The sequence below is a fragment of the Clupea harengus genome, chromosome 1, assembly GCF_900700415.2.
Source record: "Clupea harengus chromosome 1, Ch_v2.0.2, whole genome shotgun sequence".
Lineage (NCBI taxonomy): Eukaryota > Metazoa > Chordata > Actinopteri > Clupeiformes > Clupeidae > Clupea > Clupea harengus.
In genome coordinates this window covers 13,090,760-13,143,213 of record NC_045152.1, presented here as the reverse complement: position 1 = coordinate 13,143,213, position 52,454 = coordinate 13,090,760, and the positions used below count along the sequence as shown (strand labels likewise).

Here is a 52,454-nt window from a genome sequence, read left to right as displayed (position 1 = left end):
AATGGCAGCCCCTAGAACCGTATGGTAACTTTTTCTGAAATTTGGCACACTCATTAAGGACAGTCCCTTCTTCACTCACACCAAGTTTCATGTCTCCCACTAGACCACACTAGCGCCACCAACGGGTCAAAGTTGGACTTTTGTTAACACTGTAACTTTTGAACCGTTTGACCGATTTTCAAAAATGAGGTACCATTGGATTCCTTGGATCAAGACGAATTCAACGTTCAATGGCGACAATTTTCGGTTGTATAGATTTACTGTTATTCCCGGTTTTATCAAAAAACCTTTGAAAGCCTACTCCTCCTACAATTTTGGTCAAATCTTCTTCAAAATCACCAGAGATGATCTTCAGACCAAGCCTCACAAAAAACAGTGAATAGAATTTTGATCCTCACAACGGTTTGTCCGGTATAGCCACTCAAATTCAGCAGAAACAGGAAGTGAAGTAATATCTAAGCAAAACTTTGAGATATTACCCTGGGTGACATTGGTACAGGGGTAGAGAAGTCGTTTAGTACTCAGAAGGTTGTTAGTTCAATTCCCTGTCAAAGTGAGACTCTTCTTTCCTTCTTTTACTCTTCTTTCCAAAATTGTAAAGAATATACATTTTCCCCTGGTTTCGCAATCTTAGGAGGAATCCGCATCGCTGCTTGCAGCTATATTTTGTTTTTGTTCTTGTTGTGTCAAATATTTCTAAATGTATGCACTTCTTGCTGTATGTTTGCTGTATGTTTCTGTGTTCAGCTTTTGAGACTGCCTTTGTGTGTGAAAGATACTGTCACTGATACTATACCATTCATTTTTCATTCCGTAAGGGTTGTGGAGAGAGAATATAAGGATGGAGAAATGGGGTCTGTGAAGCTGGTGGTTTTGTGTTTTTATACTTTTAGCCTAAATGACTTACTTTTATAATGGTAGCCTCATTATATGTTCATGGCACCTGCAATCTCAATCAAATCTTAGAAGTATGAATAGTTTCAATACATTCTTGGAACAGGTATTGCAAGGTATCACTTTACTTTAAAGGGAACTGAAAGCACCACACTGTGTACAAAGATAAAAAAAACAAGCGCTTCAGATCTGGCAGTCTAGATAATTCTCTTGGATCTGTGTATTTCTGGTATGCTATATAAATGCTGATAAGTGTTCCATCGCCAACTTGTGTCCTGCAAAAGCGAGTTTAAAACCTGATGCATCATCAGCTTGTTGTCAAGGTGACAAAGCCAAATGACACTTTATATCTGGAAGTTGTCAGAACATGCACAGGACAGATTTAGTCTTCAGTCTATGGTTGTGTAGCACCCCTGTACTCAACTGGAAGCGGAACAATCTATGTCTATGACCTCTATTGCTAGGATAGAGGTGCTTCGGGTTCTCGTAGTTATAGTGTGTTTAGGCCAGTTTTAGGCCCGGCATTAGAGGGGGGAGAAACCTGACAATAAGAAAACCATATACAATTTATAATAAATACAATAGTTTTGATAAATATAATTATATAATAATAACAATAATGATAATAACAATGAGACAATAATACTAAAGAAAAGAGAGCTCTATAAATTATCAAATAAAATACAATTAAACAGTCCTGACAAAACAAATAGTCTGTGTAATGGTGTCTGGTGAAATCAGTGTATGTGTTGCTTAGATGGTTCTGTCATGGAAAAAGGTGTCCGGGTGCCAAAAGGGGTCCGGGTGATGTAATATTGGCTTCGAATGACTCTTGAGTGACAGTTGCTATACCAACACTAGCATTACGTCACCGGACACTTTTTTGGAAGTGACAGACTTGCGCTGCATTAAATACCTCAATAACGCAATTTACCCCAGAGCATCTCCCATTATACTTCTCTACCTGAGACCAGCTTGCCTGTATTTGACCTGCCATAAACCAAGCAAAACAACCATGTGCTTGATGTTTGACTGTGTTAGGAAAGTTGTTGACTCGCTAGTTAGTTATAGTATCAAAGTAATCAAATTTCAGGTTCGCGCTATCATCTTGTTAGCGATTAGCAATTCCTTTGTTGTGTTGCTCTAAGAAAGTCCTTACTGTGTTGTGATATTTAGAGATATCTGACGGCACCCACAATTACATTTTTACAAAACAGGGAATTGTTTGCAGCACCTTTAACTGTAGAGCACAACGAAGTAATTGCTAATCGCTAACGAGATGCTAGCGGCGAAACCTGTTGAAATTTGCTACAGGATACCTGCAAGGCAGGTGTAGCTAAAACTACAGCTTAGTCTCTTAATATTGTGCCTAAAAGGACACTATGTAACCCGGACACTTTTTGGCTATCAGTCAGATAGTCTCAAGAGTTGTTCGAAAGCCATCAGCTGCTTTTTAGTCGCTTAATATTGGCTGCCAGTCTCCTGTAAGAAAGCACATAGGTTTAGCCACTAGCATCTCGTTAGCGATTAGCAATTCCCCCGTTGTGCAACAATCTTAAGCGACTAAAAAGTAGCTGATGTCTTTCGAACGACTTGAGACTCACTGACTGATAGCCAAAAGGCGTCTGGGTTACGTATTGTCCGTTTAGGCACAATATTAAGCGATTAAAAAGTAGCTGATGGCTTTCGAACGACTCTTGAGACTCACTGACTGATAGCCAAAAGGGGTCCGGGTTACGTACTGTCCGCGTTACGTAATGCTAGTGTTGGTATAGCAACTGTCACTCAAGAGTCGTTCGAAAGCCATTGTGACGTCGCCCGGACCCCTTTTCGCAGCCGGACACCTTTTTCCATGACAGTTCCAGTCCGGATCTTCAGTTCAATCTGGTCAAACGAGTAATTTACTAAGTTACTAAGTAAAGTAATTTAAAAAAAGAAATATTATTTAATGGGGAAATCGATTTAGGAGTAAAAAGAGGGTTTCATTGAGGAGCAGAACAGGGTGCATCAAAGGAATCAAGAAAAGTATTACTAAAAGAAAAACAAAAGATCCCCTTGGAGACGGTCGCTTGAAAGATTTTCACGCGACTTATTGACCCACTTATTTAGGTGGGTTACACCTGCATGGCTATATTGGTTAAGTTGTTGTCTATGAGTACTTGCGTGTGGCAGTGAGAGGACTGGTCGCTGTAGGAAGTGCTCAACCAATAGCACAAGAAATTTAGCATCTTTTCCTGTGTATAACTAAAATGACTTAAAAAATGAAATACAGTGTGAACACATTTGAGAGCCCACCGAGCTCCGACAGGCCTCAATCACTAATGAGAGTCACCAGTCCTCACTGGTTTAATAGTTCACTTAGTTATGTGATGCCGATATTTTGAGCCATGTTGACTCTGATCCAAAGGGAGTCCTCCAAAAAGAAACCATGAATGCCAAATTCATCAACACTTGATGTTTATATGGTATATCATGATGATGATGATGATGATGAATAGGTATAGTAAAATAATAGAGAACTGAGGGTAATACTTCACATTAAGCTGGCATTTCTAGGGTCTGTATCTCCTTAACAGCGCTCTGTTAAAATTAAGTTGAACTAAATCCAATGACATTTTAATTAAATGACTGTCAGAGCAGATGAGAGCAACGGAACCAGTCTTGCACTCTCGCAGTCTTAGTTCACTCGCCACACTAATGGAACCAGTCTTGCACTCTTGCAGTCTTAGTTCACTCGCCACACTAATGGGAACTGAAAGAACCCCACTGTATCCAAAAATGAAAGCGCTTCAGATCTGGCAGATACTAGATAAGTGGCAAACTTATCAACTTCTCTTTTGTATTTCTGTATTTCTGGTATGTTAGATGAATGTTCAAGTGTTCCAACACCAACTTCTGCAAACGTCCTGCAAAAGCGAGCTTTAAACCTGATACATCATCAGCTTGATGTCAAGGTGAATTCAGAATATGTTATAACATAAATGTATGCGAAAATCCATGTGACCTTAGATTGGCGTAGGTAAGCTTGACATCATTCCAGCTAGCATTACCCCAGTCTTACTAGGCTTTCCAGCTAGCATTACCCCAGTCTTACTAGGCTTTCCAGCTAGCATTACCCCAGTCTTACTAGGCTTTCCAGCTAGCATTACCCCAGTCTTACTAGGCTCTCCAGCTAGCATTACCCCAGTCTTACTAGGCTCTCCAGACTGATAAGAGGGGGATGGCACCCCCTTCTGAGGCGGTACCAGTTTTCTCTTCAAAGAGCTGAGCCTGAGACTGTACACATAACACAATGCATAATAATGTATCTTTCCAAGTTATAATATGATTGACCAGTGTCACCTTTTGAGAATAATTTGTATTATAGTGCATTATTGATTATTAGTGGGCTAGTTAAAAACACTATTAATATCTTTAGTTTGTGATTATAAACATTTTCACAATTCTGAGAACTCACATCAGGCGTTATAAAGCATTGTTAATGTTTTATAAACCCTGAGAAATTAGCACATATTGCATTATCTATACTTGCTTCAATAATATTCTATATTTTATAAAGAACTGAATGGTAACTTTGGATTAGTAATTGCTAAGATAAAACTACACAATACGCAGGTGTTTACCATTTTTTAGGTATGCTTTTGTAGGGAAGTACGTACTTCTAAGTTAAGGTAGGAGTGAGGGACCGAGCGGTCACCCCACATTTTTGGGATGTGGGCGACTGGACTTGGTGAATATGGGGAAGAACGTGCAGGAGATGGTGGCTTCTTGTATACAAAAATATTTCTTCTTTTATTGAAAAAATGTAGGAGGAAGGTATTATTATTGTCCGCCTCTTTGATGATCTGTATCTGCCTTCCTTTGCATATTCCCCATTTCTTGTAGTACTTGTAATGTTTGCAAATCTCTCTGTGCCATGATGATTTACAGTCATCTGTGTGTAGGAGCAGGTTTGTGGTAGTGGGCTTGCCTCCTATTTGAGCAGTGACAACAGCAGACCATAAAGTCTCTGGATTCTCCATGAGGAAAGTCTGCTTGTAGGTTCCTCTGTCACTTGCATTCTTAACTGTTTTTGGATACATTATGGAATGTGGGAGGGGCCCTCCACTAGAGGCCGCTGCAAACAGTTGAACTAAGAGCTCTGGGTGAGCATGACTGTACGGAATGTTGACACCTTAAAAGGAAAGGGAGGGAGGGAGAGAGAGAGAAAGGGAGGAGGCTCTCTCTCTGTCACTCTAACTCTCCCTCTCCCTCTCTCTCTCTCTCTCTCTCTCTCTCTCTGTCACTCTAACTCTCTCTCAAATTCAAATTTATTTATTGGCATGACTGCATACAATACAACATTGCCAAAGCATATTTACACAAAATATACAATTGAAATTAACATAAATAATTAAAGCAACGACAATAAGCAGTGACAGTACAAAGGGCATGCGGAACAAGAGCAACTATAGATGGTAACATAGGATATATAAACATATAACATGTTCATTATTAAATACTCTTAAACTTTAAGACTTCAGTATTGGTTGCAGTGAATTAGGAAGTGCAGCTCTGTCTCAACTGTTCCCTGGTTACAGTAAGAACATAACCTCTCCTCTGTGGGCAGCCAGGTCTGTCTGTGCCGGCCGACTTCTACTGCCAGGTTGTGCTCACTCAGTCCGTATTTAATTAGGGTTTTTCTCAGTTTTGTATCAGACACTGTTGTCAAGTAGGTTGCCACAGTGTACTGTCTGTTTAGTGATACATACGTTTCTAGTTTGTTCTGGGATTTTGTTAGTTTTGTCCAGTAATCTCTTTATTTTTTTTACTCTAACTCTCTCTCTCTTTCTCTGTCACTCTAACTCTCTCTTTCTCTCTCTCTCTCTCACTCTAACTCTCTCTCTCTCTGTCACTATAACCCTCTCTCTCTCGCTCTCTGTCACTCTAACTCTCTCTCTTTCTATTTCTGTCCTCCCTTTCGTTCTCATTTCCCTATACTCTCTGCTATATAAATCACCCAACCGTAGCTAAGCCTCACAATTCACTTCAACTTGAAGACAAAGGATGCTTGCCTCATTTTTCACCTTGTGCTTCTTTTCAGGTAAGTTGTGGATATAACCATCATCTAATTTCTTTGTATTGAAAAATAGATAGGTATGTTGAAACCATTGCTACCACAGCTAAAATTCAATTCAGTTCAATTCAATTCAATTCAATTCAATTCAATTCAATTCAATTCAATTCAATTCAATTCAATTCAATTCAATTCAATTCAATTGTATTTATATAGCGCCAGAACGATACTTTGTTGATAATTGTGTCAAGGCGCTTTACAGATCCCAGAGCCTGGACCCCTTAGTGCAAGCACAATGGCAACAGGGGCAATGGAAAAACTCTCTACAACCATTTGTGTGTTTGTAAAGCAGGGTGCCTGTCTCTTGTCTTGTATATATACACTGTAAACCCGAACAAGTTCAGAGTACTTAAAACTTTTGATGTAACCGATTACATAATAAAATTTGAGTACATATATTATTATTTTTAAGTAAACTTAACTTAAAAATGATACATCGGCTATACTGATTTATTTTGTTATCGTTTTCATAATTTTTAAGTTCTCTGAACTTATATTCAAATATTTTTATACTTAAAACTTTTAACCTCTATGTACTAAATTATTTTCACTCAACAACACAAAATAAAATTAAGTTTTAAGCCTTAAAAATCAAGTTCAGTGCACTTCATATTGGTGAAAGAGTTCAACTTAATTATTCTGAGTAAATAATACTTAATAAGCTTACTTTTTTAAAGTTAACTCCGCTTGATTATTCTGAGTAGGTAATACTTAAATAGCTAACTTTTTTTAAGTGAGCACTACTTATTTTCAATTATTGACCACATATACTGATTTTCTGGTTCTGTTTACAAACTGACTTTAAACTGAAAGTTACTCTACAAGACACATTCAAATCTATGTAAGATTTCTATTAAAAAGAGTGAGATGAGAAAAACTTAAGAGGTATCACATCATTTATATTTCTTGTAAAACAACTGACAAAATAAAAGATTACATCAAAGCTTTAAAGAACAGCGTTACAAAGTTAACAAGTCAACAACAAATCGTTTATTTCAACAAATCATTTTTTAAGGTGAGTAAGGACGTTTTCAGAGGTTTGTTGTCATCCAGACACATAAAAATGTTCTGTATGAGAATGTGCGTGAGTTTTTTGGGATATTCTAAATTGAAAGCATGTCAGGCCAAACAACAACATAAATGCCTCAGAAAACCTCTGCACCCAATTCAAAGATGTTCTCGCAGCTGAAGGGGTCGGGACCCGATGTAAGGAGAGCAACAGGAGCATCATCAAAATCTGGCTCCTCTTCCTCCTGCAAAACACCATCAATACAATTACCAGGAGAGTTTCAATGGAAACACTTACAAAAAACCTGACAGAAATGAACAAAAATGCAAATATATTCTGGAATTATTTTCATTATGTAAAATACCTGAAGACACAATCAGATTTTGTTATATTTATGGATATTAACAGGGCTTACATTGCAGGTATTGAACACCAAAACCAGTCCGTGAAGCCTTCTGCCTGTACACAAAAATATCTCCTTTGGTTGACTCTTCTTATATGTCTACATCAAATCGGTTTGTTGTTTATATGCAACACGAATGCTGTCAGGAAGAATATTGTAGGTCTTAACTGAAGTTCTCGACCATTATTGTTAGCTTGCTGCTAACACTTTTATTCATCAGATCCATTAAAACACATAGAAGCTAGCTAGCTGCTAAAAAGTTACATGTAACATTAGCATGCTGATATGAATTATATGGGGTTTCTGTAGAACATGAGTTGTTTTCAACATAAACAATTGATTGTTGTTTACTTTGCACATGAACATACTTGGGGGGAAATAACCCACTAACTAGCTCTTTAGCTTCCTAGCCGCCAGCGCCAACAGTCGCGCAACTGAACTTGCTACTTGACAGCCAAAACGTGATTACTCAATAATAATTACAAAGAGGGAAATTCGCCACTTCTTATCGCAATTTCACTTGCTCCCGCAATTTTGTCGCAACAAACACCTAAAAAACACTGTTTACTTACCAGATAAGGACGCTTAGCAGCGACAGGATTACTAAAATATCTCCTTTGATGGGGTGACCAGACGTCCTCTTTTACCCGGACATGCGGCCGGCAGTGATTGCAAAATCGTCCGGGATTTTGCCTCGTCGGATATTTGTGTTTCTCTGGGTCCTTCACAAACTAGTTTTTACGCCCTTACAAGTTTAGGAAAGGGTATCTCCCTTACGTTCCACCTTCTAGCACAAGCTCTGACTGTAGCGAGAACTGTCATTGGTCGACTGGCCTCTCAGTGTTGCCAGATGCACGATAATTATCCTCCAAAGACGATCATTTTGAGCATTTAATACGATACTTCACCATTTCCAATCTGGCAACACTGAGCACCGTGCCGTTTCCACTAGTTCCATTGTTTACAACAGCACATGACATCTGCATGTGGAAAAGATGTCAAAATTCCGTCGCGGGGGGAGGGAGCGGGGTCATCTGTATGCTACACACTACCACGCCCCTCCCCGCGACGAAGTGTCCTCTTTTTCACAAACTCACACCCTACGAAGTTGGTCGACTCCTCTTCTACAGGAGGAACATGCTTATAGAAGTCTAACTGATACTATACAATTATTAAGTCTGCTGTCTCCGTCTCTCATCACAAGATCTCTGATTCTGTTCTGAACTAGTCCTGCAACGACGTTGATGACGTCAGACGTCACGTTTGAATGAAACTAAAAAAATATGAGTTATCAGGCAATGTTTACTCAAACAAATACATTCCAATACAATTAAAACGTCTTCATCTGCTCAGAAAACTAACACATTTAAAGTTGTGTCAACTAAATACCAGGTTTTAAGTACTGAATACATAATGTTAATAAGTTAGTAGAACTGTTTGGGTTTACAGTGTACAATATAATGGCTTTCATGAGATGTTTGGCTATGGAGAATAACATGTAGGCTGCTTCAAATCTGACTGAAGATGGTTCAAATGGACTCAATTTGCAATTGAAACTCTAAGCCATACATCCAACAGAAGTGAGCGAGAGATGTGTCTTGGACATTTTCATTTGTCTATTCAAATTTACTGAATTTACAGTTGAGAGACTTAACCATATTTATGCTGGGCTTTTTCCCATCTTTGACTTTATCAAGGCTGGCTCTTTGTGAGGTTCCCTGAAGACGTGTTTCTTCAACTAAGTGCACAACTTCTTCTAAACGCTAACTTCTTGATTTACTTTCACAAGGCTTTGAATAACAGAAAGGAAATGATGGAGCTTCATGAAGTCATAAAACATAAAGTTATTTCACAGTTTGTCTCTCATTGATCATTTATGTGAATTATTTCAAAGCTTGAAAACTGTTTTGCATCCAGACAGCTCTGCCAGATACCCATGCCACCTATTTCTTTTAAAAAGTTTGAATATGTTTGGAATGGTTAATGCTGGTCTATCCTGATTATACAATTTTTTTAATTGTTGTGCTGTTTCTTATCAGCATTTCAAATGGTGGCATGTTTTAACATTGAGTCTACTTCTTGGAGACACATCAGCCAACCAGCCGAGGGCTTTGGCTACAGAGTGATCCAGGATAGTGCATCACGGTACGAATGACAGGAATACCCAGAAGATGCTCATACAGCATAATCAATGACGTCGCTAACATCATTTATACGATCTATAATACTTCCTCTTTATCCTCCTCTATAGTCTGCTGGTAAGCGCCCCTCTTGAGCAGCATGGTGTGGATAGGAGAGGACAGGTTTACCAATGCCAGGTCTCATCCAGCTCCTGTTCACCGCTACCTATAGACGGTATGAGATACAGTATATGTTCATATATATGTGTATGTATCTAATTATCTCAGACACTGATGCCTACTGAATAATTGTATCAAATTAAATATACTGAACACAAAAAGTATTGAAAATAGACATCTAATGAATTATATCCCTTCATTATTTTCAACAGAATTTTCCAAATTCATTAAATATTCAATAAAATATAATCTTGTTTAGTCTTGAGTTAGCTTTACCAAACGTTTGCTAAGCCCAGAGCTTATCACATCATAGATTTTTGCATGTCGAGTTCCCTTTGATTGCTTTGCTCTATAGCATTGTTGAGTATAAACCTTGTATGAAACTTGTGTGTGATCTGCAACAGTTCCCTCATATGGAGTGAATATGTCCCTTGGCCTGTCAATGAGCAAGACTGAAACGTCCCCAAAGACAGTGGTAGGTCACCCCTCCCCTCCCATCCCATCTCTCTTTCAGTCTTTCTTCTAGCCAACACTCTTTTCCCCACGTGCTTCACTTCACTTTTCTTACTCTTTCTTACTTTTGTTGTCGGTCAGGTTTGCGGTCCGACTATCCCTAAAGAGTGTGACAGCATCAATCTCTATGGCGGGATGTGTTTCAGCATTAGTCCATCACTTCAACAATATGGGCCGCTGCCATCTTCTCTTGAAGGTAGGACTACACACACAATTCTCTTTCATACAAAACGTTAGTATCAGGACACTTAGATCAGTTTAATTGTATTTGTATGTTCAGTTTACTATGTCCAGACATTAGGAAACTTAAATTGAAGTAAAAAAATATTTAAAAGACTTACAGAAATGTTTGAAAGCAAAAACTCTGAATAAGATATGTAAAATGGCGGTGCTCTAAATGTTCCCCCTTCAGAGTGCAAGGCTACAGATATTGCCTTCTTACTGGATGGATCTGGAAGTGTGAGAGATTACCAGTTCAGGACCATGAAAACGTTTGTGAAAGATCTGATCAGAAAACTTCTGAAGCAGAACACCAAAGTAAGCCTGACTCCTCTCTGATCTTGCATAACCTTATTTATACAGTTATATGTAGATTTCTAGTTGACTTCTGGACTGAGCTGTTTTTGTTCTTTTTTTCCTGCAGTTTGCCTTTGCCCAGTACTCCTGGGATTGCATCATCCACATAAACTTTAACCAGTTTCAGAAAACAGGATGGGAACGTCAGGTGGACAATATCCAGCAGAAAAAAGGAGGCACGTATACTGCCAAAGCCATCAAGACAGTTGTGTAAGTCTTAAATTAACCTGAAACCTTCAACCGCTCTAATTTGCCCCCTGGACTAATTCCTGGATTCCAAAATGGTACTTTCTCTTCCATATTAATCCACTCATTAGAACTGTTAAAAAGGCACTGGGACTTTATGACTCAGTTATAAGCACTAAATAACTATCTGTTGTTCATGAAGTGCTTATAATAGTATATGATAATCTAAAGTATACATCATGAACCTGTTTATGTTAATTTGCACAGGGACAGTGTGTTTGATTCCTCTGCTGGAGCGCGACCGGATGCCAACAGGATTCTCATTGTCATCACAGATGGGCAGTCCAGTGATTACAATCAATATCCCTCTGTCACAGCACTGGCTGACACAAAGAACATTATTAGATACGCTGTTGGGGTATATATGCTATATGTTCACTTTTTACATTTATTCATTTAGCAGATGCCTTTCTTATATGACTTATATGAAGTCCTGTCCAAATATGCATTTTGTCAGTATATTGTTAATTCTATTAGTGTTGCCAGCACCTTGCTCTTCCAATTGAGCAACATTTTTAGATACATTTTCAAAAACAAACTTAGGACTTGCTCTGGTGTAAGGAGCTAATTCTCCTCTAATGTGAGATGCTAATTCTTATCCTCATGTGACAGGTTGGCAACGCTTTTAACAACCAGAGAGCACTAAATGAGCTCAGGGGCATAGCATCCTCACCAGAATCAGACCACATGTTTAAAGTGGACAGCTTTGAGGCACTGGACAAAATTAGCAATGCCCTGGAAAAGAGCATCATTGCCATTGAAGGTATGGGCACATTCAGATTTGTCAGCACTTGCAAGTTCTTACAACCAGAGGAAGAAACACTTTTATTATTATTAATAATAATAATAATAATAATAATGCATTATTCTTTTAGCTAATGAGTCATTATTAACTTTTGTTATAAAACTAAGGAGCTTACTAGTTAACTGCTGGCAGACTTGCCTTAAAAAACTAACACAGCCCAGTTGGCAGTGATGAAAACTACTGAAGTTGTGAACGGATGTATTTCGATGATATATAGCGGACACAACTGGTGTTTTTTTCTCTCCCTCACATGTTAGTTAGCTCGCTATTTTTCAACAAAAACTCCCCAATGCCTGAATTATAAACCTGCGTAAAATTGCTTAAAAGACACTCACACACAAACTCTTCTCTTGTGTCAGTAAGACACTGCAGCAGAACCATGGTGGCCAAGTCATATGCAGGAGCATGTTATTGTTTCCTGTACCCCTCTCTTTGTACCCCAGGAACCCAAACTACTGGTGACTCCACCCATATGGAATTTGCCCAGAATGGATTTAGTGCAGCTCTTGTTTCCAGCCCAGATGTATGTTCAGATTAATACAGTTATTGTATTGTTACTTACAACTTTTGAAAAATGTATCATATTGTGATTGTGGGTAGTGGTTCATGGGGTAGAGGAGTCGTTTAGCGTGCTAGTTCAAAACTGTCTCCTCCTCACCAAGTGTTGAAGGGTTCTTGAGCAAGACACTGAACCCCCAACTGCTCCCGATGTGCAACTTAGAGAGTACCCTCTGCCATCGGTGTATGATGTCAGAGGCATCCATTTGTAAAGCACTTTGAGTGCTCTATGAGTAGAAAATCGCTATATACATGCAGTCCATTTACCTTTTATAATATAGCTTGTAGTCTTTTTAAACGAGACAACTTCAGATTTTAAAGGACTTCTATAATATTGCTGACAACACTTATGTAATGTTATGCATCATATATACAGTAACAACTTAACACCGCATTAATATACAATATTTGTATATAGCTATTTGGGATCATGTTAATGGGGTAAATGTGGACTTAAACAGGAAATATGGTCCAGGTTTAAAAAATCGAGAAATGTCCTTTTAAGACATTATAATTAACTAATGAAACAATGAATGTATATGTAAGGCTGGAACTTCCTGTGGTGTGTAAAAGTGAGCTTCTATGCTTATTCTCTTGCAGGAGAGGTTTCTAGTAAGTGTGATTGGGGCAAACGGGTGGAGGGGGGGTTACCAGGACATCCCTCTGTCCAGCAGGACGCCCAGTTTTAGGAGGGTTCATGAGGTCACTCCTGACAGCTATCTGGGTGAGAGACTACTCACTCTGGCACTGAAATGTTTTATACTCTGCCACCTTGAGCTTTGTGTGTCTAATTTACATAATGTCATGTAAAAATGAAACTTAGTAGTCAGTTATGTTTCTATTGTCATATTTACTAAACTCTCTCCAGGCTATTCGATGGCTGTAGCAAGCAGAGACAGACAGAACTACATCGTTATGGGAGCTCCCAGGTATAAACACAAGGGATTGCTCATGGTCTTCTTTCCTGGAGACGACCCAAAGATGCTCAAACAGGTACTGAGGTCACTGTGATATAAATGCAAAAACGCGTGGTGCTCATTCAAGCTCGGCACCAGTTTAGACTGTGATTGTCTTTGGGAGCAGCTAGTGTACCCGAACAAAAAAGAAATTAGAAAAGGTGCCGATGTTACCTAGTAACCCTTTAAACATCACCAGCTTCATCATAATCACCATCAACAACATAATCTTTCTCTCTCTCTCAGTCTCAGATCGGTGGTTACTTTGGAGCAGAGGTGTGTGTGGTGGATTTGGATGGAGACGCCAACACTGATCTGATTCTGGCGTCTGCCCCCATGCACACAGAAGGAGGGAGAGAGGGGAAAGTGTTTGTCTATAAATTCACCAAGGAGGTATGAGAAAAGTACTCATGCAGAATCCATATCTGATGAATAGTGATGAATTATGAGAGCATAACAGGCACAGTAGTCAAAGATTTCATATTATAATTCATGTTGTACACCCAAACATAAGTGGCCTGTTGGGCATGTCTAGTCATGTTCATGTGTCTTATTTCTACCATAACTGAAAGAACAGTAGTGTGTTTGATGGACTTATTTCATACGTATGCCAAGACCAAAGGTAAAGGTACGTGCCCATAACGCTGCCTCAAATCTCATACCATAAGGAGGCAAATACATAGACTACTTTCATCTTTTCCGTGCAGTATTTTCACATGGAGGTGTCTGACGCTGGTGTGTCCCTGCTGGGGATGGAGGGTCAGAGGGGGAGGTTCGGCTCGTCTCTGGCCAGCCTGGCAGACCTGAACGGGGATGGGATCAGGGACGTGGCAGTGGGAGCTCCTCTGGAGGATGACGGACAGGGCAGTGTGTACATCTTCAACGGGAGGAAACGAGGAGTGAACCCCAACTACTCACAGGTGAGAGAGGGAGAGAGATAGAGTGAGACAGACAGAAGGACATGAATGATTAACGTGTAGTCATGGTAGTTGTTGGGCAATTATACATGTATACTGCAGCATGGGCCTGTGCAGAATGTGTCTTTGTAACAGGAAACCACAGTGGAAACAAATAAACATGTTTGTTACCTTGGTAAAAAACTGAAGAAAACAGCTAAGTGATGTGTGATTATCAGTACATCTGTTGAACTCTCTTTCTGTTGCGTTGTCCATGACAGAGGATTGCAGGTTCATCTGTGCGGTCCGGACTGCGGTTCTTTGGCCTGACTGTGGCCCAGTCTGCTTTGGATCAGAGTGGAGACGGGCTTCCTGACATTGCAGTCGGGTCCAAAGGAGCGGTTCTGCTGCTCAGGTTAATCATGCTCCCGCATCCGTACACAACCTGTTGTGCTCACACACATTCACCCAAACAACCATATTGTTGCTTGGTGTGACATAAATAATTGTGTGTGTGTGTGTGTGTGTGTATGTTAGTGAGTATGCATGTGTGTGTTTCTGTGTTTCTGAGATGATTGTTGTATTTGTGTTCTGATGGTCAGGTCCAGGCCCATCGTATCCATGGTGACCAGTGTGACCTTTACCCCACCCAAAATCCCCACCTCTATCTCTGGCTGCACGGGTTCCCAACAGATCACAGCATCAGTGTGTTTCAGCATGACCAAGGCCACTAATGACAACTTCAAAGGTACAGTCATCATATGCTCCGTCAAAGCATCATCTTCAAAACATGCACTGTGTTCATTATTCCTTACTCATTTTGTGCATGTCAGGGAAAAAAAACTTTAAATTCAATTAGTAGTTATATAGCGCCAGTATCGATTGAAATTGTCTCTAGGCACTTTATAGAGCCCAGAGCCTGAACCCCCTAGAGCACTAAGGTGACTGGGGCTTAAAACTCCCTTTTAACAGGAACCTTGAGCAGAAACTATCTGTGTCAGGCTTCTCTCGGGGATCGAACCAGAGTTGCTGGATTTGGGAACCAGCGCTTAGCCCTAGTGTGCTAGAGAGGACCCAGTTGCAGGATGTTGTTCACCCTTTTTTTCTTTATTATTTTCAAACAGTGGTAATCCAAAACACAGAAGACAAGGAACAGAGCAAAAGGCACAAAACTAAGAAAGCTACAAAAGGTGTAGCTAATGCTCTAAAAGCTGAGAAACTGAAAACTAGATTGAAGGCTAACTTTGAGAAGCTAAACCAACAAAGGAGCCTTGAGACTAGCTAAGACTAGAGGCAACCAAGTGCTTGAGAGCACTCCTTGCATTCTCCAAGGAAACAACTAAGTGCTTGAGAGTAGTGATGTTACAAATGAACCCGAGGCTTCGGAGCAGTGTTAATTTTGGCAGCTATTTTCGATTTAGTCTTAGTCTTTAGACGAAAATGCATATTAGTTTTAGTCACTTTTAGTCATTTTTATCCTCCTTAGTTTTAGTCTAGTTTTCGTCGACGAAAACTCAGAACATTTTAGTCTAGTTTTAGTCGACGAAGTCTCATTAAATTTTAGTCTAGTTTTAGTCACATTTAAAAGTCCATCTTATAGCCACATTAAACTCCTTTCCTTCCCTTCTCAGGCCCGGGGACCCCTTGTGTAGTGTCTACAACTGCATAATAGTCAAGCTTGCAGTACTTAAACTGTGGATGCAATTAGTCTCTAAGATACAGATCTCCTAGTATATGCCTACAGCTGAATTCCAATGAATTCAATGTAAATAATAATTTTAAGGCAATACTTAATTAACAGTATTATTATTAAAATATAAGAGAATATCAAGTCTAGATTTTGAAGATTCAAATGATGTGATAACACAATACAACTACTATGCCTACCTGGCCTTAGTTAAATCAACTACATATCCTCCATATGAATTGCTGTGCAATCTGATAACCAACATATTTAGCTAGACGGATAGTTTGAGAGTTGAAAGTAGTGCCAATAATAATAACAATCGCATAAATAGACAAGGATATGTAAACAAATCACATATTCATTTATTTTTTCTTGATTAATGTCATGCGTGGCCTGTCCTATAGTCCATTCTGCAAGTTATCGATAGCTAGTATAACTTAGCTAGCTATCGATAGCTAGTATAACTTAGCTATGCTACCTCATAGTTAGCTAACGTTAGCTAGCTAAACGTTTTGGAACTCATTTGCCAAGCCAAACGGGAGGTTTCAATCGAAAATGACTAGCTAGTTATCCAAGCTGACACAACCTATACACTGGACTGCCCCTTTGAAGTTAACTTAACGTTGGCTAATATATTCTAATAACTAGTTAACATTAGCTATTTATCATTGACAGTTACTAGCTAATTTACCTTGGCATAAATTGCAGGGTTGTATTGTGCGCTTTCAGGTGCCTCTTGTTGTGTTCTTCCCACCTATTTTGAAGCCACAAGGTTTCTCTCCGGTTATTGCGGTGCATTGTGTTTTATTTTCTGTCAAGTTGTAATTAAAGACTGTCCAGATATCTATTCTTATTTTTCTTCCAGTATCGAGTGCCTGAACTTCAGCCATCATGACGTTTGTTAGGGCGTCACTTGCATGAGTGACAGCCGCAACATCTATCATATTTCCATGACTTCACAAGCTAATCTGCTATATTAGCGCTGCACTGCAACCGAACTTGCTACTTAACAGAGAAACTTGATTTTTCTGACAATGCCCCCTAGACGGAATACCGCCTGCCGATAATTCGCCTGAATGGAAACGTAGAGTCAGGGAGTGGAGGAGGGATAGATACAGGACCGGGCAACATTCAACCAATGATGTGCATACAAGTTTAGAAAAAAAAAACAATTGTGACTTAGTCAACCACCAACATTTTCTTCTCGTCTCGTCAACGAGAGTTAAAATAGATTTAGTCATAGTTTTTATTTTTAAAGATCCGTTTTCGTCACGTCTTAGTCTCGTTTTAGTCGCGGGAAAAAGGTCGTTAACGAATATTTTTCGTCATAGTTTTCGTCAACGAAATTAACACTGCTTCGGAGCTTGTGTCGTGAAACTGAAGCACTTCCAGACGGAGCGCGTATCGAGGCTTGTATCATGTTGCCGAAATGACGTCACTTGTGACGTCTGAAGCCTCATTTGAATCAAGTGATTCACCAAGTGGTTCGTTCGTTCACTTTTGGCGGGACGCTTCGACTATACGATGTCCAAATTCCCATCTCGTATTCGTGGTTGTTGTTGTCAGTGGTTGGAGATTTAGCGATAGTTGGAGATTTAGCGGGAGTTGGAGATTTAGATTGTTTGGTGTTGTTAGTAGTATAGATTATTTGAGATAGAGTTATGGAGCCAGTTAGGAAGAGAAAGCCCTTGATCCACAAAGCACTTTCGCCCCCTTTTCAGTGCCCTGCACTTTCACTGACCAGTTGGCCAAAAGCACTCTCACTACCCTTGGTTTCACAAAAGTACTGACCTGTATTCCAAAAGTACTTTAACTCTGTTCCAACAGCATAGGCTACAGAATAGAGTAAAGATAATTAGCAGGCGTTTTTATCCAAAACATCGGATTAAAATTCGCTTTGGTTAGGAAATGAAACTGTGTAGTCCGTAACTTGAGGTGACGTCGCTAACCGTTGTGCCACCATACAACTAAGAATCTCGCTGGTCAGACTATTATTAGAACAAAGAATAGCAAAAGAAAGCCTTTATTGTCGTTGTTTTCGCCTACAATGAAATTTGAATTAATGGAGGTACGTTTTCTTCACCATACGTTTGTGTGCATGTTATTTTAGCAGGCCTTGCGCACCACAACAAATTTTACAAATTCACTCTCCCGAGAAAATCTTTCTTACAACGTATTTTTATTGAACAGCAGGTGTCACTAGAGAGCGAACAACGCTTCGAGTAGTGAACCTTTTTTCAACACGTCTGGCTGAAAAGCTTCAAAGGTTCATGAAGCTTCATTTCGCCATCACTACTTGAGAGCACTACTAACTAAGTGCTTGAGAGCACTACTAACTAAGTGCTTGAGCGCACTACCAACAACCATGGGACAAAACAATCTAACAACCCGATAAGGGTTCACAGAAGCTAGCCAGGTATTTATACCCAGCTAACAGAGACAAGTGACAATCGCACAATGCGAAACAGGTGAGGGCACACAATGGGAAACAGGTGAGGGCACACAATGGGAAACAGATGAGTGCACACAAAGAAAACAAAGGCACATGTGAACACAAATAATAAGTCCGTAATAATGTGTTTTTGGCCACCAGAGGCCGCCAATGTCCCAAATCGTGACAATTTGCTTGAGAGGGGACAGGTAGAGAGATAGAGATAGAAAAGGAAAGGGGGATGGGGGCAGAAGGGAAGGGAGGAGAGAAGGAGAAGAGAGAATCAGGGGCAAACGGATGGATTCATACACGTATCAGAGCATATAACATATGTATGTGTGATATAGCATATGTACATGATACATACGTGATTCCAAGAAACATTGAGGAAATGGAGTTGAATTTAACACTGTTCAGACGCACCAAGTTCAGACCGCTCAGACGCACCAAGTTCAGACCGTTTAGATGTATTGTTTGGACACACTTAATGGCTCTAGAGTTTCTCTAGAGTTTACTTTTTTCTGCAATGAATGCACAATCTTATACCCACTTTCGAGTTTACTGACTAGCATCCTCACTGTGAGATTGTGAGATTTGTGAGATTGACTTTGACACTCCAGCAAAGGTGTGCTGGCTGACTAAGAGGTGAAGATGACACTGACTGACACTCACTGACTTCTTTCAGACCTGCAAGCAGAACTCAGCTACACCCTGAAACTGGATTACGTCCGGCAACGGACTCGCGCCTACTTCACAGCCAATGAAAAAGAGAAAAACTTCCAGTCCCAAGTGTCACTACAAAAAGGCTGTTTCCAGCATTCTTTCTTTGTGCAGGTTAGTCTGTAGTCCTTAGAAAGGGCAACTACTTTGGGTCACTCAATTTTAGCAGCTGCGAGAGGAAAGTAAACAACTGCGAGCGCAGAGACTGACATACGCTCTCGCGAAAACTGAATCTGCTCGCTCGAGTTATGACTGTCGCTACCTGATGGTAGTCCTCTACCCGATGGTAGTCCGCATGCGCACTACCCAATCAGTCGCCACTTTGCGACACTGTAGACAGCGGAATACAATCGCTGGCTGATGGAAGTTCGCGAAAGACGGTATACTTTAAGAAGTTTGGTCATTGTATACAGCTGTAAGTTCTTAACGTTTGTATAATAAAGAAGTAAAGAAGTTAAAGATATACTGGATATCCTCTTTTGTTCTCCCTGTCAAGTTCTATTGGCTAGCACATCAATGCTTTATTTGTTTTACCTACTGCTATATTTTCTCACTTCTTCATTATACAAACTATTTGCCTTTTACCCTTACTCCGTCTCCACACTTTTAATAATTAAATATTACATTAAATATACCCACATTATGCGTTAAGACAGCCCCATATGTTGACGTTGAGCCTTCTGCCGTAAACCGTTTGTGTCTGAGCATGCGCGATGTGCGGGACTACTATCGGGTAGAGGACTACCATCCGGTAGCGACAATGACTTTTGACACTGTGTGGGCGTGAGTTTTGACTGTGTGGGCGGGAACCAAAGCAGGACAGGCTCTTCTCTGATTGGTCCTGATTTGACAGCAGGAGAGTCTCATATTCACGACAACCGTTTACCAAACTCTGTTATATGTCTTTGTATGGTGAAGACTGATATTTAATGACTAACCGAAGTAACGGTATCCATTAAACCTGTTTTGATTAAATACTAGTGGTGATTGTGGCATTTGACCCACGATCACTTTATTAATTCCAGGAAAAAGAGTCAGTTCTCATGACAGTCGATGTTATCTGCCAGTAGGTAACATAGCTAGCTACTAGCTAGCTTTAAGCTTGCTGCTATTATGAAGTGTTGAGCACTACACAGTAAACAACAGTAATTTCAGTCACAAAGTTCATTTTATTGAATTTGTTCATCATGCTTACAGTTAGCCCTTGTACTTGCGAACGTGGCTTGTCCCCTCATGTTATTACATTTTATTGTTTAGCTGCTAGCTAGTCTACTGCTGATCTAAGATTCATGCGCTAGCAAGAAGCATTTGCTTGCTCTGCTGTAGCTAGCAGTGTTGAAAGCAGTGAAAACACCCTGATCATGGAATAAATCACGTTAAAACATTGAAGTCATGGAACACTTGACTGCACTATTACAACTTAAAACAGAGGCATTCATAAACAACTGGTCTCCCATTGCTATACACTTCCATTTAATATGATAAGTAGAATATACATACTGATATATATTTCTTTTGTCTTTGTTTTTCCATTTAAGCAGTGGACTTTTGCAGGCCTTTCTCTTTCAGAATACTTTCTTAATGTAATGTCATGTGTGATGTATTGTGTTTGTGGACAATGTTATTGTGTAACTCAATCCTGATAAGCCTTGATCCTGATGGTTTGGGCCCAAGACATCCATTGACTGTTAACCCCACTAGCCTAAGACTTGTACCCGTAGCACTTAATTTCATGTAATGATGTGATGTACTGTATGACTGCATTTGATAAAAGGAAATAAAAAGAAGTAAAAAAAAAAAAAACATTGAAGTCAACTTTGAAAACTCAGCAGCAAGAGCTAGCTACATCAGTTAGCAAGCAAAGGCTTTTTGCTAGCGCAGGAATCTAAAGCAAGCTAGTAGCTAGATATGTTACCTACTGGCAGATAACAGCGACTATGTCACGAAAACTGACTCTTTTTTATCCTGGAATTAATAAAGTGATTGTGGGTCAAAAACCACAATCACCACTAGTATTTAATCAAAACAGGTTTAATGGGTACTGTTACTTCGGTTCGTCATTAAATATCAGTCTTCACCATACAAAGACATATGTAGCTACTTAACGGAGTTTGGTAAACGGCTGTCAAAACAGGACCAATCAGAGAAGAGCCCGTCCTGCTTTGGTTCCTGCCCACAGTGTCAAAAGTCATAACTCGAGCGAGCAGATAAAGGTTTCGCGAGAGCGTATGATAAATTCCAGCGAGCAGATCCAGTTTTCGCTAGAGTGTATGTCAGTCTCTGCGCTCGCAGTTGTTGAATTTCCTCTCGCAGCTGCTAAAATTAAGTGCGCAGACGAAATTCACGCTCCCGAAAACCTGAAAGTTGCTTGAATACACGCTTCCTCGCGTGTGTGAGTTTTGACACTAAAATGACGCCATAGATAAATATCAATTTACATCCTCTAATTTTCATCGAATCATTTTCTCACCCACCATGTTTCCCTCCATCCCACCTCCACCCCCGGCTCCCTGTCTCCTCCAGTGCTCACCTGAGGATGCTCTGAGTCCTGTGGACGTCCAGGTGATCGTCTCCTTTGAGGGGGTTCCTATACAGACTGCAGACGGCCTGGTACCACAGCTGGCCAGCGGCCCCATTAAAGTCACAGACCACAAGGTGATACCAACTGGTTTTTCATTAATAGACATCATTACTCTTTGTTGTTTTTGAAGCTAAACCTACTAACATGGCACTCTGGACTAAGGTTTTATAATGTTTTGATGTTTTTTAAGAAGCTCTTGAAGACCCAACTCTTCAGAGAGCCCCTCCCTTCCTAACTTGCACTTCTAGTAGTACTTAACTTGCACTTACAACAGTTACTTTCCTGCACTTTTTTTCTATTTCTTATGTAAAATAGTATTTATTGTTACACTAGGTCTCTATTGCTCATAGCTTGATTGTTCTCTCCCTTGTATGTCGCTTTGGATAAAAGCGTCAGCTAAATGACTAAATGACTAAATGTAAATGTTTGTATCACCAAGAGGTAAGTGCTGTACCAATAGGGATTTTACTTTTTCAAGGCCTGTTTGTTGTCATAACTAATAGCATAATATGTCAGTTTGTTGTCTGACTGAGCCCAACTGATTTATGTGCCGCAGTTAAATTTTGAGATTGACTGTGGAGAAGACAAAGTCTGTGAAGACAACGTGCGAGTTGACATTTCTGGGTAAGTCTGCAAAGATCAAAGAAGGCTCTCCAATAACTTTGGAAACCTTATGTGGATCATCAATCATTGTTGCATCTCATGAATTGGATGTGTACCTCAACCAGATGGTGCTACTGAAAGTTACATGATACATTTGTGGAGTGTTCAGTTCAGTAGTATTTATATAGCACCAGTAGAACTTGAAATAGTGTGTAGGCGCTTCACAGACCCCAGAGCCTGAACCTCCCTGGAGCAAGCACTAAGGCGAGAATAAGAAGCAAGCAGATCAATTCATACATGCATCAGTACAACTAATATTTGCATACATGCTGTATATACGTTTACATACACTCAAGAATACATCATGTTGATAGTCCTAGACCTGGCTGAGAGAGAGACGGAGACGGAGAGTGCCAGCGTTGAAAGTATTGATTATAGAACAGCTTAGTGGGAACATGAAGAGAAAGAAAAGTAACACGTAAAGATCTGGTTACGTAACTAAATCTGTAGCTCAAAATGCAGCATGATCATTGTGAGATTCTTTTGTAATTTAGTCTATTATACTTAATTCTAAAGGGTGGTCTAGTGGGTTGTTGCAATCAATGAAGCTGGAGCGGTTCGGATCTGAGCCAAGATATTTATTGTAGCAGACAAGAAATATCACTAAGTACTTTACTGAGTCTAAGTATTCTAAGTCTAAGTGGAACAGAGCTCTGAGAGTCGCCGCGGGTCGGGGTCTTCAGGAGATGGATGTCCGTCTCTCTCTCCGCGAGCTGAAGTCTGAACGTGGAGCGTTGGGCACCACGTAATTTAACTATGGGTATTACGTAAACGGACACGAATGTATAACAATTCTTCTGACACGTACACTCGTACACATGCATGGCCATGACAGTCCATCAATGTCCTTCAGCCAGGTCTAGGATGGTTCACAACATATACATTCCACAGCGGCGCTGTCTCCGGGTGGGTCGGCATATGGCCTCCCTCCATTCTAACACAACCAAGAATGTGGGCCTCCACACATCAACAGGACGAGAGGGCCATGTACAAGTTTTTAGGAACATAAGAAATATCACTGGAATCTAACATCATGAAACCGAAATGAATATCAAGACGACACTCTCACTGGGGGGTGAAAACATCATTCACACCTGAATTGACAGTAATTCATATTGATGATGTCATAGCCTTGCACCACACACATTTGACCAGCAGGTGACTCTGCTGAGAAGAACCATTTTATAAGCAAGGAGTTCCTCTTTTTGGTAAAGACTCCTCATAGAAGGGTTCTTGAGAGAACTGTTGCCTGGTTCCAACAGGTCCTCCACCATAGAGGTTGGCATTGCACAGGAGATGAATGTGACGGTGATGGTGGAGAATAGAGGTGAAAACTCCTACAACACCCGTGTGTCTCTGTCCTACCCCCACGGCCTTTCCTACAGGACCTTCACCAAGACCCAGGTGTGTGTGTGTGTGTGAGAGAGAGTGTGTGACTGTATGTGTGTGTGTCTCTGTCCTACTCTCACAGCCTCTCCTACAGGACCTTCACCAAGAATTGTCTGCTAGTCAAACCCCTTGTCATCCATTATCCTTTCATATGACTATACTGGTATTCTATGGAAAAGTATGTTCACTACTGAGCTCGTGTCTGTGTTTGCTGTGACAGGGCAGAGTGGAGTGCAGTTCTCTAGACAGTCCAGATGGATCCACCCAGGGAAAGACTGAATGCAGCATCAACAGACCCATCCTTAGGGCTGGTGATAAGGTCAGAAAAACTAAGTACATGCTCTATATATATAATACTAATTCAGTCATGGCAAGCTCCCAAAATGTGCTAAAATACCCATGCCACAGAGCTTTGTCCTGTATCAGTGGTGATAACTGGTCAACACCAGTGGGGGGCGCTGTTCACATATGAATTGTGTTTTTCAACTGAGCCAAACGTTTTCATCACAATAGAAAAGACTAAAGACTGCCCTCAATGTTTTACTATATGAATCTATTTCTTATTGATTTTTATGGTGACTTCACAAACCATAAAGGAGCGCATACACAGATGCAGACCCGCACACAGACATAAACACACACACACACACACACACACACATACACGCACACACACACACGCACACACACACACACGCACACACAAACACGCACACACACTGTCCTTTTATATAATAGATTTAAGGAATGTGTAAATGCAACTGCCTACTCCAGATAGTCTTTTTACATTTTATTTTAACTATAATGATAATTATTACATTATATTTGAATTATAATGATAATTATTTCATTTTATTTGAATTATAATGGTAATTATTTCATTATATTTTTCAGGTTGTCTTTATTGTTCAGTATGGAATTGATGGCAACAGTCAATTTGATGACATAGTCACCATACAGGCCCAGGCTTCAAGGTAAATAACAACAATAACAACAACGGGCCCAATGTGACTACCGCTCAAAGGTTTGGGGTCACTCAGGAATTTCCTTGTTTTCGGAAAAAAAAGCAAATGGATAATTCTTTGACGAAAGAAAATTTTGAAGGACACAATTATTATTTAAATTAAAAATCATCATTTCTAAACTTGTCAATTACTATATTTCCTATTCAAACTCTCTTCATGTATGTTTTCATGAAAAACAAGAACATTTCTAAGTGACTTCTAAGTAAGTACATCTGTTTTTCACTATCCATGTATTGAGATGTTAGGGCTTAGACCCCATGCTGTAATTAAAGTATTGAGTCAAAGTATGATCTGTTTTCAGTGACAACGATAAACACGCTCCTGATAGCGAACTGTCCAAGACTCTGGACATTGGGGTCAAATACAGCATCTATGTCATACTGAAAAGGTCAGAGTTCTTTGAAACACTCTTAAACCTTATTTCTCTCAGGCTGCAGTTTTGTTTTTAAATCTGTTTAATTTCTTTAATCAGATTTGATGGCTCAACAAACTACATTAATTTTACCGCCGGTAATAACGACCTACAAAAGCCAGTGATGCAGAATTTAGAGGTAGAGTAAACCACTGATGCTTATGCTTGCATAACACTATACTTTGAAAGTGTGAAGTGTTGTTAATCTTTGTTACTTTGTAACCTGTTAAAGTGGGATAAGATGGACTATATACTTGGTATAGTTGGTGGTATAGTTATAGTATAGTAGTAGTATATAGCATGGGCATGATGGCTGCAGAGCACCCTGTTGGGTTATAAGCCATAGGCTAGGTTGGTGGGTATCAGTAGCTGCATGTGACAGTGAGTGGATTGGCCGCTGTGGTAAGACAACCGATGGCACAAGGAATTTAACATCTTTTACTGTGTATCACAAAAAGAAACATGTACAAACATATCCACAGAGATTGATCCAGCTCTCATCCACACTATTTAGTTAATCTCTCTGTTTCCCTTCCTCTGCCTCTCTTTCTCTCCACACGCCCCCATCTCTCTGTTTGTCTGTCTCTCTTTCTATCACAGGTGACAAATGGCCTTAGAGGACTCAATCTGACGACCATCATACATGTTCCAGTAAAACTCAAAGGCAAAGACATCTGGACAAATGTGGACAGCCTAAATGTGTGTACTCATAAATATTCACACTATTATAATTATGATGTAATATATATACATTATATAATTACTATATTATATATACTATTATATATGTATGTGTATATCTCCTATAACTATAATATCATATAATTGGACAAAACATACTGGCCACTGTGATAAGTAGCTGCGGATGATGTTCATAAAAATAAGTCAAATGTTTTTCCCTAGTTCTAGTTCAACTACAATATATCAATATTTCTGCAATGTTTCTGTGTATTGAGTTGAATTCCCGGGGAGTACAGGGATGTCTATTTTGATCCCATTTGATCCAGGGATAATCTATTTATGTTTTGAATAGTAGTTTTAATAGACTGTGTATTTTGATCCTCTGTTAGATCCAGGGATGCACTAGAGGGGGGGAGAAGAGCCCAATCATCACAGACCTGCAGCACACCTTCAAGGACAACAAGGAGCCTGATGTGGTGATTAGCAGAACTTTATAACATTTCACAGGACTTCAAGGTCCAGCATTTTACTTACAGTTTTACATAGAAACATCTCCAAGTACCTTCTTCAAGTGGTACTTGTAGTGTTTATTGTGATAAGGTGATTCGTTATGATGCTTTCAAAAGTTCAAACATCCATTCTTTAGAAGACCATGAGTGATCTTTACTTGAAGCGTACTGTTGCGGCGAGATTGAATGTCCCTACACCTTTCTTTTCAATCAGAAGAACGGAGACTGGTTGCAGGAATCTGGACGTTTTATTGTAATCATTAAGCTACAATAAGGAGAGATCCATGGATTGTCTCAAAGTGTGAATGCTCTGCAAGCTCTTTTATACCCTATATCTGGAATTTCGTGTGGTTATTTCTGTACGGCTGTTTACTTGAACTACCTATCTAATATTATATATCTCCTTATATGAGCTCTTTGTGAGCGTTACCCCCTCACGAGGGTTGTGTCTCCAAAGGCGCCTGATGGGGCCCCTGGAAGTCAATTATCTCCTTTTTTTAGTTTGTATACCTTTCTCAGCTGTTCAGCCTATGTAATTGTTAAACAAGGCCGTTCATACTGCTGAATCAATCCATGTATCTCTAGTTTAAGAAAATATCCTTCAGTACCCAGTACATGCTCACCTGAAGCGTACTCATTACATGCTCACCTGAAGCGTACTCATTACATGCTCACCTGAAGCGTACTCATTACATGCTCACCTGAAGCGTACTCATTACATGCTCACCTGAAGCGTACTCATTACAAGCTCACCTGAAGCGTACTCTAGAACGTGCTCACCTGAAGCGTACTCTAGAACGTGCTCACCTGAACCGTACTCATTACATGCTCACCTGAAGCGTACTCATTACATGCTCACCTGAAGCGTACCCTTGAACATGCTCACCTGAAGCGTACCCTTGAACATGCTCACCTGAAGCGTACCCTTGAACATGCTCACCTGAAGCGTACCCTAGATTAGAACATGCTCACTACTTCACTATCCACCTCTCTGCCCCCTCTTTTCTTGTCTCTGTTTCTGATTAGAACTTTTTACATTTATAACATAATGCTTATTTACAGTTTTTACAGTTACATTTTGTTGTTTTTGTTTGTTTTTGTTACATTGCTCTTCATCTGTCATCTTCATCAGAACTGCTCCATTGCTGTGTGTCTGGAGTTCAGGTGTACGTCATACATGACTAGAGACGCCCGCAGAGTTTACCAAATCTTAGGGAACGTGAGCTCAGGATGGATTGAACAGGTGCTGACTGTTACTTTAAAGGGTTAAAAATGATTTATCTTTGTTCAATAATTTGTGGAAAACAGACACGCCCACTACACGGCATTGCATCAGTTATTGTTGTTAGTATTATTATATGCATTATGTATTATTATTATCTCCTTCCTCTCCTCATTATTATTAGTTTTAATTAATCTCTTTCCTCTCCTCATTATTATTATAATCTCTTTCCTCTCCTTCTTTCTTGTTGTTTCTCTCAGACTGGACTGCGTTCTGCTTTGTTCCATTTGGTCAGCTCTGCCACGCTGGAGTACGACAACAACAAATACATCTTCTACTCCTCAGACTCCTCACGCCTCGCACCTGTCGCCAGGGTAACAGCAGAGAACATAGTCAAAAAGTTGCAGTTGCAGAAATCAACAAGTTTAAAGTTTAGAGTTTAAAATGGTGTTGCTGAACAATATTTAAGAGATATGATTATGTATACACACAAAAGGGGAACAGTCTTAGGGAATTTGTTTTTGGTTGCCATTAGTACATTGCATTGTTTTGTGGGCCCCTGTAGATTGAGACTCTTGTGGAGGTCTATGAGGAGCCAAATCTAACTAAGGAGATCATTGGTGGAGTAGTGGGTGGTCTGATCCTATTGGCTCTCATGACAGCTGGCCTCGCCAAGGTAACCAATGAACAGTATGAAATTATGCAATTGTTCGATTTTACATCAATCTCCACTCTGTCTTTCTTTCATGCCATATATCTATCTGCCTGTTTTCAGTCGGGCTTCTTCAAGAGTCAGTACCAACAGAAACTAGTGGAGGCAGGAGCTGAAGCACAAGGAGAAGAGGAACCACCAGAAGCTGTAGCAGAATAAACAGCTGTGTGTGTTTCTGTGTGTGTGTGTGTGTGTTTGGTTTCTGTGTGTGTGTGTGTGTGTGTGTGTTTGTTTCTGTGTGTGTGCATGCGTGCGTGCGTGCCAGTTTTTGCAGGCAGTAGTGTGATTAGCTTATTCTTGCACAAGCCAGATGTATATTTACATATAGCCCATAGTTCCCGTTACTTATGGATGTTGGTCTTTTGTGTTAATATGCTCTGGAAAATACAGGCAGCGATGAGAGCTTGCTTCATTATTACTAGCGTCTTTTTAAAACGATTTTATTTAGATTTTATTCAGCATTGTTATTTCTGTGAGAGAAACTGAATGCATTTAACAGGTGTGTATAATGCATTATCTTCTGTAACCCTGATCATGAGTGAGACAAGACCACTTTACATTTTTTTTACCTGTTTGATGGGATCACCGCCCATAGAAAAGGAAACAAATTGTCAGTCTTTGAGAGGTTCCTGGTCACAAATGCTTAAGTGCTGTCACATACACCATTTTGAGACACCATGTAGATTATCATTTCTCATGATCAGTTAATACAGTAATCACATCGATCACCCTTCATAATAATGTTTTGTTACAGTACAGTATTTACAGTTACATGGATGCTATAGCTTTTCAAAAGGTCGTTTTCCTCTTTTTAGTGTGTATATATCTTAGTGAGTTATGGTTAAGTATACAATAACAAATATTAAACAAACATAAACATTAAGTCCTAAGTCTTCATCTTGAAACTAGCATTATTCAAATGGTAATTATCAACCAGCTGAAAGACTTGCCGCACATCAGTGGCCTAGGCTTGATTAGATTAGATTAGATTCAACTTTATTGTCATTGCACAGAGTACAAGTACTGAGGCAACGAAATGCAGTTAGCATCTAACCAGAAGTGCAAAATCAGAAGAGTGCAGAGTATGTGCAAAGTGGTAATATAAAAATAGATAAATAGAATATATACAGTATGGTATAAGACATAAGTAATATGAACAGTAAGCAGCAATAGTGGTGGTTAGTGCAGATGTGATATAGATATATGATATAGATATACAGTATGTAAAGTGCAGGTGAAGTACAGGTGAAAGTGGCAGTAGAAGTTATAAATGAGGTAGGAGATATAAGATATAAGTACGGTGAATATGGATATGGACAACAATTTTAAATAAATAGATATAAACAGATGAACAGTTTTAGTGCAAATGTTCAGTGGCTGGGGGAGGTGTGTGGCAGTCAGGCCAGGGTAGAGGGGGGAATACAGTCACTGTAGGAAGGAATGTGAGGGGGTAGCCAGGGGGGGTCACCGTGATGCAGAGTTCAGCAGGGTGAGATAATGGTGTCAGGATCACTGTATGAAATGTTCTCCATCAGAACTCCTCACATGGTATCATCCTTTTTATTCAGAAAAGAAGAATGAATTATACAGGGCATTACCAGGTCCAAACCATTGATATGACCAAAGTACTGAGTGCCTCATCAAAACTGAAAGAGATACATTCAGAGTATGAGGACATAACTATAAGGGATGATAAACCAGCTTTTGAGGATGCAATGAATAGCTTGGCAGATGAGTCACATAAATGATGACATTCGTGCAGATATAGCAGATGCAACTGATCTAATGGAGACTGATACATGGGATGAGTGTGACGTGACAGACACAGGAGGACATTCAGGGACGAACAGCGCATGCAATCAGGCAAACAATGAAAATGAGTTAAATGATGCCCAGGATTCACCTCACACTGAGCAGGACACTAATCAGCAGAATGGTGGATGCTCAATAGATTCATGCTCACAGCCATCTGATATTGTCCAGTGTAGCGAAGGGGAAAGAGTAATCACACCACCCAGACTTGAACCAGGGTCTACAGGGTGCAAAACCTGCACTCTGACCGCAACGCCAAAGCGCCAGGCTCAATGGCATGGCAGTCAGAGCACACACTCATGTGTAGTGACGACACATCATCAGACTGCCCTCCCCTTTGGGAAGCGCACCCTTGCGCTTCAGGCACAATCCCACCGCTGCCACCAAATGTCAAAGGGTAACCGTGTCGAGAGTCTTTTAGGGTATGCACAAAAGGCAGCAGGGAGAAAAACACTCGGTAGTTAGAAATGTATTTGTCCTCCACCAGATGCACAAGCCAAGAATGTGAAAAATATAAACAAAAAGACTAATTATATAAATTGAAACAAAAATGATTTACAAACAACTGTATATGTACAGTCAATAGTAGTGTGGTACACTATGTCCCTACACTGAGACAGCACAAATGTATCATCCTCACTCTTCTGTTGGACATGGCTCACCAACAAACTCTCATCAAAGAAGTTCTCAGCACAGAAGCTTCCCAACTACTACTAAGCTAATCCTTTCTACCTGGTAGCTGAACTCTCCCTAATTGGCCCATACCACCACAGGCCCACAGCACAGGGGTGATGTCATGTGTCAGAAGAAATACACATTATACAAAGTTAAAATGGTACCAACAATAATTTAAACCCATCTAAAGGCATCGAGCACGCCTGATTTTGGGTCCAAGTTTAACTCAACTGCTTACACTCAGATAACTAAGTTGACAAATAAAACTTCTTGTTGACATTCTCCCGTCCACTGACTAGCGAAAGTAGATTTGAACACGCCATAAATGCAAATGCTGAAGGAAAGGGGGAAAAAGAGAAAAGCATAATAGGGCCGTTTTAAATTACATTTACATTACATTTAGTCATTTAGCAGACGCTTTTGTCCAAAGCGACGTACAAGGGAGAGAACAGTCAAGCTAAGAGCAATAAAAAGCATGGTGTAACAATAAATACTACTTTACATGAGAATTAGAAAACAACGACCTAGAAAAAAGGAAAAAGAAGTGCAGGAATGTAACTGCTGAAGTGCAAGTTAAGCGCTAGTCAGGTGCCAGTTAGGAAGGGAGGTGCTCTCTGAAGAGTTGGGTCTTCAAAAGCTTCTTGAAGGTAGAGAGGGACGCCCCTGCTCTGGTAGTACTAGGCAGTTCGTTCCACCAACGTGGAACTACAAATGAGAATAGTCTGGATTGCCGTGCTTGCACAGACGGCAGTGCCAAACGACGCTCACTAGACGAGCGCAGTGTCCTGGGTGAAACATTTGCCCTTACAAGAGCATTTAGGTAGGTGGGAGCAGAACCAGCAAGCACTCTGTAGGCAAGCATAAGTGACTTGAACTTAATGCGAGCAGCTACTGGCAGCCAGTGGAGCTCAATGAGTAGCGGGGTGACGTGTGCCCTTTTCGGTTGGTTGAACACCAGACGCGCCACCGCGTTCTGGATCATCTGTAGTGGTTTCACCACACAAGCCGGCAGGCCCGTTAGGAGGGCGTTGCAGTAGTCAAGGCGGGAACTCACCAAGGTTTGCACCAGCAGCTGGGTGGCATACTGGGTTAGGTACGGCCTGATTTTGCGGATGTTGTATAGCGCAAAGCGGCACGACCTGGAGACAGAGGCGATGTGGGCCGTGAAGGTCAGTTGGTCATCAATAATGACCCCGAGGTTTCTTGCTGTTTTGGATGGAACAAGAGATAAAGAGTCAGTTTTGATATTGATGTTGTGGTGGATGACCTGTTTGGCCGGGAAGACCATCAGTTCCGTTTTGGCCAGGTTCAGCTGAAGGTGGTGATTTTTCATCCATGTGGATATATCAGCGAGACAGTCCGAGATCCGCGCCGAGACCGTGGTGTCCTCAGGAGGGAAAGACAGAAACAGTTGAGTATCATCGGCATAACAGTGGTAGGAAAAAACCATGCGAGCGGATGATAGGGCCCAACAAGGTGGTGTAAATGGCAAAGAGAAGTGGTCCCATCACCGAGCCTTGGGGCACCCCAGTGGTGAGGCGGTGAGGTACAGACAGCTGACCTTGCCATGACACGTTGAACGAGCGCCCAGTGAGGTAGGATTCAAACCAGGAGTGCACATTGCCAGAAATGCCCATACTTGACAGTATGGACAGAAGGATGCGGTGGTTGACTGTATCAAACGCAGCTGATAAGTCAAACAGGACGAGAGCCGAGGATTGAGCTGCTGCTCTAGCTGTTTTTAAGGCCTCCGTTACAGACAACAGGGCTGTTTCGGTGGAGTGACCGCTTTTGAATCCAGACTGGTTCGGATCGAGGAGATTGTTCTTTGACAGGAACTCGGTGACCTGTTTGGAAGCTGCCCTCTCAATGGTTTTAGATAGGAGTGTGAGAAGTGAGACCGGTCGATAGTTTTCCACCTGAGTGGGATCGAGAGACGGCTTCTTGAGCAGCGGCGTTACCCGAGCCACTTTGAAAAGAGAAGGAAATGTTCCAGAATTAAATGAAGCATTAATCACCTGTGTTATTGCCGGTAAGACGGCAGGCGATATGGCTTGAAGGATGTTGGATGGGATGGGGTCCAGCGGGCATGTAGCTATATCATAGCTGAGGGCTATAGCCTTCATTTCAGGCAGCAAAACAGGTTTAACATTACATTTACATTATCAATTACATTACTTTACTTTAATAATGTAATATATTTGAATCATATGCGCAAATATGATCTATTAGCCTATTAAACATGCATAATGTACATTGTGACTGATTAATTCTAACCTGAGGTTGTCTGTGGGTTAAACCGCGGTTGCCTCTAGAAACATTGGTTGTCCCTCAAAGAAAAAAACCGAAGGCATCAGCGTGGTCTCGTAAGCTATAAATTATCCCTACACTGATGATACTTATTCAAACTATGAATGTTTTTAATAAATTAATTTATGTGAATCATTTTTTGGCCTTTTGCCATTGGTTAACTTACCTCTGCTTTCTTGTCTGTTATAATCTTATAATTAGCACTGTTGTGTTGCCTTTCTGCAACCATGCTTAACCTCGCCTTGTGAGGTGGAATGCTCCATTGAGGGTGTGAGAGAAGAAGAGGATCACTATGCACTCCTACTCACAAGCAGAGAGGAGAAGAGTTGAAGGAAGGAGGAGAATTAATGCAGAATAGAGCAGAGGAATGGAGGGGAGAGCGGAGGAGAAGAGAGGAGCAGAGAGCACTCCTACTCACATCAGGAGAGGAGAAGAGAGGAGCAGAGAGCACTCCTTCTCACATCAGGCCTGGAACTGAAAGTGCCACTCGATACCTGTTAGGGTTCCATTGATACATCTGTGGAGCGCTTATCGCTCGTAATGAGCCTGAGTGTGCAACATTGTAACATCTCCAGCAAAGTTGTTTACGGTGGGTATGCCTATACTGTGACTTTCAGTACCAAGAACATAGAATAAGTAGATGAATGATTGAATGTGTTCAGTCATTTCATACAGATATAGTGACTTGCAAAAGTGTTCAACCTATCTAAGTCATAACTATTTTCACAGTTACAAAAAGACATATTTTCTGAGTCTGTATTTTCATTAGGGTATACTTATATGGTATATTTCTAAAGGCTAAGTAAGTTATCTGTCTTGTAAAATTAAGAATACACTTCATTTCTTGGTAGAATTTATATATAGATCAATGATCTAGGTTGATGGGATGGCTGTCCTGTACTGTAGTGCCCACAGATTCTCAGTAGGATTTTGATCAGGGCTTTGACTGAGCCCTTCTAGAATATTTACTTTACTGTTTTTGAGCCACTCCAGTGATGCTTTAGCCTTGTGCCGTGGGTATTTGTCCTACTGGTAGGTAATTGCCCTCCCAAGCCTTAGTTTTACAACAGACTGCAACAGATTTTCTTGTCTTATGATATTGTGAAGGATTTATTTTCATTTATTCTCCCATCATTTCTAAAAGATTATCCCCACTACATGATACCTCTGCCATATTTCATGATTGTGATAGTGTTTCTTGAGGCATTGGCAGTGTTAGATTTACACCACATAGCGCTTTGAAGCTCCATTTTGGTCTCCTATGACCATAACAACATTGTCTTTCTAAAACAATGGCTTCTTTTTGCCACCCTCCATTAGAATGTGGTTTGTTGGATAGCTCTTATAGTCCAGGCAAAGTACCGTTTTACGACAGACTAATTGTAAAATAATTTTTTTCAGCATAGATCATTTCTATGAGGTGTCCAGAACAACATACTAAAAGTCCTAAGAAATCCTATTTGAGGAAATATGTTTAATTCTCATCAATCTGAGATGTGTGCTAATAATGCCAGGCAACAATACACCCCAAAAATCCTTTACTCCTATCAAAATGAAACTTTACACAATGAAAGTACCCATGAAAGGTAAAAAAAATTGTATTACAAGTTTCTTTGAAAATGAATTTGAATATGCAAATGAGCTAAACACTAATCGAATATGCCCAAAATACACCCAAATAGGCTTAATTTTTTCCTTTACTCCTACCACAATACAACTTTACATAGTAAAATTATACATGAAAAGTAACTTTTTTTGTATTACCAGTTTATTTTTAAATTAATTTGAATATGCACATGAGCTCCACACTTATTGATTATGTCCTAATTTGCATAGGCAGGGCTTCAGCCCCCCTAAAATAGGCCTAACGACGCCCCTGGTCAGCATGGATAACCACGTGGTGGGTCTCTGACATTCTAGGTCATCTTACTATGCTTTCTGTCATGCAAGGATGTCAGTTTTACACAAGATCGAACAAGCACAGTTCGACCCTTCTCATCCCCTCTGACCCAAACATGGACAAAATGTTCCTTCTCTTACGCATGTAGCTCTTACACATATGCAGACTAAGTGGCGTCAACACCTAAAATTCTAAGTTACACACACACAGAGAAACACAGAAAAGCCATGTTCCTGCTTACATAAGCACATGATTCATACAAGGTAATTATTAATACAAGTCATTAACAGTGTCTTAAAATTAATTCTATCACCAGGTAACCCAGAAGCGGACACCTCACTCAGTCAGTGTGGTGAACATTGTTAATCGATATTTAGAAAAATTATTCTCGTTTCAAGATATTAAACGTACACACTGAACAAGATTATGAACACACACCGGAGTTCTTTTGAAGCGTACACACTGAACAACATTATGTTCAAACACCGGAGTTCTTTTTAAGCGTACACACTGAACAAAATTATGTTCAAACCCCGGAGTTCTTTTGAAGCGTACACACTGAACAGACAGACAAAGGACCGTGAGGAGAAATTTGTTGAATTTGACAAAAAGCGTATTGAATTAGAATCTGGGACTCTAGTCTTTAAGAACAGAATATGTGAGAAAAAGACAATTGCAACCAAAACACCATCAGCAGCTGTTGATTGTATGCGTTCCTTATGCTGACAAACTTCTGTTTTTTATCTAAATAAATGATTACAAAAAATATATATTGTCCTAGTTAAGGAAGATTGTGTGAAATTGTATGTTCTGTATTGTTTTTAAGTCCATGTAACTGTTTACATTTCGGCCACCATAAAATACCGTCTACTTAGGCTTCTGAAAGTGGGGTCCTGTTCAAGGCTAAAAAAAAGTGTTAGTGTCCATCCCTGTCTATAATTCTGATTATTGCAACAGTGATCTTCATGTCATGTTTATGGTTTTGTGTTGTGTGTATACTGGATACTATCTGTTCTGTCCTTGTTTTTCAGTTCTCAGTTCAAAACCCTAATGATGGCCTCCACTGTGGCGGACTGTCAGATGGTGTTTAGGTCCATATCCTGCATCCCTCTCGTCCTCCGTCAGGGTTCTGTCTTGTAAAACCTTCGCAAGCGGATCCCAGAGACATCTAGTCCATGCTTGCTCAAGAGGTCTCCAAACTGAGAATACACGACACACCAAGGTGCAGTATATGTGGTTAAGACAACATGGCACTGTACCCAGATGGACTACAGCAAAATTGCCATCTCATACACATAAGTGCTTAGATTGAACAGTAGTGTTACTGAGTGTAGTGTGTCAAACCAACATGACTGATTTACTCACCGGCTTCAGTATCTGCTCCTCAATCTGCTCCTCATTTAGATCTTCTAAGGAGGAAATCTTTAGACGCACACCAAGAACATGATCTATGAAAAAAAAAGCAAACAATGTGTTGTTCACCCATAGAGAACAAGAGAGCAGTTGTAGACATATCATATAAGTGGAGTGCCCCCTAATGGCAACTATGTGTCACTGGTGTTTATTGTCCTGGGATAGCCAGTCCCCATCTGTCAGTCCATAAATCTGTTTCATGTTTGAAGCACTCAGTTAAACATGCTTAAGCATATGTAGTTATGATTGCAAAATGATCCACAATGATAGGATGAGTTCACATTAACAGAGACAAGTGCAAGTGCTCCCTTAGGTAAAGGTGTGCTGTCATTTCTGTCCACTTGAGTGTAATTTAGCACATAATGCATTGCTTCTTGTAAACATTCTGCATGTAGACGTGTGTGTGTGTGTGTGTGTGTGTGTGTGCGTGTGCCATGCCGCTGCCCGATCCGTTCTGCACATGCACATGCATGCACAGTCAGAATCACAGGATATACCTAGCCAATTTGTAAACATTTAACAGTGTTTGAAACGTGCATAATGCATTGCGAGCTGCATAAGTTGTTTGACATCTGTCTGATTGTATAGTATGGCCGATATCAGCTGACCTAAAAGCACAGAAAGACTGCTCTTGTTTAATTACTACCACTGTTGTTTAATTACTACCACTGTTGTTTAGGCTAGTATGATGAGGTGTGTGTGTATGCTGAGGAGTGTATGATGATGTGTATGATGTGGTGTGTGTATGCTGAGGTGTGTGTATGATGAGGTGTGTGTATGATGTGGTGTGTGTATGATGAGGTGTGTGTGTGTGTAAAAAGGGGACTCTCAGCCTACCAGACTGGGTGTCAGCAGAGGGATCACTGACTGCACAAAACAAAACAAAACCACATTAGCATTCATTCATGTAGCAGACATTATTATCCATTATTATCAGTACTGTACAGATATCCATTTTCACCAGCATATGTTTCAATTGGGTATCGAACCCATGATCAGTTCAGTATAGATATCCATTTTCACCAGCATATGTTTCAACTGGGTATCGAACCCTTGATCTTGGCACTGAGGTACAGGAACCCTAAATACTTTAAATAGACAAACACAGGGTTGGGATTCTGTTGGGCAGAAATGACAAGACTGGTCTGAAATTACAGTTTTTCATTCCAGAAACCAAATCCCCAAGGTTTGTCTTGACACATATCCTGATTATTATACAGATGGAGGCTGTCCCTTGTATTCTTTTCTGTCAGTGGCCCCTTGTAAATGTAGTGCTACTATAGATGCTGACAGCTCTGTTCATGAAATGAATGTCTGAGTCTGTGTGTTCTGAGGCTGTAGATCCCAATGGTACCATTTCCTAAAGGTGTCTGATGTAAATAAATAGGATGCTCAGCTCACCTGGCTGCGGTACTGTCAATCCTGGGGTGTTTGTACCTGCAAAAGTATATCGGAGACATGGGGACATTACCCAGCTGTTAGATCTCACAGCATGTCATCACTGTCACTGATCATGTGACTTAAAGAGAATCGTGAAACATAAACAGATGAAATCACATGATGCTCACAGCTGAAGCTGGTTGACTGGACCGTGGTCAAGAAGGCCCATCGTCCCTGGACGTTGACATTGCTGGAGGTCTTTAAGTTCACAATGTCAATACTGTTGTTTGGATAGCAGGTGCGTAGAGACCCGTAGTGGGTTGAACTGATGGTGTCATATCCAATCTGGATAGGTGTTAGAGCAAAATACAATGTTACAACTTTTCAAATGACAAAAGTAAAAAACAAACTAAATCAATCTGTGATTATCTTACCTGCACTTGTCTTGAAGTTGGGGCAATGTCACCGTAGTTCATTAAGATGAAAGTCATTTCACTGTCAGAAATCAATACCACCTGGAAGGTGGTCTCCTGAAAACCCAATCCAGTGATGTAGTAAGTCTAGTGAATGTATTCATGCCATTTCATTTGTTTGAATTCTCAAAATGTGAGGTGTTTAAAACCAACAAGCATACCACACACTAAGAGGCTGTGTCACTGGTCCACACTCGAGCAATTAGAGCCTTTAAAGACTGTGTGTGTGTGTTGTGTGTGTGTGTGTCATTGCTCCATGCTTGAGCAATTAGAGCCTTTTGAGCATATAATGTTCAGCATATGGTGGAGAAGGATTTGTAGTGTCTGCACTTGCAGTTTTATGTGTTGATTTGGGAATAATTTCCCCAAAATTAACAAAGGGTACTTACCGTCCCTGTATTTGGAAAATAGGCCACTCTGTCCCAAGTGGCCACAAACACCCAGGAAGCAGTGAAAGTCACATTGGGGAAGTAGGAGCTGATGTCTTGAGTTGCGGTTTGAAGAACATCGCCGCTGGTATACTGCTGATAGGAAATGTTTCCTGATTCACGATTGTCTAGATCTGTCCAAAAGGGGGCGATAATGTCCCTGTTAGAGTTTGCAGGGAACTCATGCGTCACGTATTGGGAGAGTGACTGATTGAATGTGATGTGCCCATTGTGATTCACCTGAAGAAGAAAAAAACACTGTAAAGGAACTGTTTTTTTTTATATATATATAAATCTTCTAGAATTTGTTTACATTTTAATGTAAGAGTCTGGGATATACTCAGGTGGATTTGGAACCCTTACGAAAATCTGCTGGTACGTGCGACCGAAGAAAGGTAAGGGGCGTAGCAGGGGAATGATGGGGGAGCTGCCGTCATCTACAGGAGTGCTAATAGCGTCACCTGCAGCTGATCCAAATGGATAAAATATACCTAAAGGAGTTATTAGATTTACAAATGACAATCAGTGAAAATGTCCCATGAACATTTCCTGGATTACAGTAAGAGGTAGCCATTGATTGTAAAATGTTTACATATCATGGCAGACAGATAATAAGATGGGAAGAGATGTCTCGGCCTACTTACCCCGGGCAGTGGTGCACCCACCTGTTGGGGAAACACGAAGACAGAGTCATGAGATTCACACACTCATTCCATGCTAACTTACTTTTTTACGCTAAACTAAAGTAGCCTGAGTTGCTATTGTACCAGTTGCTGGGCAAATACAAAAAGTCTACAAGCAACACTTCAGTTTTCCAGTGCTCTTTCAATATTAATCTGTGAATCATTAACCTCAAATTTCCTTTTCATTGCCTTGAGTATCAGCCGAAGTTTGATATTTCCCGGTATGATCGAAAGGTCGAGGTTAGTACGTTGTTTATTATATGGCATTTTTCGTTTAAGTGTTTTCAGGTCGCATGTTGTTTTTCTCGCAGTGTTTGCATTTTTCTGCTCTTTTAGAAAGTTCTCAATTTCCTCCTGGCTGTTGTTGTTTTTAGTTTCGTCATCTCCACCACCCGTTGTTACTATTTCTGGTTCATCTGTATAGTTAAACTCACCATCAGAGTGTTCGCTTTCGCTCATTTTTTTAATGAAAAGAAATAGTAATTGTAAATAGAAAAAAATAGTTTTGTTGAGCTCTCAAGGAGGCATGACCACGCATAAACCAATCAGAACGCTCGTACTATTGTTGCCATATAATACAAATAATTACTATAATGGCAACGATAGTAGGAGCGTATAATAATTAAGCAATACAGTACGAGTTCGACTCGCACGAGTACTATATTGCTTTAATAAAACAATTTTATAGTCAACCAATTAACATTTAAACACGAAGTTATTGATTAAAAAATGTTTATTTCGCCATTGTTTCTCCGCAACAAAAAAATAGTTCCATTGTCAACGTCTTTTGGAACTTTGAATTAACGGTTATCGCTTATCAACGTGCTATAGAATGTTTCATCGCGGAGTGATTTATTATTAGCTGTGAAAAGTCCGAGTTGGGATGTCCTGGGATATTCCAACTCATGGAACGTCTCTCGTCCAATCAGAAACAGCTAAATAATTCAATAGAACCCAATTGTTTTATAACAAGAAATAACTCGACAGTAAGTGTATGAACAAAGATTTTGATAAAGGGATTTGACAAATCTTACTCATTGCCACCACGAATAGACACCATGAAAGTGGATTCATCATCATCTGGGTTTCTTCCTTTAAAGAGGTGTTGCACCTGTGACAAAACGAGATAATTTAGATGTTAGATATGTATTTTATGTTTGTTCTCCTGACTGCTTCGGGATAGCAGCACTACTTTGGTGTAATTTAATTTAATTTAATTTGAAACAGACCTTTGCTTTTCTCAGGTTTGGACATTAATTGGATGGATAATTAAGGGTTTGGTCATCACATACATTTTAGTATAGTTTCTGTTTTGAGGTTAACAGAGTTCTAATTTATTGTTTACCGATTACCATTAAATAGAAAAGCAAATGTGGATTTAAGAACTGAGTGTCTTAATGACGATGATCATTGTGCTGAAAAGTGTCTGGGAAAGCTCCCCAGGCAGAAATGGTTTACCAAGTTAAGTTCAACTCACTGACTTCTTTCTCTCCGTCACTAAAAGAAAGCTTGACTGATACTACCAGGTTAGAAAGCCAAGCAGAAACAGAATAGAAATGAGAAGTAAAACATGAGCCCTTACCAAATCTCCTCATGAGCTGGTCTGTGGGAAACCTCCAGACGCCTAATGCTCCGTCTAGGAACTAGGAACCTCCAGACACCTAGTGCTCAGTCTAAACCCTAGAAGTCCTCCTCAAGTCCTGACGTTCTGCCTAGTTCCTTAAAGTCCTCCGTCTAAACCCTTTTATTCTAGGAACCTCCAGACGCCTAATGCTCCATCTAGCCCCGCAGGCATTGGAGTGACTCATGTGTAACAAACAATCAGCGAAGAACAACATTCTTATCTCTTCCTCGGAAACCATACACCTCCCAGGTGAAGAATGCTGTTCCGCCATGCCACGCCACCTCACAATGCGCACACTCATGTCTTTGGTTCAGCTGCTGTTTATAGATCAATTCATGACCTTGGGCCCAATAAAACTCCCTGTCTGTCTGTATGTAGTTTGTGTGTACTGAATATGAACTAATTCGTATCTGAGCCCACATGAAACATGTCAGGCAGTCTGTGGTTAGAGTGGATATCAGACATGGACCCAGCTCCCACAGGAGGGTGGGCATCCCTTCGTATTTCGCTTCTAAATCTACATTTAAGACTGTCCGGTTTACCTGAGCCCACCCTTTCATGAATAAAACATTCTCAGATACTACCTTTCTAGACACATACCTTTGCTTTTTTTACTCTTCACAGCATGGCCCTGTTATTGTTTAGTCTCGCACTTGTCCCAGTTTTCATCTTTTTATTTGTTTACTTTTTATTTTATTTTACTTGTTTTTGTTTACTTGTATTGCACTCTCTGTATACTGTAGTCTATATAAATGAACACACAAGTCTTTGTATGACTGTTTAACCACTTTGCACCTGCCTCTGTGTCACTTCACGTGATGCTCCACACTGAGATGCTTTTGTGTGATCTTTATACAGGTTTAGGGTTAGATCTTATACAGGTTTAGGGTTAGGGTTAGATCTTATACAGGTTTTCCTGGTCTACTGCTGTCACCCATATGTGAGCACTGCTTCTCAAATGAACAATAAGTCTGACCACACCAAGCCTGCCCATGACGAGACGTATATCTCCAGTAAGATCTTATCAACGTATGACTGAAGATACTGTATGACTGACACCGGTATGTCTCGCCTGAAAGGTTTACCGTGGCAATACTGTAATGGGCCACTATGACATGACAATATTATAGCATTGTTGTACATGCTTGTAGTAATGTCACAGTTTAACACTACGCAGTTTGTGATATAAAAATCGTTGTTACCCAATTCTCCTGCATTTTGATTTGCTGTTGCAGCCTTTTTATGAATTTGTTCAGTAACACACCAATAATTATACAGCACCATACCGTTATTAATGGCTTGGGCATATCCCGTAATTATACCTTAAATTAGTAATTTATATTCTTCATGCTTATATCAACATCTCCAGTTAACTAGTTTCCTTTCTGCGTGGATTCATTTGACATAAATCACATAAATGAGATAACCAACATGATACTGGAAATGAACCACATTCTCATAATTCTACTTCCTTATCTGTGCATTGTTTCAGTGCATTATTTATTTTCTGTGTGGATTCAATTATTTTATCTTATTTCAACTGAATTGCTTGAGGGGTGGTAACATCATCATAACATGATACGTGTGCATAAACAAGTATAATCTATGGCCCATTTAAGCAATATAGTACTCGTGCGAGTGGGGTAGGTAAGGCGCAGGCAACACCCGTGGGAATATCCCTTACCTAACCCACTCGCACGAGTACTATATTGCTTTTATAAAACAATTTTATAGTCAACCAATTAACCATTTAAACACGAAGTTATTGATTCAAAAATGTTTATTTCGCCATTGTTTCTCCGCAACAAAAAAATAGTTTCATTGTCAACGTCTTTTGGAATTATAAGAATTTTAAATTAACGGTTATAGCTCATCGCGGAGTAATTTATTATTAGCTGTGAAAAGTCCGAGTTGGGATGTCCTGGGGTATTCCAACTCATGGAACGTCTCTCGTCCAATCAGAAACTAAATAAATCGATAGAACCCAATTGTTTTATAATTCTAAGTATTTCCTTATCCTGTTCATCAACATTCTAACACGAATCAGAGGCGTGCCCTACCCATCGCCTGTTTCCAGGGAACCTTTGGCATCAGCTGCCTGCTGTTCTTGGTTAGTGGTTTTTATTTGGCTCCAGGCGACATATGCCGTGAGGCGGAGGCGGTTTCATTTTTCATGAAAACACTCAGTAGGTTCTAACAGCCACTGCACTCTTCTAGTGTATTATATTGGGTGCAATCACCCTAAATACACTCCTGAAACCTACTGGCTTTGCTGTTAATTCCTTTTTAAAAGATTGATGGATCATTCTGTGGAGGAATCACCTGTCTAACCAACCGCAATGTGCTGCTGTTCCTGAAGAGGGCCCCAGAGAACTGATGATGTGAATTGCAGAGACCTGATTGGTCGGCATCACTGCATGATCCAAATTAACACACAAAAATGATTTTACATGCTGTCTTAAAGTATTTCTCAAATCATCTGATTTTGAGGTAGTCATTTGTTGATAGGCCTTCCTTTTTTATTCTCAATGTAACTTCATTTCACAACTGATTTAAATCCAACGTGTTCTTTTGATCTGTCATGTGCTCACATACTGTTATTTGCACTTTCACACAAGCAACCAATTAACCACTCAATCAATGAACCAGTCACTCAATTAATCCGTTCATCTATTAAATGACATCTGCATGTAAGTTGTTAGTCTGCTTATCTTGTTTTCTTTCCTTTTTTGTGCTGCACAGCATGGCCTTTCTGGCTGCACAGCACCTCAACCACAAAGTGAGAAACAACTGGGGGAAGAGCGGTGCAAAGAGCAGAGGGGGGGGTAAGAGGAAATAGCAACTCGAATTGTCCAAGGTGTGACCTGAAAGGTGACAAACTTCGATTTTACACAGATCTTCAAACGAGCTGGACAACAGGCAGATCTGGTGTCACTCTCTCAGTCACAAGTACTGATGAATATATCACATCTACACATTTGATTATTTTACTCTTATACTGTCAGTGGATTACATTTTAGGATGAAGCTTTGATGGATGCTTACCTGTCCTCTCACACCTGCAGGTGAAGGAGGGTGCTGTTGTAGGGAAACAGAAACACACTGAACTGACCTGCAGCACCTCCCGCGGCTTGAGCATTCTATCAGCAGTTTGTTTCAACAGTCTTTTCGTCGAATTTGCTGGTTGTACAAATTTGGCAAACGTCTCTTCGTTAGAAGGTAGGTGCATATCCATTCATGTATAGTCATAACTATGAAAGTGGTGCCTTTTTTTGAGAGACAGTGCTTTCTTTTATTCTGATGTTTCACTAATGTTACCATGAATTTAAACGTTAGCATGTTAGTTTCTGTCATTTTTGTAGAGACATTTCTGCCCTAAACTCTGTTCCCTCTCTGTATATTCACAAGAGCAGGGTGCAGGTGCCATGTTTCATGTCACTCACATTTTAAAGGAAAATATAAGTTTGTTAACATTCATTTTCTTCTTAAAGAAAAATAGTTTTTTTCTTTTTCATACATTTTGCATTTTGTTCTGTTGTCTATTACTGCACCATGGTAATGTGTCCTTTACTCTCCTGTAAGCATGCATGCTAGACTTGTCTCTATTCTTCCAGTGTGTAGTATTGCTTCCACCTTTTCTGATGTGAGTGTGAATGTTACATTGAACCCTACTGAGACTAGTAATAGAGTATATAATAGAGTTACCTCCGCTCATACCAGAGGACACAGGCAAGCACACAAGCACACAAGCACACAAGCACACAAGCACACACGCACACACAGAATATCCATTCAGCAACCTAAACCCTTTAAGACCCTCTCTGTACTTAATTTGTCCTTGTTATTAAAAAAACATACATTTTCAGTAAATCATTACATTTTCTAAACCCTGCCTATAAAAATTAAATAATGTAGAATGTGATGTTTTATTATTGCAGGGAAATTGAGAAATGGGTGTTCAAAGCATGCTCATGTTGACTGCAATATTTCTCCTGAGACTGCCAGGTACAGTGGACATAATGTTATACTTCCAAGATATGCTAGAATTATATGGCCTTTACACTATAAATCTAAACTATTATATGAAATCATACTAACAGTGTTATTTTAAAATATTTATTTGACACTCCCAAACTACCCACACTAGGCTAGGCTATCAGAATTTATAATTACAATACCTGATCAGTGCCAGGAAAATACTCTTCTCAAAGCTTTCTGCATTTAAATCTTTTATCTACATTGACGCTTCATTGTGTTTCAGGTGTTCAGTGTAGCGTGAGTGTGACCTACTCCTCCACACAAGTCTGTGGCCTTAAAGGGGCATCAGTGGTCCTGCCTTGCAAATATTTCTATTCATGGGCTCATATATATATAAGAGGAGAGTGGTATGAAGAGAAAAGAGGGAGAGTCAGAGAACACAGTGACTGATGATTATGACTGCAGTCTGACAATAGACAAACTTTCAGATGATCACTCTGGTGTTTATCACTTTCAGTTTCGCACAAACTCACACAGGAGTTGGATAACTGGCATGTCTGGTGTTACAGTCTCTGTTACACGTAATGATGGACATATACAACTTACAATTTGTTTTCTTTTCCTGATTATAATGGAAATTATATTCAAGGTTGAATCCCTAATGACTTCTAACCTCTCCTCTCAGACCTACAGGTGAAGGAGGGTGCTGTTGTAAGGAAACAGAATCAGACTGAACTGACGTGCAGCACCTCCTGCAGCTTGAGCTCTAACACTCAGTATGTCTGGTGCAGGAATGGACATCCTCTGCAAGACAAAACCACAGCCTCTATACCATTAGACTCAAGTAGAACCTTTGAAGAGAACATTTACTGCTGTGCTGTGAGAGGTTATGAGGCTCACCGTTCCCCTGCAGTGTGTGAGTAGGGATGTAACTCAAGAACATTACATGACTATTTCATGTAAATTACAATGGATACTTGGAGCAGAAGTTTACTTATTTTTACTCTCGTTTTTGTATACAAATAACCACATAGATGTCTTTCTCACAATCATAATGTGCATGTGTACACTGATAGATATGGTGTGTAATACTCATATTTTACACCTGGCCGTAGGTGCTCCATCTAAACAGTGTTGGGGCGTGACCTACTCATCTAACAGCATCTGTGTATTGAACGTTTCATCGGTGGATATTTCCTGCACTTACAAATATCCCAGAGATCACCACATCAGCACAGCTATCTGGATTTACAAACAGAAATCAATCCGTCTCCCAATAGATCTAAGTTTGGATAAAGACTATCAAAACCACACAGGGAATAAAGAGAATAATTGTACCCTGAGACTGAAAGACATGAGAGAGAGTCACTCTGGACAATATGCCTTCAGGTTTACAACAGAACAGGGGGAGGGTTACTCTGGATTACCTGGAGTCAACATTTCTGTTACAGGTAGGCCCTTTAACTATTTTGATAATGAAATGTGTGTAGACGTATCACTGTGTCCCCCTACACATAATATATCCTCCAGTTCTGCAGGTGTTGATATCTCCTGAAGCAGTGGAAGAGGGAGAGAAAGTGACACTCACCTGTAATACAACCTGTATTCTGAGTAACAACCCCATCTTCATCTGGTACAAGAACGGACAGCCTGTGACCTTTAAACCCGCAACCCGAGACAACAGGCTGCATCTAAACCCAGTCAGCAAAGAGGATGCTGGTAGTTACTCCTGTGCTGTTAGAAGACATGGAAGTCTCTTCTCCTCTGATGTGGTTCTCAAAGTCCGATGTAAGTTGCTACAACTGACTGTGAATGTGTACAGGTGTGTACAAATGTGGTTCAGAACTTGTTGCATTGAAAATATATTATCTCTTGTTTAATTGTAGGTGTATATGTTCTAACTGCTACCAAAATCAGACTGAAATGTCTTAATTTGTCACAAGCATACTTTTGGTAGTTATTAAGATAAAACTTGCATACATTTTAACAGACAAGCCAAAGAATGTCTCAGTGTCTATCAGTCCTGGGGAAATAGTAGAGGGCAGTTCTGTGACTCTGACCTGCAGCAGTGATGCCAACCCACCAGTGCACAACTACACCTGGTATATGAGGACTGGAGCTGAATCTCTTATTAGGGGCACAGGTGACAGCATCAGCTTCTATGTGACCTCTGATTCCAGTGGACTTTACTACTGTGAGGCAGAGAATGAAGTTGGCTCTCAGACCTCTACTGGAGTTGCAGTTCCTACAGAAGGTCAGTGTTGTGTTGTTTTATGACAATACTAAAATGTATCTCTGCCTGTTAAAAGTCTGCTGTTTGTTTACAAAATTCTGTAATGAATATGTGATTTAATGCTTGTGTTGATGATTAGAAGGAGGAGGTTTGAAACAGCTGTGACTGTTGTCATCATCTTGTCACATTATGGCATTCAGAATGTAAAGCCAGTTAGCTTTTCCTGCAAAGTGTCACTTACAGCACTGTTGATAATGTTGCATGTATTTACTGTTTCATTATCAAGTCTTTCATTTTCCCTGAGAAGTGGCTGACATCATCACCATAATCATCATTCTTGCTGTCCTGCTGTTACTTGGAATTGTGTATATGAGGTGATTCAGTGAAATTTGCTTCCTCTGAAATCATTTTGTGCAAAAACAGGCATACAATGTATATTGCTAACTGCATATTATTTCTATGATTGAATATATAAAACTTCATATATTTGGCTTTCTCTGGGCAATACAGAATGTTCATCCTTAAATTGTAGTTTAATTATATGAACATGGTTTTATGAGGCTTACTCTGTTTCTTTAATCAGTAGACGTGAAGGAACTGAGAGAAACCTCGGAATGAACCAAAAGGTAATCTGAAACTTTTAAAATCCCTAAAATAAACAATCAAAAAGCTGCATGCTTGGTGACAGTGAATTGGGTTTCATGAAGTTTTATAATCATGTCTTTCTACCAATATTGTCATAGGCTGTCTATTCTGATGCCCGTGATGAGACATACACCGCTCTCAACCCCAGGAGCACATCCTCTGAGTATGACACTCTCCAGGTAAGTCATCCTAGACTGATGTTATTAGCCGGATCATCTATGTTAGTTAAATCAGCGATAGCACTGCCCTATATAAAACCTTAACCAACCTCTATCAAAGTGTTCAGTCATGCATCTGTGTGTTAACATATTTCAGATTGTGAGGAATGTGAGTGACACCTACATGCCTCTCCAGAGAAGAGCTCAGGCCTCAGTGTATGAGACTCTGCAGAGAAGAGAGACGCCCCAGTCAGAGATGGAGCTGAAGGATCTCGGGATGAGATGCCAAGACCAACCATGACTTCTGGACCAGGGGCTGTTTGTCCATATGGGCGATTTGGGCGACGCACTGCAAAACGGGATTCTACCACTGCTACAGTGGTTATGAGTGTACTTCACCGTCTGATCGGCCTCTGAATGTCATTATCCAATCAGGCTAAAGTCGTGCTTCAAATGGTCCCGCCTCTTTTGGGGCGATTTCAGCCAAGTTGAAAATTGCCCCAGACGTCTCTCATAGACAGTGGTATATAGAACACATAGAGATTGCATTGAAAGAAATTAATGTTTTACAGGGGGGTAAAACATTTATTTTTTTCAATGCAATCTCTATGGGTTCTATATACCACTGTCACATTTCATAGGTTTCACAGTGTGAATGTTCGCTACTTGCACTAACACTGAGTTGTTTTCTATGTTATGACTTATTTTGCTTTTGTAAGCCAATACTTTCAAGATCAGTCAATAAATATAGTTGGTTTTGACTTATATGTTGCCCCCTTCTTTATGTTGTTACTGTCCTGTTAAGCTATTGAGTAATGTGTATAATGAATAAATGGGATAATTTATTGTGGAGCCACATCATTTTTGCTTATGAAGGCTCCTGGATGCAACATTCTTCCATAGCTTTCCACCAGTAACTACAGCTACTCTATGTATTGATCCCCCCCCCCCCCCGCGCCGAGAATTTTTCAGGTGCCACCACTGGTTACGGAGCAACCACCGTCATTGACCTCAGCATCAGCCTACTCAACTGGAGTCTTGGCCAGGTCGTAGTCCTGACCGTGGATGCATCGGCAAAACTAAAGATCAAAAGGACACTGAAATATCAGCATTTATTTTTCATGTTTATTTACTTTTTATGGCAAATGGCTGCAAGTCTGACAAATCTGCACCCACACTCTCCAGATGGTACAAGCATTGGGGAATGAGGAACAGGGTGAAAGGGTAACCCCGAAACCTGTGCCACTACAATTTTAAAGACCTTATTTACAAGTCTGCCTTTTGACATACTGTGTGTGTGTGCGGCACAGCGGCTGTCTTTTCATAAGTTCTTATGTTTTCTATTTAACATCTTAGCTTGACACCATGATTTTTTCCTCAAGGGAAAGGGAAAGTGGTTAGGAAAAGAGCTTGTGATTGACACATCACTAGCTAGTCATGTATGCAGGGAAAACACACAGGGACAGGCAACCCATGAGCAAGAATGAAAGCGCCCCTAGTGGCCATTTTATGTAAGGGATGGTAATGGTCCCCTAATTCCTCATTCATCCATCATCAATCGAATTTAAGTACATGGCATGATTGACATACTGTATTAGGCTTCGCTGCCCCACTATGTTACCCTCAAACACACTGGAGATGCATGGCTGGACAGGATCCTGCGGGTGCAGTGGTAATGCAGAAATGTGGCGGCTATGTTTTCCTGCGCTGCAATTAAGTTGCATAACATTCAATCACCTCAAGCTCCGCTCATTGGAGGTATCATGGTGGACCTGTCACACAGGTGTCCAGTGTCGCATCCAAAAACCACCAGGCGAGGGCGCTCTTATGTTGCAGACAGTTGGTAAAATCCACATGATAACAGCATGAACTCTGAACCGTACTGTAAGATGATGCTGAAGAAGGAGTGAACCAGACTAAACGACCTCAACCACTTTGCTTATAGTAGCGTCATTGTTCTCCTTAGTCAGGGGGCTTTGTGTTTTTGAGTCGGCCAATTATAGGCCTAGGGGAGCACAAAATAATGAATAGTTCAAGAGATCAGTAGATTTTCATCACGCTTTCATTAGCCTACTTGAAATGGTCAAAATCTTACGATATTAGCCAATATTTCATAACGACAGACAAGATATGGGCTAATAATATGGAAAGTATCAAATAAAAAAGAACCATTTAAAAATAATGAGAGATTGGCATTGGTAGGTTGGGGAGGTTTATCTACCTAGATACTAAGATTACATTTAACCATCAACTATTTTGTTTTCTTTTTCCCTATAGCCTTGTATGTGTTTAATTCATAGTTTGCTTTGGCAACACTGTTTCCTATTTTAACTTAACATAACTTAAGAGATAGAGAGAGAGAGAAAAAAAGAGAACTTCACTTGACAGCTAATTATTGGTGTAAGAGCTATCTAGTTTGGGTTGTCACCTAAGTGAATGTTTTGGCATCAACATAATTCGACATATCGGTACATACCCAATGCTGGGTACATACCGACGTGCAATGATTTACCTTGAGTTTTCTTCTTGAAATAGCCAAGAGGGCAGCTTTTCATCTGGGTGTGAGCATCTTCCAACTTTCTGTGCACTGTGCAGCGCTTGATTACTCCACCTTGGGAGTAATAATCAGGGCTATAGCTGCGAGTCACTGCGCCTCATCCTTAATCACCCATTTCTGAGACCAAGAACTAACAACACAGATTTTCACTTTCCAGAAACTTTAATCTCTGAATAGCCGCAACCACCAAACAACCACGCGCCAAACTCATCTAATTTTAATTTAGACTGCTGAGTATACGTTTTCGAGAGCCCGTCAGTGAATTACGCGTATTACGTCACGCAATCATTCGAGCCACTACCCGGTGACTTAAGGCCATATATCCAGAATGTGTCGGCTCTATGTACGGGTCCCGGGGCGGCGCACCATCAGTCCAAGCCTATATATCCTCGACGTCTACTTGCCTAGTGTGACACAGTCGAACGTGTCATCACACGTGTAGGCAAAGCCTCTCGCTCGCGATTTGTAAAGCACGCTCTAGCGGACTGCGGCAAGCAGCCTGTCCCGCGACATGCCACTGACGAAGGGCTCGGAGGGGCTGCGGCTCGTTTTGCGGACGTTCACGAGAGGGCATCACTCGGTCGGGATCGTGGGAGCTCCTTCCTGGAAAGGACAGGTGAATTTTCGGGAATCATTCCATAACGGGATTATACACTGTATAGCCTACATTATAATACCCTAACATAACGTAGCCTACATTCCTGGAGCCAGGATGAGTTTCTCAACCTCCATAATCTATAAAAGGCACAATGTGATGTTAAAACGCTTTCTATCTTGTTAAAGAAAAACTAACCCATCAATTACTATCACCGCAGCCGAGAGCGGGAGTAGAAGAAGGACCAGATCTCATTCGAGGCGCCGGATTGGTTGAGAAACTTAAAGGGCAAGGTAATATAGTATTCCCTTTTTCTCGCTGTTCTAAAGCTATAGCTATCTACCATCATTTATCTATTGGATGCGGAGTACAATGTGTTAACCTCAAAACATCAAAGGGGCTGGACGGAACCGTCCGAGATTATTCTAAATGACTAAAGGTAAAAGGCAGAGTCACAGAGGTTTGTGCCTTGTGTAACACATCGGCTAGACTTGATTGTGGTCTCGCCATAAATATTTAAAGTGCCAGGCAAAGCTCAGGTGTCCAGTGACACTAGTGTTTTGACTGACCCTGAAGATGCCAGGCAGCCACACAACAGCCCTTCACAGACACAGACCTTCCTTTTCAACAGCCAGGCATTAAAGACATAGACTGCCAAGTCAACCGTTTTTAAAAGCTATAAAGGAACGTCCCTATTTCGTCTGTTTGCTTATGAGGATTGGACAATCGATCATGTGTGTGTGTGTGTGTGTGAGAGAGTGGTGCAGTTAGGACATTTGTGATTTTTCTCTTGCACTTCTCAGGAAGAACCTGTCTTTACTTTGACTTGCAGGAAATTGAGTCATGTCTATGATAACACAAACTTCAGAAAGTTGCAACAAATGCACCATATACTGGCAATAATGAAGATATGGTTAGATTTAGTTTTTTTATATTTTACAACTGTCAGCAAACATCATCTGCAGGACAGTAAATGCACTTAAAAGTCCATTACCCTGTGTGTGTGTCCATTGCCCTGTGTTCGTGTCCATTTGGCATTCATGCCCGGTGAACTGTGTGTGTGTTCAGGCTAGCAGCTCCATAAGCAGGTGTGTATTTACCAATGAGAGGATTCACAATGGGGCTCAGCCAGGTAAACTGTGTGTGTGTGTGTGTGTGTGTGTGTGTGTGTGTGTGTGTGTGTGTGTGTGTGTGTGTGTGTGTGTGTGTGTGTGTGTGTGTGTGTGTGTGTGTGTGTGTGTCTGAGCCAGCAAGACTGACCAGGGCCAAACCAGACCAGACGAGTAG

General features: G+C 40.4%; 3 protein-coding genes across 3 annotated transcripts in view; 2 read left to right on the top strand and 1 right to left on the bottom strand.

The window, feature by feature from the left end:
• The first annotated feature begins 8,698 nt into the window (after positions 1 to 8,698).
• On the top strand, positions 8,699 to 28,463 carry LOC105909087 (integrin alpha-M-like). Its single transcript, XM_031568034.2, has 29 exons — positions 8,699 to 9,567; positions 9,674 to 9,777; positions 10,127 to 10,197; positions 10,317 to 10,431; positions 10,648 to 10,772; positions 10,879 to 11,021; positions 11,265 to 11,415; positions 11,670 to 11,820; positions 12,306 to 12,385; positions 13,021 to 13,144; positions 13,289 to 13,413; positions 13,623 to 13,769; positions 14,084 to 14,296; positions 14,554 to 14,687; positions 14,875 to 15,020; positions 19,076 to 19,224; positions 21,634 to 21,765; positions 22,248 to 22,315; positions 23,617 to 23,758; positions 23,964 to 24,062; positions 24,638 to 24,717; positions 25,070 to 25,156; positions 25,241 to 25,319; positions 25,781 to 25,879; positions 26,251 to 26,337; positions 27,503 to 27,613; positions 27,853 to 27,966; positions 28,158 to 28,268; positions 28,368 to 28,463. Exons 1-29 carry the CDS (start codon positions 9,470 to 9,472, stop codon positions 28,461 to 28,463), a joined length of 3,381 nt encoding a protein of 1,126 aa, XP_031423894.1. The 5' UTR covers positions 8,699 to 9,469.
• An 8,985-nt stretch (positions 28,464 to 37,448) lies between these two features.
• On the bottom strand, positions 37,449 to 44,140 carry LOC105909084 (sushi, nidogen and EGF-like domain-containing protein 1). Its single transcript, XM_042709358.1, has 8 exons — positions 44,114 to 44,140; positions 39,340 to 39,360; positions 39,059 to 39,214; positions 38,657 to 38,935; positions 38,229 to 38,324; positions 37,983 to 38,139; positions 37,816 to 37,851; positions 37,449 to 37,495 (listed from the first exon to the last, which is right to left on the bottom strand). The coding sequence occupies exons 1-8, from the start codon at positions 44,138 to 44,140 to the stop codon at positions 37,449 to 37,451; spliced, it is 819 nt and encodes a 272-aa protein (XP_042565292.1).
• Positions 44,141 to 50,894: 6,754 nt separating this feature from the next.
• The window catches only part of arg1 (arginase 1), a 9,290-nt gene continuing 7,730 nt past the window's right edge, over positions 50,895 to 52,454 (top strand). Inside the window, exons 1-2 of the mRNA XM_012837717.3 lie at positions 50,895 to 51,188; positions 51,388 to 51,460. Coding sequence (XP_012693171.1) covers positions 51,084 to 51,188; positions 51,388 to 51,460 — 178 coding nt within the window. The 5' untranslated portion in view covers positions 50,895 to 51,083. The remainder of the gene's footprint in view (positions 51,189 to 51,387; positions 51,461 to 52,454) is intronic.

Coding starts and splice junctions, on each gene's coding strand:
- LOC105909087 (XM_031568034.2), top strand. CDS start 9,470: ATGGTGGCATGTTTTAACATTGAGTCTACTTCTTGGAGACACATCAGC. Junction 11,416..11,669: donor TTATTAGATACGCTGTTGGG/GTATATATGCTA, acceptor CTCATGTGACAG/GTTGGCAACGCTTTTAACAA. Junction 25,320..25,780: donor CAGTGATGCAGAATTTAGAG/GTAGAGTAAACC, acceptor TTTCTATCACAG/GTGACAAATGGCCTTAGAGG.
- LOC105909084 (XM_042709358.1), bottom strand. CDS start 44,140: ATGCTCAAGCCGCGGGAGGTGCTGCAG. Junction 38,936..39,058: donor GCACGTACCAGCAGATTTTC/GTAAGGGTTCCA, acceptor TTTCTTCTTCAG/GTGAATCACAATGGGCACAT. Junction 38,325..38,656: donor ATTTTCCAAATACAGGGACG/GTAAGTACCCTT, acceptor TTGGGTTTTCAG/GAGACCACCTTCCAGGTGGT.